Genomic DNA, 72,089 nt, shown 5'->3' with positions numbered 1-72,089 from the left:
CAGGGCTGGTAGGCACGGCAGAGACACAGGGCTGGCAGGCACGGCTGAGACACAGGGCTGGCAGGCACGGCTGAGACACAGGGCTGGCAGGCACAGCTGAGACACAGGGCAGGTTGGTGTGGTGTATGAAGGAACTGGTAGGGACCTGTTCAAAAAGGAGGTGCAGGTACGGATGTGAAGTATGAAGGAACAGGTTGGGACCTGTTCACACAGGAGGTGCAGGTAAGGAAACAAGCAGTAAGGAATGAAGTATGAAGGAACAGGTTGGGACCTGTTCACACAGGAGATGCAGGTATGGGCACAAGCCGGAAGGAAAGGAGTATTAAGGAACAGATTGGGACCTGTTCACACAGGAAGAGAACAGCAAGGCTGCAGATAGGAGACCAAAACCGAACCAACATGGAACAAGAAGTCACCAGATAGTCTATAAGCGCGGGAATAATTAAAATAAGCCTTGTTAGGACTGGCGGAACGCACCAAGACAGATGATAAAGGTGCGTTCGCAGTCTGGGGTCCACCGTGCAGGTGGAGACCTGCTGCTAGTAATTGGCAGACAATATGGCGGTACACTAAAGTATACACGCGTGGGTTAAACCTCACCCAGCGTGAAGAAAGCGATCCTGTTAACTCACAGGACCGCAGTACCGCACTAGAGCGCGAGCAAGTGGTCAGCGGACTTAACCCCAGAAGGGATTGAAGCCCGATTAGACCCTTGCTGGCGTAACACCGCAACTGGGTGTGTAGAGAACCTTAGGACAAATATGTGCACAAGAGTGCGAGCGATGCCGCACTAACGGACGCCACTAACCACCCAGACTCGGGTATGGAAAGCGCAAGGCAAGCGCACGGCGCCGTACTGGCAGGCACAGCTATAGGACGCTGAGATGTGTGTATCGTGTAGATGGCAAGTCGGGCGCTAGATAGCTACCATCATCCGCGAACAGTCAACAACACTAGGGAGGGATATTTAGGAGCTTTCATCCTTCGACATACATCCATCTACACACACACATAATAACAAGACAATACTAGCGCATGGCCGTGCGGTCATGCGCAGTTTATATAGGAGCAGCACAGGAAGTGGCCACAGCACTTTTGCCCTTCTAGGACCTGCCAAGAGGACCAATGGAATGTGCTGCAGAGCCTGAGCACATGACCCTCGATCTCCAACGGGAGACCTTACGCTGGGCATGCTCAGTACATGCAGACAAGGACTTAGTCCCAGAGAAGTCCGCTCGCTGCTGACCAGTACTGACTTTAATGGCAGAGACTGGAGAAGCAGCACTAACTCTCTGAACAGAGTGAGAATGAGCAAGACGCTGGGACCGACGTCCTTGCTGAGCAGGCTCCACTGCGGCTGGACAAGAATGGGAGACCGCAGCGGAAGTGGCTCGAGATTCCCCCAGTGCAGAAGCGGGAACTCGACCCCTAACATGCCCCCCCCTCCTTGGGCCTCGCTACGTTCAAAGGCAGCAATGAGCTGCGGAGCCCGAATGTGCTCCACAGGCTCCCAGGTTCTATCCTCTGGACCATGACCCTTCCAATCCACCAAATAAAATTTTTTGCCACGTACCACCTTGCTTCCCACAATAGCATTCACCTCAAATTCATCCGTGGATGAACCCGATGTCCCAGCAGATGACTCAGAAAACCGAGACAAGCGAACGGGCTTTAAGAGGGAAACGTGAAAGGTATCGGTGATACCAAGGCGTGGAGGAATGGCCAAACGGTAAACCACAGGGTTGACCTGTTCCAGAACTTTAAACGGGCCAATGTAGCGAGGAGCAAACTTAGTGGACTCAACTCGCAGCCTGATGTTACGGGCGGAGAGCCACACTAAGTCGCCGGGAGCAAAGACCGGAGCGGGGCGCCGGTGTGTATCAGCCGAAACCCTCATTCTCTCCTTGGAGGCCCGGATAGCATCCTGTGTGCGGTCCCAGATGTCACGTGCCTCCACCGCCCAGTCTGCCACCCTAGAATCGGTGGAGGACACGGGCATGGGCACAGGGACACGCGGATGCTGGCCGTAATTAAGGAGAAAAGGAGTTTGACCAGTGGAATCGGCTACGGCGTTGTTCAGGGCAAATTCCGCCCAAGGTAGCAAAGATGCCCAGTCATCCTGCCTAGCAGAGACGAAATGTCGCAAATATGTCACCAGAGTCTGGTTGGTTCTCTCCACCAACCCATTCGTCTCGGGATGGTAAGCAGAGGAGAGGTTTAACTCTATGCTGAGTAAACGGCAGAGCTCTCTCCAAAACCGAGATGCGAACTGGGGACCCCGATCGCTGACAATTTTATCAGGCATACCATGCAAACGGAAAACGTGTTTAACGAACAACACCGCCAAGGCCCGTGCTGAGGGTAACCGAGGAAGCGGCACCAAATGCACCATCTTAGAGAAATGGTCAGTGACAACCCAAATAATGGAGCAGCCACGCGACTTGGGTAGACCCACCACAAAGTCCATTCCGACCATCTCCCAGGGCCTGTCTGCCACCGGTAGAGGGTAAAGCAACCCAGCAGGCCGTTGCCGAGGAGACCGATTCTGGGCGCAAGAAACGCACGCCTGAATGTAGTCCCTGACATCTCGGGCCATATGCGGCCACCAGTATGTTCTCGCCAAAAGCTCTGATGTCCTCTTGGTCCCAAAATGCCCCCCCACTCTGGAGGAGTGAGCCCAAGAGAGAACCTCCGGTCGCAAGTTAGCTGGCACGAAAGTCTTGCCCGGGGGCACAGACTCTAGCGAAATCGGAGCTACAGTTCTCAGGCTCTCAGAAGGGACATTAAGCCGAGGCTCCTCCTCCTCCTCCTCAGATGACACTACGGAGCGGGAGAGAGCGTCGGCACGAACGTTCTTCTCCCCGGAGAGAAAATGGAGAGTAAAATGGAACCGGGAGAAGAACAGGGACCATCTAGCCTGGCGAGAATTCAGCCGCTGGGCCGTCTGTATATACACCAAGTTCTTGTGGTCAGTGAAGACTTGGAAGGGAAAGCGAGCTCCCTCCAAGAGGTGTCTCCACTCTGAAAAAGCCAACTTCATGGCTAGCAACTCCCTGTCCCCGATGGAATAATTCCTCTCCGCTGGTGTGAAGGTCTTGGAGAAGAAGAAGCAAGGATGCTTCCGACCTTGAGCATCCTTTTGGAAAAGGACTGCTCCAGCACCAACGGATGAGGCATCCACCTCCAAGATGAATGGTTTATCTACATCGGGGCGATGTAGGATGGGAGCGCTAGCGAATTGTGACTTGATCGAGAGAAAGGCCTTGGAGACCTCCTCTGACCACAACTTGGGATTTGCTCCCTTCTTGGTGAGGGCGACCAAGGGAGCTACCAAAGTTGAGAAGTGTGGAATGAACTGGCGATAATAATTAATGAACCCCATAAAGCGCTGCACCGCTTTAAGAGAATGGGGTTCCTGCCAGTCCATTACAGCCTGTAGCTTGGCAGGATCCATAGCCAAACCCTGGGCAGAAATGATATATCCAAGGAAAGGCAAGGACTCCTGCTCAAACACACACTTCTCCAACTTAGCGTAGAGGGAGTTTGCCCGTAAGAGGTCGAAGACTTTGCGAACATCTCTCCGATGGGAGTCTATATCTGGAGAGTAGATGAGAATGTCATCCAGATAGACTACGACCGAGGTGGTGAGCATATCCCGAAAGATGTCGTTCACAAAGTCTTGGAAAACGGCTGGGGCATTACAGAGCCCAAAGGGCATCACTAGATATTCATAGTGCCCATCCCTGGTGTTAAAAGCCGTCTTCCATTCATCCCCCTCACGGATGCGAATCAGGTTGTAAGCACCCCGCAGATCTAACTTTGCAAATACCTTTGCTCCCCGTAGCCTATCAAAGAGCTCAGATATCAGGGGTAATGGGTACTTGTTCTTAACGGTAATGGCGTTAAGACCCCTGTAGTCGATGCATGGACGTAAGTCTCCAGTCTTCTTCTGTACGAAGAAGAACCCAGCCCCTGCCGGTGACACTGACTTCCTAATGAATCCTCTTGCAAGATTCTCCTGAATATACTGGGACATTGCCTCCGTCTCCGGGAGAGATAACGGGTAGACTCGACCCCGGGGAGGCTCAGCACCAGGCAAGAGGTCAATAGGACAGTCATAGGGGCGGTGAGGCGGAAGGGTCTCCGCAGCTCTTTTGGAGAACACGTCTGCATGGGACCAATAGTGCTTGGGGAGAGAGGAAAGATCTGCGGGTACCTGTGTAGTAGCAACCTGAACGCACTCCCTCTGACATCTACCCTCACAGGATTTACTCCATCCCAAAATTCTCCCAGAGGACCACTCAATATGAGGAGAATGGTAGCGAAGCCATGGCATCCCCAACAGGACCTCATCAATTCCCTCAGGAATGACTAATAGGGAGATTATCTCCTGATGTGATGGAGACACAGATAGGGTGAAAGGAATGGTTTGGTGGGTAATCTGTGAAGGTAGTGTTGACCCATTTACCACTCGAACGGTCACTGGCTGGGCGAGCATCACCAAGGGTATTGCGTGACGCTGGGCAAAGGCGGAGGACATAAAGTTACCCTCTGCCCCAGAGTCCAAGCATAGCTCGACCTTGAGAGTGGATGGGCCTATGGTAATTGTCCCCTTGAAGGACAACTTTGAGGCAAACGTCGCCGTGTCTAGTGTACCTCCTCCAACTGCCACTAGACGCTGACGTTTCCCCGACCGCTGAGGACTCTTGGAGGCAAGACGTCCTGACTGCTGGCAAACATGACGAACCTTATGTGCACGAGCGGACTGAGACTTGGATCCCGCTCGTGTCACCTCCAAGGTCTCATGTGACTCAGATGCCTGGACTGGAGATTTCAAAGGTTTGGCGAAGGTAGGAGCCAGCCGAAACCTCTGCCTACACTGGGCTCGTTCCAACCTCCGCTCGTTAAAACGGAGGTCTATACGAGTAGAAATAGATATTAACTCCTCCAGTGTGGCAGGAATCTCCCTAGTGGCCAGAGCGTCCTTAACATGGTCAGCCAGGCCCCTCCAGAATATGGGGATAAGGGCTTTATCCGACCACTCCAGCTCGGAAGCTAAAGTACGGAATCGGACGGAAAAATGGCTGACCAAGGACTCACCCTGAGTTAATGCCAGTAGTTGGAGCGCTGTATCATGGGTGAGTTGAGGTCCTAGAAAGACCTTTTTCAGCGTGCCCAGAAACAACGGAGCACTCTGCACCACATGATCATCACGCTCCCACAGCGGCGTAGCCCACTCCAACGCCCTGCCCGACAACAGCGAGACAATAAATCCCACCTTAGCCCGCTCTGTAGGAAAACGTGCAGCCAGGAGCTCGAGATGGATAGAGCACTGGCTCACGAATCCACGACAATGTTTGCTCTCTCCAGCAAACTTGTCAGGTAGTGGGAGACGGGATAAAGTCGGAGCAGGGGTGGCAGTGGACAAACTGGCTGCGGCTACACTTGCAGCCTGCACAGCTACAGCAGTGACATCCACAGCTGAGGTTGTACGCTCAAGAGCCGCCAACCTTCCCTCCAGCTGCTGGATGTACCGCTGTAAACGCTGGTCGTCCGCCATTTTACTAGCCAGACCCTGGCGCTAGTATTCTGTTAGGACTGGCGGAACGCACCAAGACAGATGATAAAGGTGCGTTCGCAGTCCGGGGTCCACCGTGCAGGTGGAGACCTGCTGCTAGTAATTGGCAGACAATATGGCGGTACACTAAAGTATACACGCGTGGGTTAAACCTCACCCAGCGTGAAGAAAGCGATCCTGTTAACTCACAGGACCGCAGTACCGCACTAGAGCGCGAGCAAGTGGTCAGCGGACTTAACCCCAGAAGGGATTGAAGCCCGATTAGACCCTTGCTGGCGTAACACCGCAACTGGGTGTGTAGAGAACCTTAGGACAAATATGTGCACAAGAGTGCGAGCGATGCCGCACTAACGGACGCCACTAACCACCCAGACTCGGGTATGGAAAGCGCAAGGCAAGCGCACGGCGCCGTACTGGCAGGCACAGCTATAGGACGCTGAGATGTGTGTATCGTGTAGATGGCAAGTCGGGCGCTAGATAGCTACCATCATCCGCGAACAGTCAACAACACTAGGGAGGGATATTTAGGAGCTTTCATCCTTCGACATACATCCATCTACACACACACATAATAACAAGACAATACTAGCGCATGGCCGTGCGGTCATGCGCAGTTTATATAGGAGCAGCACAGGAAGTGGCCACAGCACTTTTGCCCTTCTAGGACCTGCCAAGAGGACCAATGGAATGTGCTGCAGAGCCTGAGCACATGACCCTCGATCTCCAACGGGAGACCTTACGCTGGGCATGCTCAGTACATGCAGACAAGGACTTAGTCCCAGAGAAGTCCGCTCGCTGCTGACCAGTACTGACTTTAATGGCAGAGACTGGAGAAGCAGCACTAACTCTCTGAACAGAGTGAGAATGAGCAAGACGCTGGGACCGACGTCCTTGCTGAGCAGGCTCCACTGCGGCTGGACAAGAATGGGAGACCGCAGCGGAAGTGGCTCGAGATTCCCCCAGTGCAGAAGCGGGAACTCGACCCCTAACAAGCCTTTATTTATAAGAATGGCAATGATTACATAAAAAAATTGTTTTAAAAAGTAAAGAAATGCGCAAGAACAGGATTACATAGGATAATGATCATACCATGCAAAAAGCCCCCGATAATAGAAAATATATGTATAAGGATTTTTCTTTCAGTTGTGCATATTCAAGAGTGCAAAAAATACCATTTGAAGTGAAATATATATGAAAAAACACATGTATAAAAACATACATATGTAAAAAAAAAAAAAAAAAATATATATATATATATATATATATAAAAATTTATATAATATAACACAAAAAGCTCAACAGCACTGTGCAAAAAGTGCAAAAAAGTGCATAAAGGGTAAATAATTATATATGAAACACAAGCTAATTTGTTTAAAGTGCCCAAGTGCAGGGACCTGTATGAAGGTCAAACAACGTGTAACCATACACCAAGGATAGGATAGCAGAGCAATATCTACTATATAAAGCTGAATGTGTGTATGTGTGTGTGTGTGTGTATGTGTGTGTGTGTGTGTGTATGTCCGGGATTGGCATCTGCACCGTCGCAGCTACAGCCACAAAATTTTGCACAGTCACACGTCTGGACCCCGAGAGCGTCATAGGCTACGCTGTGAGGTGAAATTTTAACCCCGCGCTTTCCAATTCACCAAACAATTTTGCCCCTATCTACATAATGGGGAAAAAGTGAAAGGAAAAGTGTTGGAGGCGTCGCAGCTACAGCCACAAAATTTTGCACAGTCACACGTCTGGACCCTGAGAGCGTCATAGGCTACGTTGTGAGGTGAAATTTTAACCCCGCGCTTTCCAATTCACCAAACTATTTTGCCCCTATCTACATAATGTGGAAAAAAGTGAAAGGAAAAGTGTTGGAGGCAAATTGACAGCTGCCAGATGTGAACAAGGGGAACTTAAAGAATGAGAGCGATGGCGCCAAAGAGTATATACCGATCAGTTGCTAAGGTGGGGCCCCGACATGGGATACTCACCACACACGGGGATATGAACACACACACAAAATGCGCCACACACTACCACGTGCTTGAACACATATACCACCCTCAGCACACATTTCACCACACATACACCAACCTCGCCACAAAAGTCGAAACACAAAAGTCGCCGCTCAAAACTCACCACGTGCAAAACTCGCCACATGCAAAAACTAGGCTCACGCAAAACTCGCCACAAGTGCAAAACTCACCTCATGGAAAACTCGCCACACGCAAAACTTGCACACGCGGAAAAATTGCCACATGCACAAAATTTGCAACACATGCAAAAGTTGCCTCACACAAAACTTGCACATACTCAAAAGGCACCAGACATAAAACTCACCACGTGCAAAACTCGCCATGCGCAAAACTTGCTGCACACAACTTGCTACACTAACCTGTCACATGCAACTCGACACAAAAAAGTTGCTACACGCATGTTGCCACACAAAACTCATCTCACAAAAGTCGCTACATGCATGTCGCCACACACAACTCAACACACACAACTTGACAGACGAAACTCGCCCTAAAACACACACAAGTCTGGTATTAGCCTTCAAAAATAAAAATCTGATTAATAAGCAGACAAACTACAAGAGCAACAAATGTACCATATAGGAAATACGGCAGCTGTCAGTCACATGACCTGTCTATTATGTGTATGTGTGAGCTAATATATACTGCCAGGGGGAGGGCTTCCTGTTGGCTGGGGATTTATCAGGCTGCCAATTTATCTTACAAATACTGAGGTAAAAATACTGAGCAAATAACGTGTTAACGAGGTCTAATACAGGAGATCACACAGGTATATACTATATACAGGGGAGATGACACACAGATATATACTATATACAGGAGAGATGACACACAGGTATATACTATATAGAGGAGGAGATGATATACAGGTACATACTATATACAGGAGGAGATGACATACAGGTATATACTATATACAGGAGGAGATGACACACAGGTATATACTATATACAGGAGCAGATTACCTACAGGTATATACTATATACAGGAGGAGATGACATACAGGTATATGCTATATATAGAAGATGACATACAGGTATATACTATATACAGGAGGAGATGACACACAGATATATACTATATACAGGGGAGATGACACACAGGTATATACTATATACAGGAGGAGATGACATACAGGTATATACTATATATAGAAGGAGATGACATACAGGTATATACTATATATAGGAGGAGAGGACATACAGGTATATACTATATATAGGAGGAGATGACATACAGGTATTTACTATATATAGGAGGAGATGACATACAGGTATATACTATATACAGGGGAGATGACACACAGCAGGTATATACTATATACAGGGGAGATGACATACAGGTATATACTATATACAGGAGATGACATACAGGTGTATACTATATATAAGGGAGATGACAAACATGTATATACTGAGGTCAAAATGAGAGGTGTGAGGTGAAAATGAAAAGGTGTGAGTGCAAAATGAGAGGAGTGAGGGAAAATAGTGGAGTGATCGGAAAATGACAGATGTGAGGTCGAAATGACAAGTGTTAGGCGGGAATGAGGAGTGAGGGAGAAAATGAGAGGTGTGAGGGAGAAAATGAGAGATGTGAGGGGGAAAATTAAAGATGTGATTGGGAAAATGAGAGGAGTGATGGGAAAATAAGAGAAGTGACGTGCTATAACTAACCACAGATATTTACTATGCCCAGGCAACGCCGGGCTCTTCAGCTAGTCTAATATATAAAGCTGAATGTGTGTGTGTATGTGTGTGTGTGTATGTGTGTATGTCCGGGATTGGCATCTGCACCGTCGCAGCTACAGCCACAAAATTTTGCACGGTCACACGTCTGGACCCTGAGAGCGTCATAGGCTATGTTGTGAGGTGAAATTTTAACCCCGCGCTTTCCAATTCACCAAACAATTTTGCCCCTATCTACATAATGGGAAAAAATGAAAGGAAAAGTGTAGGAGGCTAATTGACAGCTGCCAGATGTGAACAAGGGGGACTTAAAGAATGAGAGCAATGGCGCCAAAGAGTATATACCGTACAGTTGCTAAGGTGGGGCCCCGACATGGAATACTCACCACACACGGGGATATGAACGCACACACAAAATGCGCCACACACTACCACGTGCTTGAACACATATTACCCTCAGCACACATTTCACCACAAATACACCAACCTCGCCACATAAAAGTCGAAACACAAAAGTCGCCGCTCAAAACTTGCCACGTGCAGAACTCGCCACATGCAAAAACTAGGCTCTTGCAAAGCTTGCCACAAGTGCAAAACTCACCTCATGGAAAACTCGCCACACGCAAAACTTGCACACGCGAAAAAATTGCCACATGCACAAAAGTTGCAACACATGCAAAAGTTGCCTCACACAAAACTTGCACATACTCAAAAGGCACCACACGTAAAACTCGCCACGCGCAAAACTCGCCATGCACAAAACTTGCTGCACACAACTTGCTACACTAACCTGTCACATGCAACTCGACACACAAAAAGTTGCTACACGCATGTTGCCACACGCAACTCAACACACACAACTTGACAAACGAAACTCGCCCTAAAACACACACAAGTCTGGTATTATCCTTCAAAAATAAAAATCTGATTAATAAGCAGACAAACTACAAGAGCAACAAATGTACCATATAGGAAATACGGCAGCTGTCAGTCACATGACCTGTCTATTATGTGTATGTGTGAGCTAATATATACTGCCAGGGGGAGGGCTTCCTGTTGGCTGGGGATTTATCAGGCTGCCAATTTAGCTTACAAATACTGAGGTAAAAATACTGAGCAAATAACGTGTGAACGAGGTCTAATACAGGAGGAGATGACACACAGGTATATACTATATACAGGGGAGATGACACACAAGTATATACTATATAGAGGAGGAGATGACATACAGGTACATACTATATACAGGAAGAGATGACATACAGGTATATACTATATACAGGAGGAGATGACACACAGGTATATACTATATACAGGAGCAGATGACCTACAGGTATATACTATATACAGGAGGAGATGACATACAGGTATATGCTATATATAGAAGATGACATACTGGTATATACTATATACAGGAGGAGATTACACACATATATATACTATATACAGGGGAGATGACACACAGGTATATACTATATACAGGAGGAGATGATATACAGGTATATACTATATATAGAAGATGGCATACAGGTATATACTATATACAGGGGAGATGACACACAGCAGGTATATACTATATACAGGGGAGATTACATACAGGTATATACTATATACAGGTGATGACATACAGGTGTATACTATATATAAGGGAGATGACAAACATGTATATACTGAGGTGAAAATGAGAGGTGTGAGGTGAAAATGAAAAGGTGTGAGTGCAAAATGAGAGGAGTGAGGGAAAATAGTGGAGTGATCGGAGAATGACAGATGTGAGGTTGAAATGACAAGTGTTAGGGGGGAATGAGAGGAGTGAGGGAGAAAATGAGAGGTGTGCGGGAGAAAATGAGAGACGTGAGGGGGAAAATGAAAGATGTGATTGGGAAAATGAGAGGTGTGATGGGAAAATAAGAGAAGTGAGGTGCTATAACTAACGACAGAGTTACTATGCCCAGGCAACGCCGGGCTCTTCAGCTAGTATATTATACATACCTGGGGGTAGGCTGAGTCTTGAACCTGCGCACACCCGACGCGTGTTTCGGAAGAATCTCCTTCGTCCCCTGGGAGACATCATAGCAGTTTGTCTCTACCACTAGCTCCGAAACAATTAAAACTTCAAGCCTACAGAGGAGAAAATTGGTGAAAAGATGCAAGATACAAGTTGTATAACATCCAGAAATGGAACACACACAGGACAACTTATTCTAAAAAAAAATCACTTAAAATGACAGGTACATTTTAACTAATTATTTCATCAAACATACAAAATAATAAGAATACTATTTTATGTGAACTCCACAATAATTATTTTTTTATTATTATTTTTATTATTATTATCATTATTTTTGCAGGGACCCGTGTTTTATTATTTGTTTGTATCTTCCCTGCAGAATCTTACCAGTCTATAATACAGTAAATTGTCTCTCTTTCCCACCAATTGTAAAATGATCAAGATTGTAATCGAATTTCCTGTATCACAACACGAGTCTTTCTATATAATGGCATAAAATGAAGCAACATTTCACAAATGCCCATAACTATGGGTAATGTCACTCTCTGTGAAATTCTACAGAATAGAGAAATATGGAAGTCATTATTGTATGTGACGTCAATAAGCGCCAAGCTAAGCGATGTAGAAAGCTAATACACCATAATAGTCGACTCAACAATAATATGGAGGCGCAGGACATTTCCTCCTCTTGACATTGAATTATGAGAAATATAGAACATCTGTATATTAAATGGGGATAGTACAAGTAAGCTCAAATCCCCAGACCACTAATAGCACGTTGTTCACCATGAGGTCAAGTGTTAAGCTCCATTAACTGTTCTTGATATCTTCAAAAAAAAAACAACGTACAGGTTGTATTGGGTAAAGTCTATTATGGACAAACAAAGAGATCATAAACGTAAATGTCATATTATGTGTTAAAATAACCAATGTAATTGGACATAGAGGACACTGGTGGACAGTACAAACATGCACTAATTGGATAAAAGTGGGTCACACAAAATAATCACTGAATTTCGTTTTACCATTCAGCCCCATTGCCCCGGTGTATAACCTCCTGCCGCAAGTCCCTCTGCCCATAGATTACATTTGGCCCTCGCCCCTGGTGTCTAACATTACTCCCCCGTGTATTATATCCTGCCCATTGTCCACAGTGTATAAAATCCGGTCATCCCCCCTGGTGTATAACATCTGGCCCCTCACCCGCTCCATGTATTACATCCGGCACTGCCCCCATGTATTACATCTGGCCCCTTGCCCCCAGTATATAGCCTTTGGCCCTTTGTTCCCCCCCACTGTTATAAGTATGTAATCTTCACTTGCCAGCCATGCCGTCTGCCTTTACTATCATGAGACAGAACGGCTGGTGGTGCAGAGGTCACAGATACCAGCGCGGGCCTGTAGTAGGAGCCTCCGGGGTAACAAGTCCGTTCATTGCATTTCTTCCTCCTAAATCTTCCCCCATCAAAATATAAAATAGGTGAAATAGTTAGAAAGAGATTGTCCATTTGTCCATATCAAAGTTTGTTCCCCATCATTCCTGGGATCCTGCTGAATGATCTGTGTCTGGAAGAAACACGTGGGTAACTCACCACCTGTCCATCTGATGTCTGAGTGAAGTGTGGGTGGTGTGTCCCAAGAGAGCGAAGAGAGCCCCCCTTCCTGTGGGTCATGTGTTATATACGGTCCACAGAGCACGTGTTCTCTCTATGTGGTGTTAACTTCTACTCCCAGCTAAATATACAGGAATAATACATGTAATGTCAGCAAAAGTGAATGTGCTCAGTACAGAATTGAGAATAATAAGAATAAATCAATAATTAATATTTAACAGTTACCAAGTACTGAGGAGCAGAGGGTAGAAAAGTCGCCAACGCTAACTCCATACATGAAGAGTTCAGACCTCCTCTGGTATAACATCAGCACAACACTGATCCCCTTCAGGAGCTTCATGGCTGAGCAGATGCATGCAGCCGTACATCACCAAGCACCATGTCGAGCTTCAAATGGAGTGGTGTAAAGCCGCCTCCAATGGACTAAGGAACAGAGGAAACGTGTTCTGTGGAGGGACAAATAGTGATACTCTACCTGGCATCTGAGGGACAAGTCTCGGTTTGGTGAATGCCAGGAAAATGTTTCCTGTCTGACGGCATTGTGCCCGCTGTACAGTTTGATGGAGGCGGGATAATGCTATGGGCCTCTTTTTCAGGGGTCGGCATTGGCTCTCTAGTTCCAGTGAATGGAAATCTTATTGTTTCAGAATGAGACATTGTGGATAGATTTGTTGCAACAGTTTGGAGAAGGCCCTTTTCTGTTCCCCATGACTGTGCCCAGTGTACAAGGTTCATACAGACATGATTGGGGGAGCGTGATGGAAGTATATGACTCGGACCTCAACCCCATCCAGACCTTTCAGGTGAACCAAAACGAAGATTGTGAGCTCGGCCTCTCCTCCAACATCAGTTTCTGAACACACAAGTTGTACATGATGCAAATAGATAATAATAGAAGAATATCTCTTGACAAGTAAGTTGGAGTAAAGCAAAATTGTTAAGTGATAAATAAGGCGTTAAAATTAATAACTTTATTTAAATAACACCATTTTAAAAACAATTAAAAAGACACGACCCCTGAAAGAAGCACTATTGCGAAACGGCACTAGTTGGGTGTGGGGGTGAAGGCAGCAACCCATACCCCTGCAGTGAACTTGGTACCACACCCCAGTAAGTAATTAATACTTATGATACTTCTAATAAACTGGTATCATGGATGGGTGATTTAAATGATCTGTAAAGCAAAGGAAGGGATTGTAAGTGTGATGCCTTTTTGACAGCACTCACTTATATTATCTGGCACTGTCCATTAATGAATATTCATTTAGCATTTTGCAAAACTCAGCTTTTTGAAGCATATTTCTAGTGCTCGCTGGGTTCCCGTGTCAGCAATTTCATATACATTTCATGACAACAGTACTAGACACACTGTCCACTTTCACTCTCTCCCCACTACCTTTTTACTTAATCTTTTGTCTAATTTTTTGCTGCCTTCTTCCCCACTATTGGATGTTTTTTGCCGTCTTTTATTTGTTAGAATATTGTTGTTATTTAATAAAGTTATTAATTTTAACTCCTTAGTAATCACTTCTCATATTTACGGCACCTAACCATAATAGATTATGTTGATTCTAATATTTTGAAGTATTTTTTGGCCTTTACAATTAGGACTATGGGATTAAATTAATAAAGAAGTTGCTTTTTTTTTTCGTATGAACTGCTATTAGGTAGAAAAAAAAATTGTCTGGTATCGTATGTTTGTCATGGAAATAACATTTCTGTTTATTTCCTGCCAATAATAACATGGCCAATTAGTTTTATCAAGAATGGAAATAAAAGTACACTAGAGAAGACTATTTCTTGATGCCTGTGCCCTGCACACTGTCGTGACTAATTTGTCATTAGCAAGAGGGATGGGAAAGCTCGAACTGTAAAGTTCGGCGTTCGTAACAGACACCTGGTGACTGGCGCCTAACCCCGAACACAGACTTCTTACTGAATGTCTGGGTTATTGTTCGGGTAAGGCAGCCTAATAAAGCTTGTTGAAAGGCTGCTGCGCTTGACAGTGGAAAATAAATAAATAATTTTAAAAATTACGTGCAATCCCCCCTTTTTAATAACCAGCCAAGTGAAAGCAAACAGCTGTGAGCTGCTCTTATTATGTTGGGAAGGGGGCCAATATACATGACCCTCACCAGCCTATTAATATCAGTTCCCAGCTGTCTGCTTTGCCTTTACTGGTTAGTAAAAATGAAGGGGAACCCTAAAAAAATGATGTGGGGTTGTTAGGGTTGGCGGATTGCTCTAAATAAATTTAATGAGGAAGTGCAATCGCAACCCGGGGTCCACCATGCAGAGATGTAAAAATGCCGCGAATGTGAACAATGGTGAAGAACACAGTGAGTGATTGCTAGCTCACACTGAGATAGTCGTCACTCAGTGAACAGCACATGCTGTAGTGTCACTCGCACAGTTACGAAGCTGATGCTCTGCAATAGAGCTGTGTCACTCGCACACAGTAATGGAGCAGGGGCTCTGTAATAGAGCTGTGTTACTTGCACAAAGTAATGGAGCAGATGCTCTGCAAAAGAGCTGTGTCACTCGCACACAGTAAGGATAGATATAACGCTAGACACAATCGGTGTTAACTTCACAAGGGATTGAAGCTCACTAACAGGGCAGGTAGCAAACAGTAGTCAAGCAGTCAGCAAATGCACTCAAAACAACTCCTCTCCGAAGGTGCCGGAATTTTAGTGGCTATATGCCAGCCCTGAATCCACACAAACGAACTCTTCTCCAGTGGTGCCAGAATTCTAGTAGCTATACAGCTGACACTGAGCACATGCTGACACAGACCACACAGTTGCAAAGTTCATTCACTCATGGAAAATGGTTGATACTAGCGCACCAGTGTGTGCCTCTGAGAATCTTTTATACGTACAGCTCAAGTCCAGTGAGACAGGACCTTGCCTGTTATGATTTGGTGGCCTTGGAGCAGCATGAGACGTACTCTGGAGAAGGTGGTCCCTGTACTGACCGCAAACCCTGAACCTAGCAGCGCAACTAAAAGTAGCCGTGGGGGGTACCTGACACTCCCTAGACCCCTCGGCACAGCCTAAGATCTAACTACCCCTAAGGACTAGTGTTGAGCGATACCGTCCGATACTTGAAAGTATCGGTATCGGATAGTATCGGCCGATACCCGAAAAATATCGGATATCGCCGATACCGATATCCGATACCAATACAAGTCAATGGGACATCAAGTATCGGAATGTATCCTCATGGATCCCAGGGTCTGAAGGAGAGGAAACTCTCCTTCAGGCCCTGGGATCCATATTAAAGTGTAAAATAAAGAATTAAAATAAAAAATATTGTTATATTCACCTCTCCGGCGGCCCCTGGACATCAGCGGGAGGATCCGGCGTCCGGCACGGCTTCTTTCTTCAAAATGCGCGCCTTCAGGACCTGTGGAATGACGTCCCGGCTTCTGATTGGTCGCGTGCCGCCCATGTGACCGCCACGCGACCAATCAGAAGCCGCGACGTCATTCCTCAGGTCCTAGAAGGCGCTCATTCTAGGACTTTAGCTGAGGAATGACGTCGCGGCTTCTGATTGGTCGCGTGGCGGTCACATGGGCGGCACGCGACCAATCAGAAGCCGGGACGTCATTCCACAGGTCCTGAAGGCGCGCATTTTGAAGAAAGAAGCCGTGCCGGACGCCGGATCCTCCCGCTGATGTCCAGGGGCCGCCGGAGAGGTGAATATAACAATATTTTTTATTTTAATTCTTTATTTTACACTTCCGATACCGATACCCGATATCACAAAAATATCGGATCTCGGTATCGGAATTCCGATACCGCAAGTATCGGCCGATACCCGATACTTGCGGTATCGGAATGCTCAACACTACTAAGGACAGAAACAGGAAACCTATCTTGCCTCAGAGAAAATCCCCAAAGGATAGATAGCCCCCCACAAATATTGACTGTGAGAGGAGAGGGAAATAACATACGTAGATATGAAATTAGATTTTAGCATAGGAGGCCATACTAGCTAAAAAGAAAGAATAGAACAGAGTACTATGTGGTCAGTATTAAAACACTAGAAAATATCCACCACAGAAAATACGGATCACCACATCTGACTAAAGACATGGGGGATTGAGCAAGGTGTAAAAACCACAAATACCCACTGGAAATAATAAAAAGTATGTATATATATATAAAATTTGTATAGGTGGAAAGTGGTCGATACACAGAAAAAATGAGTGGATAACCACTCAGAATATATATCAGAGCACAACAAACAGAACCCTAAAAAAATGATGATAAATATGATATAAGAATAATAAAGGGACAAAGTAATGTGTATAAAAATGCCTTTATTCAAATATATGGCAATGGCACTAACAATGTGCCTGTACTTGGAGGAAAATAATATAGATAAAATAATACTAATAAAATATATAAACATACAACAGAAAATAACAGATCACTAGGTATACCATATACACTATCTCATTATACCATAAGGTTATACCGATATCCACCAAGGTCTAGACAAAAACTGATATTAAAATATGTGCAGCCATGCAACAAAGTGCATAAAAACAAAAATATAAAAAAATAATAATAATGAATAAAGAAAAAATAATAATAGTGAAAAAAAGGGGTCACACAAATATAGTGTAAATATTTGAAGAAAAAAGTGAAAAAATATATATATGAATATATGAAAAAATATATATATAAAAAAATACCAAGTGTCTGGCAATATATAAAAAATAAATAAATAATGTATATATATATTATAAAAGGTAAATGAATACAATAGTGAAACAATGTAATATAGTGGTCTAGAACAACTTATGGCAGATGCAGGTGCACCACATGATACAAATGTGTGCAGGAAAAGAAAGCACACTATACCTGAATAGAGTCAGGTTACACAATATAACTGAATATGTAAACGTGCATAATATGGCAATATAGATAAACCTAGGTGCACAAAAGTGCACGCTATGCCGTGGTAAATTGAAAAAAGTCACACTGGACAGAGTATAACCTGAAAGGAATAGCAGTAAATATATTGATGGCGAAAATAAAAAAAAAAAAAAAAAGGATTGTGGTATTACCTATAAGTGTCCGTTCCTCCAAGATACAGAGCACCCCGACGCGCGTTTCGGACGCTAATCCTTCGTCAGGATCCTCCAAGATACAGAGCACCCCGACGCGCGTTTCGGACGCTAATCCTTCGTCAGGGGGTCCTGTTTGTTGTGCTCTGATAAAGACATGGGGGGTATATCTGCATCTCCAGAGAAATAGCTAGGCTGCAAAAAATCCTTCACAGACAAAGCTGGACAAGACAAAAACATGAAAATGCACAGAACTATAAGGTCCACTGCAGGTGGACAGCAAAAACAAAGCCAGGACTTATCTTTGTAGAAAAACACAGCAAACTGGAGAGACAAGCAGGGAAGTGAATCCTTCAAGAACAATGGGAAACTGGCACTGACTAAAGGATCCTGCAAAGCTATATACCCAAGTCAGTCCTGCAATTAGTAGATACACATGTCCACTCTTGCAATCCAGGCACAACTGCATTACCCTCTACAACCACCGAAGGGAGCCCAAAAGCTGAATTCACAACACTTGCCCGTGGACCAATCCGGAGCTGCCACATCACCATCAGCTGACGGATGACCACCAATGAGAAGTCGCCACATCATGAGCATGCTCAGTATGGTGATTTCTGGAAATAGTCTCCAGAGTGTTCGCTTGTCGCTGACTGCTGCTGGTTACCATAGGCTTGGCTGAAGAGCCAGCAGTAACCAGACGAATAGCATGAGCCTGAGCAAGATGCTGGGACCAACGTCTATGCTCAGCAGCACCCGCAGCGGTCAAAGCTGAATGGGAGACCACAGATGCAGGCAAGGCTTGGGATCTACCACGTGCAGTGGGAGAATCCCAGCACCTAACAGGGGTTCCATCTATCTTAAATAACTAGCAGACAGCTGGGTGCAGATAAAAAATAAGCTGGGAAGGGCAATGGATATTGGATACTTCCCAGACAAATAAGACCAGCCCTCAACCACCCCAGAAATGGCGCATCCATTAGATGTACTATTTCTGGCGCTTAGCCTCAGCTCTTCCTGATTGACCTAGTGCGGTGGAAATTGAAGTAATGGGATTGTGTGTTTGATGTCTGCTGAAAGTCATTTTTTGGGGGTCTCCCCATTTTTAATTATCAGCAAAGGCAAAGCAGACAGCTGGGGGCTGATATTGATATGCTGGAAAGGTCCATGGATATTGGCCCTTTCCCAACATAATAAGACCAGCTCATAGTTGTCTGTTTTCCCTTCGCTGGTTATTAAAAAAAGAAGGACCCCATGTTGTTTTTTTAAATTAATTTATTAGCAAATACAGTAAACTACACACACAAGGCACTGCTCCGCTTGGACCTCTTCCTCCTGGTTCAAGATTATTATTTTTTATATTTGTTTATTCTTCATTTGAGGTCATTTTCCAATTTACATTTGTTTGCAGGGCAGATGATGTTCTGCTGATAGGACTTTTAGCAATTGACCGCAATGTTTTTAGGGACTTGGAAACAAGCGGACAATTCCTCTGCCACCAGAGGAGGAATGAAGCATTGCACAATGAACATTGAAATCAGAGTCTGTGCAATGCATAGACACAGTAGCATTGTTACCAGGGGGAGAAAGTGGATGTAAGTGGTGGTGGTTGCCCCAGGCCCCTCAATTGGATGGACCCATCAAGAGCACAAGTCACTTTAGGTCTACAGCTTACAGAACAGTAGGGTGACATGAACGAGTGACTGGTGGGGGTGCATAGACATGATGATGTCATCATACCAGACGTCTGACTTTGTGTGCCAAAAGACTTGCTTGAATCTGGGGGATAAGGTGAGTACATTATATTGAGGCATTGAACAGCATAGGGGGTCTTCATTGAGTATAGGGAAGCTATGGGGGCATCATATTGTATATAGTGTGGCTTTGTATTGTGCATAAGGTATATAGGAAGCTGTTAGCAGCATCATACAGTGAGAGGAACAGTATACTGTGTGCGGGCATCAAACAGTGGGACGACTACTTTGTTGGTTATCATACAGCGTAGAGGCTACTGTAGGGACCATCATACAGTGTTGGTGGCACACTATGTACTATATATAGGGGCAGTATACTGTATATAGTGAGCTATGGAGATATTGTGCTGTGTGAGGACTAGTGTGTTTGCCTATCATAGTATGGGGGTGTTATACTGTGTATAGGAAGCTGTGGGGGGCATCATACAGTGTGGTGGCTAATTCTGAGTATACGGGGAATTTGGGGGCAATATACTGTTTGATGACTACAACATCATGCTGTGTTTATGGAGACTTTTGCCTATTATAATGTATATAGGTTTGGGGGGTTATTATACTGGGTATAGGGGGGCTGTTGGGTATGATACTGTGTATAGAATGGCTTTGGAGGCATGTGTGAGAACTACTGTTAGGACCATCATACAGTGTGGGGGGGCATTATACTGTTGGGGTTTTGAAGGCTTTATTCTGTTTATAGGGGGCTTTCAGCACGATCATACTGTGTATAGGTAAGCTGTGGAGACATGCTGCTGTGCATACAGAAGCTATTGGATCTAGAAATATTCAGAGAACGGTAATCCATGGAGGATCAAGTTCGAGTTGTATTTCCTGAAATTCATGGTTTCAAATGAATTTAAACACTTTGAGTTTCGATTTGCGGTTCCTCACCCAAAAAAAACTTGGCAAAACCATTTCTCACACTGCAGATGCATTAGTGAGCAGGCTAATGTATTTTTGTGTAGCACAGACTCCCCATAATGCCCTGCAGTTATGACATCTAGCATATTATCATACCTTGTACAGTGTTGGTCAGTACCTGGACCATTACAGTTCAGCAGTTTCAACTGGAGAACAGTTTGTGCGGCAGAGTCATTTTCTATTTCCAGTGTTACTGGATAAGTCGCTCTCTCCTGTAGAGTGTAAGCTCTTATGGTCAGCGGGGTCCTCTCTCTCCTGTAGAGTGTAAGCTCTTATGGTCAGCGGGGTCCTCTCTCTCCTGTAGAGTGTAAGCTCTTATGGTCAGTAGGCTCCTCTCTCTCTCCTGTAGAGTGTAAGCTCTTATGGTCAGCGGGGTCCTCTCTCTCCTGTAGAGTGTAAGCTCTTATGGTCAGTGGGGTCCTCTCTCTCCTGTAGAGTGTAAGCTCTTATGGTCAGCAGGGTCCTCTCTCTCCTGTAGAGCGTAAGCTCTTATGGTCAGCGGGGTCCTCTCTCTCCTGTAGAGTGTAAGCTCTTATGGTCAGTGGGGTCCTCTCTCTCCTGTAGAGTGTAAGCTCTTATGGTCAGCAGGGTCCTCTCTCTCCTGTAGAGCGTAAGCTCTTATAGTCAGTGGGGTCCTCTCTCCTGTAGAGTATAAGCTCTTATGGTCAGTGGGGTCCTCTCTCCTGTAGAGTGTAAGCTCTTATGGTCAGTGAGGTCCTCTCTCTCCTGTAAAGTGTAAGCTCTTATGGTCAGTGGGGTCCTCTCTCTCCTGTAGAGTGTAAGCTCTTATGGTCAGTGGGGTCCTCTCTCTCCTGTAGAGTGTAAGCTCTTATGGTCAGTGTGGTCCTCTCTCTCCTGTAGAGTGTAAGCTCTTATGGTCAGCGGGGTCCTCTCTCTCCAGTAGAGTGTAAGCTCTTATGGTCAGTGAGGTCCTCTCTCTCCTGTAGAGTGTAAGCTCTTATGGTCAGCAGGGTCCTCTCTCTCCTGTAGAGTGTAAGCTCTTATGGTCAGTGGGGTCCTCTCTCTCCTGTAGAGTATAAGCTCCTATGGTCAATGAGGTTCTCTCTCTCTCCTGTAGAGTGTAAGCTCTTATGGTCAGCGGGGTCCTCTCTCTCCTGTAGAGTGTAAGCTCTTATGGTCAGTGGGGTCCTCTCTCCTGTAGAGTGTAAGCTCTTATTGTCAGTGGGGTCCTCTCTATCCTGTAGAGTGCAAGCTCTTATGGTCAGTGGGGTTCTCTCTCTCTCCTGTAGAGTGTAAGCTCTTATGGTCAGTGAGGTCCTCTCTCTCCTGTAGAGTGTTAGCTCTTATGGTCAGTGGGGTCCTCTCTCTCCTGTAGAGTGCAAGCTCTTATGGTCAGTGGGGTTCTCTCTCTCTCCTGTAGAGTGTAAGCTCTTATGGTCAGTGGGGTCCTCTCTCTCCTGTAGAGTGTAAGCTCTTATGGTCAGCCGGGTCCTCTCTCTCCTGTAGAGTGTAAGCTCTTATGGTCAGCGGGGTCCTCTCTCTCCTGTAGAGTGTAAGCTCTTATGGTCAGTGGGGTCCTCTCTCCTGTAGAGTGTAAGCTCTTATGGTCAGTGGGGTCCTCTCTCTACTGTAGAGTGTAAGATCTTATGGTCAGTGGGGTCCTCTCTCTCCTGTAGAGTGTAAGCTCTTATGGTCAGCAGGGTCCTCTCTCTCCTGTAGAGTGTAATCTCTTATGGTCAGCGGGGTCCTCTCTCTCCTGTAGAGTGTAAGCTCTTATGATCAGTGGGGTCCTCTCTCCTGTAGAGTGTAAGCTCTTATGGTCAGTGGGGTCCTCTCTCTACTGTAGAGTGTAAGATCTTATGGTCAGTGGGGTGCTCTCTCTCCTGTAGAGTGTAAGCTCTTATGGTCAGTGGGGTCCTCCCTCTCCTGTATAGTGTAAGCTCTTATGGTCAGCGGGGTCCTCTCTCTCCTGTAGAGTGTAATCTCTTATGATCAGTGGGGTCCTCTCTCTCCTGTTGAGTATAAGCTCTTATGGTCAGTGGGGTCCTCTCTCTCCTGTAGAGTGTAATCTCTTATGATCAGTGGGGTCCTCTCTCTCCTGTTGAGTATAAGCTCTTATGGTCAGTGGGGTCCTCTCTCTCCTGTTGAGTATAAGCTCTTATGGTCAGTGGGGTCCTGTCTTTCCTCTGTAGTGTTCAAGCTGTTATGGTCAGCAAATTTATTTTGGGGTAAAAATTGGGAATTATAGAGAGATTTGAGGGCATTATACTTCGCTTTGAGGGTATAATACTGTGTGAGGATTACTGTTGGGGCTTTTGGATATTATCCTGTGCATAGGGCAGCTTTGGGGGCATTATACTATGTGAGGACTACTTTTGGGACCATCATGCAGTGTGGTAGACATATATATATATACTGCATATATATATATATATATATATATATATATATATATATACACGGTGTATATATATATATATATATATATATATATATATATATATATATATATATAAATTCCTTGAAGAAAATAAAGTATGAGTGCTGGACTGGACTGGCAATTCACCAAACTTAAATCCTATAGAAAATTTGTAGAGTATTGTGAAGAGACGTCTTGGGAAAATGGACTGTACAACCAAAGAATGTATGATAATTGATAAACAGTGCCATACAAGTGTGGTTCCATGATGAAGAATTTATGCAAAAACTTAAGCTAAAGGAGGACATATTTCTTACTAAAATTAGTATGTAACAGTGCATTATAACATTTTATTATTAAATATTCAAAAATATGTGGATTTTTTGCTTTGTCCCAATTAATTTGCACAGCATTGTACATACAGCTCTGGCAAAAATTAAGAGACCACTGCAAAATGTTCAGTTTGTCTTATTTTTCTCTTTATAGGTATATTTTTGAGTAAAATGTAAATTGCTTTTTTATTCTATAAACTACTGATAAGTAACATGTCTCCGAAGTTCCAATCAATATTTTTTTTTTTTTTTGTGAAAATGAGAAATGGTCAAAATAAACAAAAAAATTGCTTGCAGACCTCAAATAATGCAAAAAAGTACATAATCATTTAGAAACAACAATGCTAATGTTTTATGTTTTAACTTAACTCTCTAACTCTTAGGAATAGTTTAGGAAGCAATATTTTGTGGAATAACCATGATTTTTAATTATGTTGCTTTTGGGTTACCTTATGCCACTCCTGGTACATAAATGTAAGCAGTTCTTCTTTGTTTGATGGCTTGTGACTATCCATTGTCCTCTTGATTACATTCCAGAGGTTTTCAATGGGGTTCAGGTCTGGAGATTGCGCAGTCCGCCCTTGCTCTAACCCATATTGTTTTATATCGCCGCTTTATCGATGATCTGTTTTTTTATATGGAGAGGAAAGAGGGAGGAGGCTATTGAGTTCGTGGCTCATTTGAATTCTAATTCTTGGGGGCTGTCATTTACGTTAACATCGCCGACTGAGCTATTCAATTCTTGAACTTGTCCATCCGGCTAGATGCCTCTGGGAGTATGTCCACAGCTACGCATTTCAAACAGGTCAATGTGAACAGCTACCTTGGGTTCGACAGTGGATACCTCCCTAGTTGGATTACAAACATTCCATACGGGCAATATTGGAGGATACGTAAGAACTGTAGTAATGATCATGATTTCCTCCATGAATCAAAGGTTTTAAAGAGAAGATTCGAGGCTAAAGGATATGCTCAATGATGCCTTTAATAAAACTAGGGCGTTGACCCAAACAGATTTTATTGAAAAGATCCATTCTGCATCTTACTCAAAAGAAGGGGATGATGTTGCGAAAAAGTCTTGTAACAACTTTTAGACAGTCGAGGCAGACGCTCCAAAGGTTGATGAACAAATATTGTTTCATCCTGAGTAGTGTTGAGCATTCCGATACCGCAAGTATCGGGTATCGGCCGATATTTGCGGTATCGGAATTCCGATACCGAGATCCGATATTTTTGTGATATCGGGTATCGGTATCGAATCAATAGGGATGTGTAAAATAAAGAATTAAAATAAAAAATATTGATATGCTCACCTCTCTGGCGGCCCCTGGACTTCACGCTGCTATCCGGGAGGCTTCTTTGTTTAAAAAGCGCGCCTTTCGGACCGGTGAATGACGTCCCGGCTTCTGATTGGTCGCGTGCCGCCCATGTGACCGGCACGCGACCAATCAGAGGCCGCGACGTCATTCGCAGGTCCTCAATTCCTAGAATTAGCAGTTTTGTGAATGAGAATGACGTCGCGGCTTCTGATTGGCCGCGTGCCGCCCATGTGACCGGCACGCGGCCAATCAGAAGCCGCGACGTCATTCTCATTCACAAAACTGCTAATTCTAGGAATTGAGGACCTGCGAATGACGTCGCGGCCTCTGATTGGTCGCGTGCCGGTCACATGGGCGGCACGCGACCAATCAGAAGCCGGGACGTCATTCACAGGTCCGAAAGGCGCGCTTTTTAAACAAAGAAGCCTCCCGGTTAGCAGTGTGAAGTCCAGGGGCCGCCGGAGAGGTGAGCATATCAATATTTTTTATTTTAATTCTTTATTTTACACATCCCTATGGATCCCAGGGCCTGAAGGAGAGTTTCCTCTCCTTCAGACCCTGGGAACCATGAGAATACCTTCCTATACTTGATGTCCCATTGACTTGTATTGGTATCGGATATCGGTATCGGCGATATCCAATATTTTTCGGGTATCGGCCGATACTATCCGATACCGATACTTTCAAGTATCGGACGGTATCGCTCAACACTAATCCTGAGGAATTACCCAGTTTTGGCAAAAAGCTTAACCACTAAGCCAAGGATTATTTATAGGCGTAGCCGAAATCTTAGAAATTTAGTAGCTCCTAGTAGCATATTGCAAGTCTTTGAGGAAAAATGGGGTAATCTTGAATGTAAGCTAGGTTATATTCGGTGTAATGTTCCTAAATGTCTATGCTGCCCTATTATTGTTAATGGGGCCAGAACTTTTTGATCTCGCACTACGGGAAAAACTTTTCAAATTAAATGTAATGTTTCATGTCATTGGTCCTATGTTGTGTAGTTGATGGAATGTACGTGCGGCCGGCAAAACGTTGGCCGCACGATACAGACCGTGCAGGCCAGACTTAATAAGCATAGACACAACATTAAGACAGGTTACCTTCTTCACAGTATTTCTAAACATTTTTTATTGGAACATTCAAAAAACCCTAGGGAGATGAGGCTGACTATTATTGACCATATATCTTGTGCAAATAGATACAGGAGTGTTGTGAATTCAGCTTTTGGGCTCCCTCCGGTGGTTGTAGAGGGTAATGCAGTTGTGCCTGGACTGCAGGATTGGACAGGTGTATCTACTAATTGCAAAACTGACTGGGGTATATAGCTTTGCAGGACTCTTTAGTCCCTGCCAGTTGTCCATTGTTTTTGGAGGATTCCCTGCTGGTATCTCCAGTTTGCTGTGCTTTTCTAGAAAGATAAGTCCTGGCTTTGTTTTTGCTGTCCACCTGCTGTGGACCTTATAGTTCTGTGCATATTCATGTTTTTGTCTTGTCCAGCTTTGTCTGTGAAGGATTTTTTGCAGCCAAGCTGTGTCTCTGGAGATGCAGATATACCCCCCATGACTTTAGTCAGATGTGGTGATTCGTATTTTCTGTGGTGGATATTTTCTAGTGTTTTTATACTGACCGCATAGTACTCTGTTCTATTCTTTCTTTTTAGCTAGTATGGCCTCCTATGCTAAAATCTGATTTCATATCTGCGTATGTTATTTCCCTCTCCTCTCACAGTCAATATTTGTGGGGGGCTATCTATCCTTTGGGGATTCTCTCTGAGGCAAGATAGGTTTCCTGTTTCTGTCTTTAGGGGAAGTTAGATCTTAGGCTGTGCCGAGGGGTCTAGGGAGTGTTAGGTACCCCCCACGGCTACTTCTAGTTGCGCTGCTAGGTTCAGGGTTTGCGGTCAGTACAGGGACCACCTTCTCCAGAGTCCGTCTCATGCTGCTCCTAGGCCACCAGATCATAACACAGGAGACTCATTAATAAGGAGAATTACTGGACCTTCAAACTTGGTACATTGTCCCCTGAGGGCCTCAATTTACCATTGGAGAAGCTGATGCAATATACACTTTCTCCTATTGTTTTTATTTATCCCTTATTTTTTATTTTTACATTTTTATTTTAATTTTCTTTATTGTTTTTCCTTTTAATGAGGAGAATATTTTCATTTCACTTTTTAATCATGTTTTTGATAGTTAGGTTAAGAAGGGGTTAATGGCTTTCCGATCGCTTCCTGTTCATTTGTTATATAAAAGCTATCTGATTGTAATCTTCTTCCATTACCTGATGAAGGCGGCATTCAGCTGCCGAAACGTGTTGTGAGTTCAGCATTTTGTTAAAGGTTTGTACATTTTATAACCTTCTGTCCTTATCCATAAGCCCAGCTCCCCCCCTAAATCTCTGATTTATTGTACGTTCCTCTTGACCATCAGGTGTAATCTTAGTAGCGCCCCTTGCTTTGTTTTTTATCACTTTGTATGATTGACTCCTTAGTAGTCTTCACACTGTATGATGGCCCCATTAGTACAGTATCCCCCACTCTGTATGATTGACTCCTTAGTAGCCCCCACACTGTATGATTCCCCCATTAGCACAGTAGCCCCCACTCTGTATGATTGACCCATTAGTAGCCCCCACACTGTATGATGGCCCCATTAGTACAGTAGCCCCCACTCTGTATGATTGACCCCTTAGTAGCCCCCACACTGTATGATGGCCCCATTGGTACAGTAGCCCCCACTCTGTATGATTGACCCCTTAGTAGCCCCCACACTGTATGATGGCCCTATTAGTACAGTAGCCCCCACTCTGTATGATTGACTTCTCAGTAGCCCCCACACTGTATGATGGCCCTATTAGTACAGTAGCCCCCACTTTGTATGATGGACCCATTAGTAGCCCCCACACTGTATGATGGCCCCATTAGTACAGTAGCCCCCACTCTGTATGATTGACCCATTAGTAGCCCGCACACTGTATGATGGCCCCATTAGTACAGTAGCCCCCACTCTGTATGATTGACTCCTTAGTAGCCTCCACACTGTATGATGTCCCCATTAGTACAGTAGCCCCCACTCTGTATGATTGACTTCTCAGTAGCCTCCACACTGTATGATGGCCCTATTAGTACAGTAGCCCCCACTCTGTATGATGGACCCATTAGTAGCCCCCACACTGTATGATGGCCCCATTAGTACAGTAGCCCCCACTCTGTATGATTGACTTCTCAGTAGCCTCCACACTGTATGATGCCCCTATTAGTACAGTAGCCCCCACTCTGTATGATGGACCCATTAGTAGCCCCCACACTGTATGATGTCCCCATTAGTACAGTAGCCCCCACTCTGTATGATTGATTCCCTAGTAGCCCCAATACTGTATGATGGCCCCATTAGTGCAGTAGCCCCCACTCTGTATGATGGACTTCTCAGTAGCCTCCACACTGTATGATGCCCCTATTAGTACAGTAGCCCCCACTCTGTATGATGGACCCATTAGTAGCCCCCACACTGTATGATGGCCCCATTAGTGCAGTAGCTCCCACTCTGTATGATTGACTCCTCAGTAGCCTCCACACTGTATGATGCCCCTATTAGTACAGTAGCCCCCACTCTGTATGATGGACCCATTAGTAGCCCCCACACTGTATGATGTCCCCATTAGTACAGTAGCCCCCACTCTGTATGATTGATTCCCTAGTAGCCCCAATACTGTATGATGGCCCCATTAGTGCAGTAGCCCCCACTCTGTATGATGGACTTCTCAGTAGCCTCCACACTGTATGATGCCCCTATTAGTACAGTAGCCCCCACTCTGTATGATGGACCCATTAGTAGCCCCCACACTGTATGATGGCCCCATTAGTGCAGTAGCCCCCACTCTGTATGATTGACTCCTCAGTAGCCTCCACACTGTATGACGGCCCCATTAGTATAGTAGCCCCCACTCTGTATGTTTAACTCCCTAGTAGCCCCCGCATTGTATCATGTCCCCCACGCAATATTAAAATAAAAAATAATTTTCATATATCTGCTCTGCTGCAGAATAACTGTATCAGTGTGCTATACACGTTATACACGCTGATACAGTAAAGCCTGGCAGTCGCTCTAAATCTGGGTGTGGAACTACTGCCCCCTCTACACTAATGCTGAATAAAGTATTGCAGCTTGTGCAAGAAAATAAAAAATTGATTAAAGAAACAAAGTCTATCTTTCTGTTTTCAAGCATACGATGTTCTCACAATTCTAAAATTGCATTGACTTTGAAAAAGTTAAGCTTTTCCCACTCTCCAGCATGCTCACACTTCATTACCATAAATTAGCTAGCAAACTTTGATAGCGTGTGTGTCCTACAATGTCTTTCATCAGCTCTTCCTACCCTGGCGGCACCTCTGCAACCTCAGTTAACTAAACGCTTCCTTTTGTAACATTATACGGCTGATTTGAAATTTTCTCACAAAAACTGTTCGACTACTAAGCCACTTATTCCCACGCGAGACTGAAGTCCATAGTTGTTCAGTTTCAGGTTGGCGACGCCTGTGGGGGTTCCTTCCTCCAGTCAGTGGAGATTCATCAAATTTGTAACTTTCTAAACAACAAAACTTGATTTCCTAAAGTGAGAATAATCCCACGGATTCTCTTGAGGTTTGGACGATTAATTCCACCAAGTGAGAAGACTCCTCATTTAGAGATTTCCCTCCTTTACTGGAGTCATTGACCTCTCGAGCTCATAAACCATAAATTTCGTGGCAGAGTTTAGAATCTCATTATAATCCCATCAAAAAGAGAATATGAGGTCAAAGGTTTAATGTTTGTATGGACATTTGTGGTCTTGGATATCTCAAAGGGGTGTTCCCATATCCTCGGAAACCTAAGGAACTCTCAACGGGGTTCTTCTGACTGCCGCACTCTGTATACAGTTAGGGCCAGAAATATTTGGACAGTGACACAATTTTCGCGAGTTGGGCTCTGCATGCCACCACATTGGATTTGAAATGAAACCTCTACAACAGAATTCAAGTGCAGATTGTAACGTTTAATTTGAAGGGTTGAACAAAAATATGTGATAGAAAATGTAGGAATTGTACACATTTCTTTACAAACACTCCACATTTTAGGAGGTCAAAAGTAATTGGACAAATAAACATAACCCAAACAAAATATTTTTATTTTCAATATTTTGTTGCAAATCCTTTGGAGGCAATCTCTGCCTTAAGTCTGGAACCCATGGACATCACCAAACGCTGGGTTTCCTCCTTCTTAATGCTTTGCCAGGCCTTTACAGCCGCAGCCTTCAGGTCTTGCTTGTTTGTGGGTCTTTCCGTCTTAAGTCTGGATTTGAGCAAGTGAAATGCATGCTCAATTGGGTTTAGATCTGGAGATTGACTTGGCCATTGCAGAATGTTCCACTTTTTGGCACTCATGAACTCCTGGGTAGCTTTGGCTGTATGCTTGGGGTCATTGTCCATCTGTACTATGAAGCGCCGTCCAATCAACTTTGCAGCATTTGGCTGAATCTGGGCTGAAAGTATATCCCGGTACACTTCAGAATTCATCCGGCTACTCTTGTCTGCTCTTATGTCATCAATAAACACAAGTGACCCAGTGCCATTGAAAGCCATGCATGCCCATGCCATCACGTTGCCTCCACCATGTTTTACAGAGGATGTGGTGTGCCTTGGATCATGTGCCGTTCCCTTTCTTCTCCAAACTTTTTTCTTCCCATCATTCTGGTACAAGTTGATCTTTGTCTCATCTGTCCATAGAATCCTTTTGCAGAACTGAGCTGGCTTCTTGAGGTGTTTTTCTGTAAATTTAACTCTGGCCTGTCTATTTTTGGTATTTATGAATGGTTTGCATCTAGATGTGAACCCTTTGTATTTACTGTCATGGAGTCTTCTCTTTACTGTTGACTTAGAGACAGATACACCTACTTCACTGAGAGTGTTCTGGACTTCAGTTGATGTTGTGAACGGGTTCTTCTTCACCAAATTAAGTATGCGGCGATCATCCACCACTGTTGTTATCCGTGGACACCCAGGCCTTTTTGAGTTCCCAAGCTCACCAGTCAATTCCTTTTTTCTCAGAATGTACCCAACTGTTGATTTTGCTACTCCAAGCATGTCTGCTATCTCTCTGATGGATTTTTTCTTTTTTTTCAGCCTCAGGATGTTCTGCTTCACCTCAATTGAGAGTTCCTTTGACCGCATGTTGTCTGCTCACAGCAACAGCTTCCAAATGCAAAACCACACACCTGGAATCCACCCCTGACCTTTTAACTACTTCATTGATTACAGGTTAACGAGGGAGACGCCTTCAGAGTTAATTGCAGCCCTTAGAGTCCATTGTCCAATTACTTTTGGTCCCTTGAAAAAGAGGACGCTATGCAATACAGAGCTATGATTCCTAAACCCTTTCTCCGATTTGGATGTGGAAACTATCATATTGCAGCTGGGAGTGTGCACTTTCAGCCCATATGATATATATAATTGTATTTCTGAACATGTTTTTGTAAACAGCTAAAATAACAAAACTTGTGTCACTGTCCAAATATTTCTGGCCCTAACTGTATGACTTCAATGATTAACCCTTGCTATGGAAGTCCATAGAATTTGTGGAGACAGCCGAGCAGTGCCTGATAACCAGACCCCCATTCTCCAGACTAGTGAGGGTCCAAGGTGCGGGATACTCTTCTCATAATCACTCAAGATTGGGTGGGAATGAGTTGAGTAGAGATTTGACTATTGGAGAGGTGGAATGTTTCGGAATGTTGCTTTGACTCAGTTTCTAGACATATGTTCCATTGGATTGTGTACTTCCGCACTATACCTCGTCATCAATATTGTATCGGAAATCTAAGGTTCAATTTACATGGCAGAGAAGGTTGGATTAGAAAAAGGATAACAATGTATAACTCTCCGATAAATAAACGGAAACGTTTGGCTCAATATTATTAATATGATATTGTCAAATTTGTATTTCCTAATAAAAAACGGATTTCTGGCATCAGTGAAACTGAAGGGGAATCTGCTATGTAATCTGAAAGCATTATGATGTAGTGGCAGAGAGGCTGATTTCAGTGATGTGTCACTTACTGGGCTGTGTGTGGTTTCAATAAAGTCAGTGTTTTATCAGCAGGAGATTATCACTACAGGACTAGGTGTCTTGTGTCACCTGGTCCATCCACACCGCCCGCACTGATTGGCAGCTTTATCTCCATGTACTGAGTAACAGGAAGCGGCCAATCAGTGTTATGGGCGGGGTTATACCCAGCTCAGCATTCCAAGATCTGCAGCAGAGAAAACAGGGATTCTATCCCAACTGCTCCACCCATTAAACGGAGTGACACATCGCTGGATTCAGGGTCTCTGTCCCTATATCATGCTGCTCTCAGATGAGGCAGCAAAAAACTGGTGACAGATTCCTTTTAAATGCTATAGATACCTTTTATGGGCCCTTTATACTGAAATGTACTCAATTTGTGTTAAAAAAAAAGTTTTGTTTCACTAAAGGGAACCTTTCACCAGAAAAAAATGCTATTAACCTGCAGATATGGGGTTAAGTGCAGACGCCGAACAGGGTAATAACGCTATTAACCTGCTCGACGCCTGCACTTAGCTGAATGAATGAACTTTATTCTCCCTGGTAGCGTGCCGGTTTCAGTCACGGGGCAGTGCCGCTGCGGGTTCAGTTACGGCTCTGAGTATACAGAGCAACAGCTGTAACTGTGGCCCCGGCCCTGACTGACAGCAGAGCCAGTGTCAGTCAGGGTCGGGGCCCAGTTGCAGCCACTGGTGACTAAACCAGCGCTGGTGCCGCCCCCGTGACTGAAACGGGATCACTGCCAGGGAGAATAAAGTTCATTTTCTCCCCGCAGTGCTAGGCCCAGGCTACCTGCAGGTGACGGCCAGCATAATAACTCTAATAATCTGCAGAATAACCCCATATTTGCAGGTTAATGGCGATTTTTCTGGTGACAGGTTCCCTTTAAATAAAGTTAAACCATTTGGCTTCTACAGCCTCTATGTATCACTGTACACACTAAGGTCCAAAATGAGTTACCAGTGACTCCTTCAGTGAGCTTGTCTGAAGACAGAGCCTAAAACCTTTATCTATCGTTCTTGTTCTTTCCGAAAAGTCCAATACCCCCAGTCAACATTGTCCAAACCCTTCAACTGTTCATTTAGCTACAAGTTTACATTATATGTATTGTATAATGTGGAATGAAAGTTTGTATTGGGGGTATGACTAAAAAGCCAATCAGTAGCAGTTATTTATTAGTGACTCCAGAACACATAGCTTTAAAAGGATTGTGTGGTTGGATAATAACTTATTGCTGAAATCAGGTTTTTCTGCTACTCTTATTTTTTTAAAACATTTTGCCAATTTTTTTTTTCATTTCAAGATCTTTATTAAAAAATAAAATCTTGCAAGTTTTCACACTCGCCACAGGGTCTGTGTAAGGCTCATATTTCCTGTCCTTTCAGCAAACGTTTACAGCAGTTTCCTTATCACCACAGGCAGGTTTACAATGTCAGGTAACACGCTTATAGGTAAAACAGTAAAAAATATCTCCCCTCTCTTCACAATGACCTTTGCACACTCTCCTTAGATGCTTCAATTCAAAAGATAGAGTCAGAGTCTGTTCATTGCTGCTAATCTTCATGTGAATTTCCTGAAAACAACAGAAAGTTAGAGTCTAAAAAGCCTAGGAATGTTTAAGAAACATTGTCATATGAAAAAACATTGCCAGATAAAAAAAAAAAAGCTCAAATGCTCAATTCTCGAACTGAGCAATTCCTAATGCTCATTTCAAGTAACAAGTATAACGGAAGTCAATGGGAAATCTCAGCATTTTCTGGCAGACTCTACAAGACGTCTAGTGGGCAGTGAAAATATTGGAATGGATGTAAAAAGTGCTGACTGGAAGGAACACAGCTTTGGGAAGACCCCTGGAAACATCACTAACTCTCAGATGGCTGCTAAGAGCAATGGTGTCACACTTTTACTTCACTTTAAGCACTGACAATAAAGCATTTCAAACTGATGAGAAGTTGGAGTTTACAGAAAAAAAACTGCAATAAACATTCTTTCCTGTATAATGACTTGTATATGAAGCAAAATGTAAAAACGATTTAAAAAATATAATTTAAGTAAAGCAAAATTGAATTTTGTATTAATTTTTATACATTTATTATTAATAAAACAAATTGGAAATTTCAGTGTAATTTATGAAAGAAACAAAAACTGACAAAAGGTAGATGGAAGAGGGACTCAGATACACCCTGTATTAGACATAAGGAGGGCCAAGTACACGTTATGTTCAAATTGTCCTTTAGTGGCACTTCCAGACTCATAAAGGCTATGCATTAAATTCAAAGCCTGCCAAAAATTAGAAGGAAGGTAATCCATACACCCTTGAAGGCACCAAATGTAGTGTCTCATTCATATATTGTGTACAAAGTATAGTTGTGGTACTCCTACACGCCTAAAAGCTCTGCACGCTGTGCAGAGATTGCCAAAAATTGCAAGCAGGGTTATCCCTACGCCCTTGAGGGCACCAACTGGAGTCTCATTGAAATATTGTCAACATATTGTAGTCGTGGTGCTCCTACACTCATAATAGCTCTGGACACAGTGCAAAGCCAGAAAAAAAATTATATGAATTGTCATCCATACACCCTTGAAGTCACCAAATGGAGTACATCCTAAAAAAATTAAGAAAGTATAGTTGTGGCACTATTACACTCATAAAGTGGAAAGCTAGAAAAAAATTATAATTAGGGTCATCCAGTTATCCATAGACCCTTGAAAGCAACAACTGGCGGGCCTCATTCAAATATTTTGAAAGGTAGCTGATGTACTCCTTAACTCGTAAAGGCTTTGCACAAAGTTCAAAGCCAGGAGAAAATGATGACAAGTGTAATACAGTAATAGTGTCTGCTTCTTCTCCTTCCTCGGGAGCCTGGGGGGGACTGCCCGATGCTCAGATGACTGGGCTGTAAGTGACCCGGCTTTGGTTATTGCCAGAGCCCCAGACATGTAGAAATGAGTGACAGCCCCCCTGTGTCACCTGCACCATCACCTGCTCCCATAAAGGGGGTGGGGGGACCCCAAGAACAGTATGATCTTTTGAGGATGGTAGCCCCATGTCGAGTCTCCTCAAGGAGCCTCTCACAGGCCCTTTCATTTCGTAAGAAGGGTTCATCCTGCTACCTTCTTTCTTGGATCACACCCACCGCATACCAGGATTGCCCCATCATTTTGAGGAACGTGACCCTGGTTCCAGCCATCAGTTGTTGCAGCCTTCGAGGCAAGTGTTCTGTCTCTACTGCCCGTTGGTTTAACAAGATGTGATTATGGGTTCCAAACTCATCTATGGACCCCCATCTCCGCTGTCGGTCAAATGTAATGACCTCCACCCGAGATGCCAACTCTCGGTACCTTGTGGCTAGTGGACATGCTAGCATGTCTCCAGTCCTAGTCCTGGCTTGCCTCCTTCTCTCTTTCAACCAGCATAGGCCCCGCAGTCAGCTCACCAGTTCCAGGATCCTGACTCTCCTGTCCACAGTCCACAAGAACCCCAGTGTTGAAGGCATCAGCCTGGATTTGAGCCTTGGTGGTTCCAGGAAAGCAACCGGTTCCGGGTTCCGAACCACAGGCTCCTGCCACCTTTGCTGTCACACCAACTTGGTCTTGCTCTAATATTCCTCCGGTCACTCCCTCTGGATTCTGCCATCTTTGTTGCTTTATCACCCACTAAGCATGTTACACTGTGTGGATTACTAATTAAATCCAGAAATAAACTTTTGAACTTTTTTTGGAGTGTTATTGTCATGGATCTGTTAAAAATTGCTCCGCAAAATAATTAGAGAATATCATGTCCGGTATTTTTCCCTCCTCATTTAAGCATGCCATCATACATCCATTACTTAAAAAAACATCCCTTGATCAAAACTGTGCCGCTAATTATAGACCTGTCTTTAATCTTCCCTTCATCTCTAAACTCCTCGAACGCCTGGTCCACTCCCGTCTTACCCGCTATCTCTCAGATAACTCTCTTCTCGACCCTCTTCAATCTGGCTTCCGCTCTTTACACTCTACTGAAACTGCCCTCACTAAAGTCTCTAATGACCTACTAACAGCTAAATCTAATGGTCACTACTCCATGCTAATTCTCTTGGATCCGCAGCATTAGACACTGTGGATCATCAGCTCCTCCTCATTATGCTCCGCTCCATCGGCCTCAAGGACACCGTTCTCTCCTGGTTCTCCTCCTATCTCTCTGACCGATCCTTCACTGTATGTTTTGCTGGTTCCTCCTCCTCTCACCTTCCCCTTACTGTTGGGGTTCCTCAAGGATCAGTCCTAGGCCCCCTCCTCTTCTCTTTGTATACTGCCCCTATTGGACAAACAATCAGTAGATTTGGTTTCCAGTACCATCTCTATGCTGACGACACCCAATTATACACCTCTTCTCCTGTTGTCACGCCGACCTTTTTAGAAAACACCAGTGATTGTCTTACCGCTGTCTCTAACATCATGTCCTCCCTCTATCTGAAACTAAACCTGTCAAAAACTGAACTCCTCGTGTTCTCTCCCTCTACTAACCTACCTTTGCCTGGCATTGCCATCTCCGTGTGCGGTTCCACCATTACTCCAAAGCAACATGCCCGCTGCCTTGGGGTCATCCTTGATTCTGACCTTTCATTCACCCCCCACATTCGATCACTGGCTCGCTCTTCTTACCTGCATCTCAAAAATATTTCTAGAATTCGCCCTTTTCTTACTTTCGACTCTGCAAAAACTCTTACTGTTTCACTTATTCATTCTCGTCTGGACTATTGTAACTCTCTACTAATCGGCCTCCCTCTTACCAAACTTTCCCCGCTCCAATCTGTCCTGAATGCTGCAGCCAGGATCATATTCCTCACCAACCGTTACACCGATGCCTCTACCTTGTGCCAGTCATTACACTGGCTACCCATCCACTCCAGAATCCAGTACAAAACTACTACCCTCATCCACAAAGCACTCCATGGCTCTGCACCACTCTACATCTCCTCTCTGGTCTCAGTCTACCACCCTTCCCGTGCCCTCCGCTCCGCTAATGACCTCAGGTTAGCATCCTCAATAATCAGAACCTCCCACTCCCGTCTCCAAGACTTTACACGTGCTGCGCCGATTCTTTGGAATGCACTACCTAGGTTAATACGATTAATCCCCAATCCCCACAGTTTTAAGCGTACCCTAAAAACTCACTTGTTCAGACTGGCCTACCGCCTCAATGCATTAACCTAACGATCCCTGTGTGGCCTATTTATATAAAAAAAAACACAAAAAAAAAACAGGTTCCTCGCATCATGTTCTAATTCACTTTATGCAGTTAATAGCCCTCTGTGTCTGTACTGCTACATACTTAGGCAGTTAACTGGTTCATGCAGCTTTACATGAACACCCGAGCCTTACACTATGGCCGGTCCGAATAACTAAAGCAATTGTTACCATCCACCTCTCGTGTCTCCCCTTTTCCTCATAGTCTGTAAGCTTGCGAGCAGGGCCCTCATTCCTCCTGGTATCTGTTTTGAACTGTATTTCTGTTATGCTGTAATGTCTATTGTCTGTACAAGTCCCCTCTATAATTTGTAAAGCGCTGCGGAATATAAATAAAAATTATTATTATTATTATTATTATTATCATGTCTCTGTACTTGCTGGCCACCCAAGTGGTAAGGCAACTGCAGACCTCCTTTCTCATTGTTTTTTGGTGGCCGTGGTTGCATTGGGATGTAGGTGAACAAGTGTCTACCTGAAATGTTTGCACACGTTCTAAAGTACCGCATACCCATCCATCTGGTCCTGTTTCGCCACTGCCTGTCCCTAACCGGGTCAGGAGAGACGGATATAAACTTATGACTGTCAGTAAATGCGTGCCAGGTCCAGACCTGAATGTGAATGATGCTGTGTGGTTGTCTACCAGGAATTTTAGGTTGAGGGTTCCTTCCTGGAAGTTGGGAGCTAGATTCATTGGTTCCCATAAGATAACTGCCATCATTGGTCCAGCAGCGTTTCGTCTTGAGCTACCTCAGACTCTTAAGATCTACGTTTGTCACAGGCTTTTGCTCAAGAGATATATGGAACCCCTTGAGCCCCCACCCCTACCGCCTCCCCCAATAATGGTTGATGGAAGCCTAGAGTTTCAAATTTCGAGGATTGTAGATTCTCACCTCGTACGTCATTCCTTACAATACTTGGTGCATTGGAGGGGTTATGGTCCAGAGGAAAGGATGTGGGTTTTGCCAACAGAGGTGTACGCCTTCAGGATGATTCAGTAGTTCCACACCTCATATCCTGAGAAACATGGCCTTGAGTGTCCGATAGCCACTCGTAGAAGGGAGGTGTGTCAGAGGCTGCAGACCGTTGCACTGTATCTGTCTGCAAAAGGTCTCAGCAGTTTGCTTTGCAGACTTCTGCGTGGTCCCTCTGACGCTAGGACCCAGTGACCACCTCTAATGGTCACACCTGGATCTGAGAATTTATAACTCCCAACTTGATGTTAGGAGTTGAGGGTGATATTTTCAATTTGCACTTCTCTGTTGATGCTTGAAGCTGTAGCAGTCTGCTAGCATCTCCCTTGTTTCATTTATCCTAGCTGTCTTTAGTGTTAGTGGGGTTCAACCAGCGTTAACCCATTCCTTCCCTAAGCAGGGCTTACCACTAAGGTCTGGCAGGGATTAGGTATCCTGCTCAGCGATAGGTGCAAAACCCATTTAGGGTCTGTTAGGGCAGACAGGGTGACGTTAGATCTGCCTAGGGGTCTCTTCTCTCTGCTTCCCTAGTGTTGAGCTCCCCCTTTCCCCTTATCCCTGTGTGTTGCACTTAGTCTGTCCTACACTGTGCATGACAGTTATATACCACTGTAATGTAACACAAATCATGTAATACTCTATGAATGACTAATTTAATCCAGAAAAAAAATTGAACCCTATTTGGAGTGTTAAATATTACCGAAATGTAACAAAGCACCGAAAACTCCGTGGATGACCAACTGAATCCAGAAAAAAAATGTAAACTTTTTTGGAGTGTTATATACCATCTAAATGTAACACAAACCTTGCAATACTCTATGCATAACAAATTAAATCCATTAAAAAATGTCAATGCTTTTTGGAGTGTTATATACCACTGAAATGTAATGCAATCACCGAATACTCTATGGATAACTAATTGAATCCAGGCAAAAAAAAATCAACATTTTTTTGGAGTGTTATATACAGAAGGAATGTAACACAAAGCACGTAATACTGTGCAGATAATAAATTCAATCCACAAAAAATTTTAAACACTTTTTTGGAGTGTTCTATACCACCAAAATGTAATGCAAACTATGTAATACTCTATGTATGACTAATTGAATACAGAAAAAATGTTGACTGTTTTTTTGGAATGTTCTATACCACCGTAATGTAACATATACCATGTTATACTCTATGAATGACTAATTGAATCCATAAAAAATGTTGACTTTTTTTGGAGTGTTGTATACAACCATAATGTAACACAAAACACGTAAAGTTTAGTGTTGAGCGATACCTTCCGATATCGGAAAGTATCGGTATCGGATAGGATCGGCCGATATTCAAAAAATATCGGATATCGCCGATACCGATACCCGATCCCAATGCAAGTCAATGGGACCAAAATATCGGAATTAAAATAAACTCTTTCTTGCCATGTAGGTTCATTCTACATGAAGGAAAACAACTAAGAATAATGCCGGATGTATTTGGGGAGGTGGCGGAGACATTAAAGTCATAGAGGTTTATCCCAATCAAATAGAATAGCATGTTTTTTGTTTTTTTTTAAGACGTTCGGAGTGACAAAGATATTGACTATGTAAATTTTTTTTTTTATTTTGTCAGATATTGATGTTTCACTATTCCACGCCCTTCCCCTTCTTTTTTTTTTTCATTTTTTTTTTTACTTTTCCCACACTTTCATCTTCATCATCATCATCAGCATCTTTGACATCAACTTCTTCTTCACCTTATTCATCTTCTTCTTCATCCTTTACCTTTTTTTTTTTTTGATTACATTCTTCATATTCATTTTATTCAACTATTATTATTCTTCCTATTCTACATATTCTTTTTATTCCACTGTTATTATTCTTCCTATTCTACTTCTTCATCATATTCTCATTTGTGACAGGCATTCCCGTAGTTGTTATCTATAAAAGTTTGAAGATTACACCTTCCGTTCTGCCAGTCACAAAAGTTACATTTGTCCGCGTTCAGTTTGGCCTGCAGCTTTATCCAGGGGCACCACGAGGAGGAACGGACTCACCCCCATACACTGCTTAGTCTTCTTCTGCATATAATTTAGATAATATCTTTTGCTCTGATATTAAGTCTTATGCTTAATGTTCTTCTGCTCTTTGTTCTGCAGCCTCTTGTTCTTCTGCTTCTCGGTCTTCCATGTCGTCGTCTCCAGGGTCGTCGTCTCCAGTGTCGTCATCTCCGCCGTCGTCGTCTCCGCCGTCGTCGTCTCCGCCGTCGTCGTCGTCGTCATCGGGGTGGTCTTCCGGGTCGTCGTCGTCGTCATCGGGGTGGTCTTCCGGGTCGTCGACTTTAGGGTCTTCAACTTGGAAATGTAGCAGAAGGTACAAGAAGGCTGAGAAAATGCCAAGAACCAGCTGATGGAACTGGAACTCGGATGGCTACCCGAAGGTTCAAGAGCCTATGGAACTACCGAGGACCAGCTGACGTTACTGGAACCCGGTTACTAAGCAGGAGGTACCCGTGCTAAAAAGCACTACCAAGGACCGCCTGACGTTGGCGGAACTTGGATACCCAGAAGGAGGCACCTAAGCCAAAGGCTCTGCCCGGAACCAGCTGACGTTACTGGAACCAGGATGGGGAGCAGAAGGTACAAGAGCAAAAGACACTGCCGAGAACCAGCTGACGGTACTGGAACCCGGATGGGTAGCCGAAGGTCCAAGAGCCAATGGAACTACCGAGGACCAGCTGACGTTACTGGAACCCGGTTACTAAGCAGGAGGTACCCGTGCCTGAAAGCACTACCAAGGACCACCTGACGTTGGTGGAACTTGGATACCCAGAAGGAGGCACCTAAGCCAAAGGCTCTGCCCGGAACCAGCTGACGGTACTGGAACCAGGATGGGGAGCAGAAGGTACAAGAGCAAAAGACACTGCCGAGAACCAGCTGACGGTGCTGGAACCAGGTGGTGGACCCGAAGGCCCACAGGAGAGGAGAGAACAGCTAGGCCGCGAGGCAGCCGCAGTTACCGAACCCCAACAGTCCTACAGGGGGAGCTGGGCCTACTGGCACTACAGAACCAGCCTTGACTACCAGTTCACGCAGCCCACATAGGAAGCTCCTAAACTGGAGGCACCCTGGAGTTGGCTAACCCGACCGCACCACGACGGGGCAAGCATAGGCGTTTCATTGAACTTGACACAACCCGGAAACAGCTGACGGTGCTGAAACCAGGCTTGGCATGAGGGAGTACCTGTGACAAGAACACTGCCGAGAACCAGCTGGCGGTGCTGGAACCCAGATGCGTTGCCCCAGTGTGCAAGAGCCAATGGCACCGAGGACCAGCTGACGGTACTGGAACCCGGTTACTAAGCTGTAGGTGCCCGCGCTTAAAAGCACTACCAAGGACCGCCTGACGTTGGCGGAACTCGGATACCCAGGAGGAGGCACCTAAGCCAAAGGCTCGGCCCGGAACCAGCTGACGGTGCTGGAACCAGGTGGTGGACCCCAAGGCCCACAGGAGAGGAGAGAACAGCTAGGCCGCGAGGCAGCCACAGTTACCGAACCCCAACAGTCCTACAGGGGGAGCTGGGCCTACTGGCACTACAGAACCAGCCTTGACTACCAGTTCACGCAGCTCACATAGGAAGCTCCTAAACTGGAGGCACCCTGGAGTTGGCTAACCCGACCGCACCACGACGGGGCAAGCATAGGCGTCTCAGTGAGCTTGACACAACCCGGAAACAGCTGACGGTGCTGAAACCAGGCTTGGCACGAGGGAGTACCTGTGACAAGAACACTGCCGAGAACCAGCTGGCGGTGCTGGAACCCGGATGCGTTGCCCCAGTGTGCAAGAGCCAATGGCACCGAGGACCAGCTGACGGTACTGGAACCCGGTTACTAAGCTGTAGGTGCCCGCGCTTAAAAGCACGACCAAGGACCGCCTGACGTTGGCGGAACTCGGATACCCAGGAGGAGGCACGTAAGCCAAAGGCTCGGCCCGGAACCAGCTGACGGTGCTGGAACCAGGTGGTGGACCCCAAGGCCCACAGGAGAGGAGAGAACAGCTAGGCCGCGAGGCAGCCGCAGTTACCGAACCCCAACAGTCCTACAGGGGGAGCTGGGCCTACTGGCACTACAGAACCAGCCTTGACTACCAGTTCACGCAGCCCACATAGGAAGCTCCTAAACTGGAGGCACCCTGGAGTTGGCTAACCCGACCGCACCACGACGGGGCAAGCATAGGCGTCTCAGTGAGCTTGACACAACCCGGAAACAGCTGACGGTGCTGAAACCAGGCTTGGCACGAGGGAGTACCTGTGACAAGAACACTGCCGAGAACCAGCTGGTGGTGCTGGAACCCGGATGCGTTGCCCCAGTGTGCAAGAGCCAATGGCACCGAGGACCAGCTGACGGTGCTGGAACCCGGTTACTAAGCTGTAGGTGCCCGCGCTTAAAAGCACTACCAAGGACCGCCTGACGTTGGCGGAACTCGGATACCCAGGAGGAGGCACCTAAGCCAAAGGCTCGGCCCGGAACCAGCTGACGGTGCTGGAACCAGGTGGTGGACCCCAAGGCCCACAGGAGAGGAGAGAACAGCTAGGCTGCGAGGCAGCCGCAGTTACCGAATCCCAACAGTCCTACAGGGGGAGCTGGGCCTACTGGCACTACAGAACCAGCCTTGACTACCAGTTCACGCAGCCCACATAGGAAGCTCCTAAACTGGAGGCACCCTGGAGTTGGCTAACCCGACCGCACCACGACGGGGCAAGCATAGGCGTCTCAGTGAGCTTGACACAACCCGGAAACAGCTGACGGTGCTGAAACCAGGCTTGGCACGAGGGAGTACCTGTGACAAGAACACTGCCGAGAACCAGCTGGCGGTGCTGGAACCCGGATGCGTTGCCCCAGTGTGCAAGAGCCAATGGCACCGAGGACCAGCTGACGGTGCTGGAACCCGGTTACTAAGCTGTAGGTGCCCGCGCTTAAAAGCACTACCAAGGACCGCCTGACGTTGGCGGAACTCGGATACCCAGGAGGAGGCACCTAAGCCAAAGGCTCGGCCCGGAACCAGCTGACGGTGCTGGAGCCAGGTGGTGGACCCCAAGGCCCACAGGAGAGGAGAGAACAGCTAGGCCGCGAGGCAGCCGCAGTTACCGAACCCCAACAGTCCTACAGGGGGAGCTGGGCCTACTGGCACTACAGAACCAGCCTTGACTACCAGTTCACGCAGCCCACATAGGAAGCTCCTAAACTGGAGGCACCCAGGAGTTGGCTTACCCGACCGCACCACGACAGGGCAAGCATAGGCGTCTCAGTGAGCTTGACACAACCCGGAAACAGCTGACGGTGCTGAAACCAGGTTACTAAGCAGGAGGTACCCGTGCTAAAAAGCACTACCAAGGACCGCCTGACGTTGGCGGAACTTGGATACCCAGAAGGAGGCACCTAAGCCAAAGGCTCTGCCCGGAACCAGCTGACGTTACTGGAACCAGGATGGGGAGCAGAAGGTACAAGAGCAAAAGACACTGCCGAGAACCAGCTGACGGTACTGGAACCCGGATGGGTAGCCGAAGGTCCAAGAGCCAATGGAACTACCGAGGACCAGCTGACGTTACTGGAACCCGGTTACTAAGCAGGAGGTACCCGTGCCTGAAAGCACTACCAAGGACCACCTGACGTTGGTGGAACTTGGATACCCAGAAGGAGGCACCTAAGCCAAAGGCTCTGCCCGGAACCAGCTGACGGTACTGGAACCAGGATGGGGAGCAGAAGGTACAAGAGCAAAAGACACTGCCGAGAACCAGCTGACGGTGCTGGAACCAGGTGGTGGACCCGAAGGCCCACAGGAGAGGAGAGAACAGCTAGGCCGCGAGGCAGCCGCAGTTACCGAACCCCAACAGTCCTACAGGGGGAGCTGGGCCTACTGGCACTACAGAACCAGCCTTGACTACCAGTTCACGCAGCCCACATAGGAAGCTCCTAAACTGGAGGCACCCTGGAGTTGGCTAACCCGACCGCACCACGACGGGGCAAGCATAGGCGTTTCATTGAACTTGACACAACCCGGAAACAGCTGACGGTGCTGAAACCAGGCTTGGCATGAGGGAGTACCTGTGACAAGAACACTGCCGAGAACCAGCTCGCGGTGCTGGAACCCAGATGCGTTGCCCCAGTGTGCAAGAGCCAATGGCACCGAGGACCAGCTGACGGTGCTGGAACCCGGTTACTAAGCTGTAGGTGCCCGCGCTTAAAAGCACTACCAAGGACCGCCTGACGTTGGCGGAACTCGGATACCCAGGAGGAGGCACCTAAGCCAAAGGCTCGGCCCGGAACCAGCTGACGGTGCTGGAACCAGGTGGTGGACCCCAAGGCCCACAGGAGAGGAGAGAACAGCTAGGCCGCGAGGCAGCCACAGTTACCGAACCCCAACAGTCCTACAGGGGGAGCTGGGCCTACTGGCACTACAGAACCAGCCTTGACTACCAGTTCACGCAGCCCACATAGGAAGCTCCTAAACTGGAGGCACCCTGGAGTTGGCTAACCCGACCGCACCACGACGGGGCAAGCATAGGCGTCTCAGTGAGCTTGACACAACCCGGAAACAGCTGACGGTGCTGAAACCAGGCTTGGCACGAGGGAGTACCTGTGACAAGAACACTGCCGAGAACCAGCTGGCGGTGCTGGAACCCGGATGCGTTGCCCCAGTGTGCAAGAGCCAATGGCACCGAGGACCAGCTGACGGTACTGGAACCCGGTTACTAAGCTGTAGGTGCCCGCGCTTAAAAGCACTACCAAGGACCGCCTGACGTTGGCGGAACTCGGATACCCAGGAGGAGGCACCTAAGCCAAAGGCTCGGCCCGGAACCAGCTGACGGTGCTGGAACCAGGTGGTGGACCCCAAGGCCCACAGGAGAGGAGAGAACAGCTAGGCCGCGAGGCAGCCGCAGTTAACGAACCCCAACAGTCCTACAGGGGGAGCTGGGCCTACTGGCACTACAGAACCAGCCTTGACTACCAGTTCACGCAGCCCACATAGGAAGCTCCTAAACTGGAGGCACTCTGGAGTTGGCTAACCCGACCGCACCACGACGGGGCAAGCATAGGCGTCTCAGTGAGCTTGACACAACCCGGAAACAGCTGACGGTGCTGAAACCAGGCTTGGCACGAGGGAGTACCTGTGACAAGAACACTGCCGAGAACCAGCTGGTGGTGCTGGAACCCGGATGCGTTGCCCCAGTGTGCAAGAGCCAATGGCACCGAGGACCAGCTGACGGTGCTGGAACCCGGTTACTAAGCTGTAGGTGCCCGCGCTTAAAAGCACTACCAAGGACCGCCTGACGTTGGCGGAACTCGGATACCCAGGAGGAGGCACCTAAGCCAAAGGCTCGGCCCGGAACCAGCTGACGGTGCTGGAACCAGGTGGTGGACCCCAAGGCCCACAGGAGAGGAGAGAACAGCTAGGCTGCGAGGCAGCCGCAGTTACCGAATTCCAACAGTCCTACAGGGGGAGCTGGGCCTACTGGCACTACAGAACCAGCCTTGACTACCAGTTCACGCAGCCCACATAGGAAGCTCCTAAACTGGAGGCACCCTGGAGTTGGCTAACCCGACCGCACCACGACGGGGCAAGCATAGGCGTCTCAGTGAGCTTGACACAACCCGGAAACAGCTGACGGTGCTGAAACCAGGCTTGGCACGAGGGAGTACCTGTGACAAGAACACTGCCGAGAACCAGCTGGCGGTGCTGGAACCCGGATGCGTTACCGCAGTGTGCAAGAGCCAATGGCACCGAGGACCAGCTGACGGTGCTGGAACCCGGTTACTAAGCTGTAGGTGCCCGCGCTTAAAAGCACTACCAAGGACCGCCTGACGTTGGCGGAACTCGGATACCCAGGAGGAGGCACCTAAGCCAAAGGCTCGGCCCGGAACCAGCTGACGGTGCTGGAGCCAGGTGGTGGACCCCAAGGCCCACAGGAGAGGAGAGAACAGCTAGGCCGCGAGGCAGCCGCAGTTACCGAACCCCAACAGTCCTACAGGGGGAGCTGGGCCTACTGGCACTACAGAACCAGCCTTGACTACCAGTTCACGCAGCCCACATAGGAAGCTCCTAAACTGGAGGCACCCTGGAGTTGGCTAACCCGACCGCACCACGACAGGGCAAGCATAGGCGTCTCAGTGAGCTTGACACAACCCGGAAACAGCTGACGGTGCTGAAACCAGGCTTGGCACGAGGGAGTACCTGTGACAAGAACACTGCCGAGAACCAGCTGGCGGTGCTGGAACCCGGATGCGTTGCCCCAGTGTGCAAGAGCCAATGGCACCGAGGACCAGCTGACGGTGCTGGAACCCGGTTACTAAGCTGTAGGTGCCCACGCTTAAAAGCACTACCAAGGACCGCCTGGCGTTGGCGGAACTCGGATACCCAGGAGGAGGCACTTAAGCCAAAGGCTCTTCCAGGCAAAAACTAGCGTTGTTACAGCCCAGGGTCAGCAGGAGGAGGAGAGGAGCAGAGTGTAGGCTGAAGCCTAGTTGAACCAATTTCAAAGGTAACCTTTAACCCCCCATCAGGTGTTACAAAGTACAAGAGCCACACCTTGTGCAGCATTAATGCTGCACAAGAAAAGGTTGCTCTATTAATTTGTCTACTTGCACACGCTGAATGCAACACGTACACAATTTAGCCCATTCTACAGTCAAACTGTAGTTGAGGCGTGACTTGTATTTTTAAGGAGACGCAGCATAGGTGTCCCAAATAACGCCTTTGTGCTTGGCGCAGCTTCCTGAGCGTTGTTTTTTGCTGTACAGGAGTCTGCGCTCTTGTGTTATCCCTTGGCAATGCCCTGTTAGCGCTGCCCGTCTTATGACCTCATTTCATGTTGGCCGCTGCGGTTAACGATGGCCATAAATCCCAGACCCACACTGCCTTTTCATAAAGTCACACTGCGGTGCTGGGATTCGTGGCCTTGAGCAGTAAGTATTTTCGACGCTCACACACGTCCTTACACCTGCTTCAGACTGGGCGGCCTCTGCTGATCCCTTTTTGCATGCCGCGGCCAGGAGGCCGCACAGTCTGAAGAAGGCGGAAGGAGATGAGTGACGACAGGCGAACATATGCACTGCTCGTGCCCATAAACCACACCCTCGCTGACAAAATAAATAAGACAACGAGGGGCGTTGTTTCACGCAGGGCGGATGCACAGGCACAGCCAGCTAACCATGATGTCAAAAGACGGGAAGCGCTACCAAGGGGGGTGCTGCGTATCATTACAAAGGAAAGTCACACCTTAGGGACAGTGGAATGGTCTCAATGAGACACATTTAGTACGTGTTGAGTTCCACGTGGGCAAGGAGAAAAAGTCAGCCACCTTGTACAAATGCAGCAGTCCTTCTGAACAAGGTGGCTGTTATACATAGAAACACCTGGGGGTGGCGGGCAGGCTCACTTCAATTTCAGTTCATGTGCCTGCATGGCGTTTGCAGGGCACGTTGCCGGCTACACAGCTGGGGAACAGCTGGTGGTGCTGAACCCCACTGACACATTGGCTGGTGTTTTTCTCTGTGCAGCTAGCACTTCCAGGCTAAAACTGGCGGTGTTATGAGCCCAGGGTCAGCAGGAGGAGGAGAGGAGCAGAGTGTAGGCCGAAGCCTGCACTGGTGGCAGCTTTTGTTCTGTTGTGCCTGCGTGGCGTTTGCAGGTCACGTTGCCGGCTACACAGCTGGGGAACAGCTGGCGGTGCTGAACCCCACAAACACATTGGCTGGTGTTTTTCTCTGTGCAGCTAGCACTTCCAGGCTAAAACTGGCGGTGTTATGAGCCCAGGGTCAGCAGGAGGAGGAGAGGAGCAGAGTGTAGGCCGAAGCCTAGTTGAACCAATTTCAAAGGTAACCTTTAACCCCCCCTCAGGTGTTGCAAGGTACAAGAGCCACACCTTGTGCAGCATTAATGCTGCACAAGTAAAAGGTTGCTCTATTTAGTTTGCTCCTTGCACACGCTGAATAAAACACGTACACTATTTAGCCCATTATACTGTCAAACAGTAGTGGAGGCGTGACTTGTCTTTTTAAGGAGATGCAGCACAGGTGTCAAAATTTACACCTAGGTGCTGGGCGAAGATTCCTGAGCGTAGTTATTTGCTGTACAGGAGTCTGCGCTCTTGTTATCCCTTGGCCATGCGCTGTGAGCGATGCCTGTCTTCTCACCTCATTTCATGTTGGCCGGTGCGGTTAGCGATGGCCATGAAACCCAGACCCACAGTGTCTTTTAATAAAGTCACACTGCAGAGCTGGGATTCGTGACCTTGCGCAGTAAATTTTGTCGCCTGTCCCTCATGTCCTTACACCTGCATCAGACTGGGCGGCCTCATCTGATCCCTTCTCGCATGCCGCGGCCATGAGGCCGCACATTCTGAAGAAGGCGGAAGGAGATGAGTAAAGACAGGCGAAGATATCCACTGCTCGTGCCCATCAATCACACCCTCGCAGTCAAAATAAGCAAGACAACGAGGAGCGTGGTTTCAGGCAGGGCGGACGCACAGCCGCAGCCAGCCAACCAAAGATTTCAGAAGACGGGCAGCGCTAACAAGGGGGGTGCTGCGTGTCATTAAAAAGGAAAGTCACACCTCAGGGACATTGTAATGGTCTGTAATGAGACACATTTTTTCCGTGTTTAATTAAACGTGGGCAAGTAGACAAAGTCAGCCACCTTGTACAAATGCAGCAGTACTGCTGTACAAGGTGGCTGTTATACATAGAAACACCTTGGGGTGGGTGGCAGGGTCCCTTTAATTTCAGTTCATGTGCCTGCGTGGCATTTGCAGGTCACGTTGCCGGCTACACAGCAGGGGAACAGCTGGCGGTGCTGAACCCCACTAACACATTGGCTGGTGTTTTTCTCTGTGCAGCTAGCACTTCAGGGCAAAAACTAGCGGTGTTAGAGCCCAGGGTCAGCAGGAGGAGGAGAGGAGCAGAGTGTAGGCCGAAGCCTGCACTGGTGGTAGCTTTTGTTCTGTTGTGCCTGCGTGGCGTTTGCAGGTCACGTTGCCGGCTACACAGCTGGGGAACAGCTGGCGGTGCTGAACCCCACTAACACATTGGCTGGTGTTTTTCTCTGTGCAGCTAGCACGTCCGGGCACAAACTGGCAGTGTTAGAGCCCAGGGTCAGCAGGAGGAGGAGAGGAGCAGAGTGTAGGCCGAAGCCTAGTTGAACCAATTTCAAAGGTAACCTTCAACCCCCCTCAGGTGTTGCAAGGTACAAGAGCCACACCTCGTGCAGCATTAATGCTGCACAAGTAAAAGGTTGCTCTATTAATTTTGCTCCTTGCACACGCTGAATAAAACACGTACACTATTTAGCCCATTCTACTGTAAAACAGTAGTGGAGGCGTGACTTGTCTTTTTAAAGAAAAACAGCACAGGTGTCGAAAATAACACCTTGGTGCATGGGCGCAGCTTCCTGAGCGTTGTTATTTGCTGTACAGGAGTCTACGCTCTTGTTATCCCTTGGCCATGCGCTGTGAGCGCTTCCTGTCTTCTGACCTCATTTCATGTTGGCCGATGCGGTTAGCGGTGGACATGAATCCCAGACCCACAGTGTGTTTGGAAAAAATCACACTGCGTGGCTGGGATTCGTGCCCTTGTGCAGTTAATATGTTTGCCGCTCACACATGTCCTTACACCTACTTCAGACTGGGCGGCCTCATCTGATCCCTTATCGCATGCCGCGGCCATGAGGCCGCACAGTCTGAAGAAGGCGGAAGGAGATGAGTTAAGACAGGCGAACATATGCACTGCACATGCCCATCAATAACACTCTCGCAGCCAAAATATATGAGACAACGAGGGGCGTTGTGTTGGGCAGGGCGGACGCACAGGCACAGGCAGCCAACCAATGATGTCAGAAGACGGGCAGCGCTACCAAGGGTGGTGCTGCGTATCATTAGAAAGGAAAGTCACACCTCAGGGACAGTTGAATGGTCTCAATGAGACACATTTTGTACGTGTTGAGTTCCACGTGGGCAAGGAGAAAAAGTCAGCCACCTTGTACAAATGCAGCAGTACTGCTGTACAAGGTGGCTGTTATACATAGAAACACCTGGGGGTGGGGGGCAGGCTTCCTTCAATTTCAGTTCATGTGCCTGCGTGGCGTTTGCAGGACACGTTGCCAGCTACACAGCAGGGGAACAGCTGGCGGTGCTGAACCCCACTAACAAATTGGCTGTTGTTTTTCTCTGTGAAGCTCGCATTTCCGGGCAAAAACTAGCGGTGTTAGAGCCCAGGCTCAGCAGGAGAAGGAGAGGAGCAAAGTGTAGGCCGAAGCCTGCACTGGTGGCAGTTTTTGTTCTGTTGTGCCTGCGTGGCGTTTGCAGGTCACGTTGCCGGCTACACAGCTGGGGAACAGCTGGCGGTGCTGAACCCCACTAACACATTGGCTGTTGTTTTTCTCTGTGAAGCTCGCATTTCCGGGCAAAAACTAGCGGTGTTAGAGCCCAGGGTCAGCAGGAGGAGAGGAGCAGAGTGTAGGCCGAAGCCTAGTTGAACCAATTTCAAAGGTAACCTTTAACCCCCCCTCAGGTTTTGCAAGGTACAAGAGCCATACCTTGTGCAGCATTAATGCTGCACAAGTAAAAGGTTGCTCTATTTAGTTTGCTCCTTGCACACGCTGAATAAAACACGTACACTATTTTGCCCATTATACTGTCAAACAGTAGTGGAGGCGTGACTTGTCTTTTTAAGGAGACGCAGCACAGGTGTCAAAATTTACACCTAGGTGGTGGGCGCAGATTCCTGAGCGTTGTATTAGCTGTACAGGAGTCTGTGATCCCTTGGCCATGCGCTGTGAGCGTTGCCTGTCTTCTCACCTCATTTCATGTTGGCCGTTGCGGTTAGCAATGGATATGAATCCCAGGCCCACAGTGTGTTTTCAAAAAATCACACTGCGTGGCTGGTATTCGTGGCCTTGTGCAGTAAATATGTTTGCCGCTCACACATGTCCTTACACCTGCTTCAGACTGGGCGGCCTCAGCTGATCCCTTATCGCCTACCACGGCCAGGAGGCCGCACAGTCTGAAGAAGGCGGAAGGAGATGAGTTAAGACAGGCGAACATATGCACTGCACATGCCCATCATTCACACCCTCGCAGCCAAAATATATGAAACGAGGGGGGTTGTGTCGGGCAGGGCGGACGCACAGGCACAGGCAGCCAACCAATGATGTCAGAAGACGGGCAGCGCTACCAAGGGGGGTGGTGCGTGTCATTAAAAAGGAAAGTCACACCTCAGGGACATTGTAATGGTCTGTAATGAGACACATATTTTACGTGTTTAATTCTACGTGGGCAAGGATAAAAAAACAGCCACCTTGTACAAATGCAGCAGTACTGCTGTACTAGGTGGCTGTTATACATAGAAACACCTGGGGGGGTGGGGCCAGGTTCCCTTTAATTTCAGTTCATGTGCCTGCGTGGTGTTTGCAAGTCACGTTGCCGGCTACACAGCAGGTGAACAGCTGGCGTTGCTGAACCCCACTAACACATTGGCTGGTGTTTTTCTCTGTGCAGCTAGCACTTCCGGGCAAAAACTAGCGGTGTTTAAGCCCAGGGTCAGCAGGAGGAGGAGAGGAGCAGAGTGTAGGCCGAAGCCTGCACTGGTGGCAGCTTTTGTTCTGTTGTGCCAGCGTGGCTTGTGCTGGACACGTTGCCGACTACACAGCAGGGGAACAGCTGGCGGTGCTGAACCCCACTGACACATCACCTAGTGTTTTTTCTGTGTAGACAACACTTCCAGGTGGCAACTGACAGTGTTGAAACCCAGGGAATCAAAGAGGAGCAGAGTGTAGGCCGAAGCCTGCAGTGGAGCAAGTTGAAAGGGAACCTTTAACCCCCCCCCCAGGCATTTGTTGCTGAAAGAGCCATCTTGTACAGCAGTAATACTGCACATGGAAAATGGTGGCTCCGAAAATTATGCTCCTTGCAAACGCTGAAGTACACACTCATATAATGTGTCCCCTCACACTGTCAAACCGTCCCGGAAGTGGGACCTTCCTTTGTAATGTGACACAGCAAAGCCGTCATTCCAACCCCCTTGGTGCCGTGCGCCACCTCCTCAACGTTGTTTGGTTCTGTAACGGAGCCCGCGCTGTAATGTTATCCCTTGGCCATGCACAGTTAGCGGTGCCCGTCTTCTGACATCATGTAGGTGTCAGGCTGGCAGTGCCTGTGCGTCCAAGCTGCCCGAGATCCAACCTTGCAGTGTCATCTAATGTAGTCCCACTGCGGGCCAGGGATCCATGGGCATGCGCAGTGCATATCATCGCCTCTCACTCACCTCCTTCCTGCTTCTTCAGACTGTGCGGCGTCACGGCCGTGGCATGCTATTAGGGATCAGCTGACGCCGCCTAGTCTGAAGAAGCGTGAAGAAGGGGAGTGAGAGGATATTATATGCACTGCGCATGGCCATGGATACCAGGCCCACTGTGGGATCACATTAGACGACACTGCGAGGTGGGATTTCGGGCAGCGTGGACGCACAGGCGCAGCCAGGACGACAACAAATGATGTCAGAGGACGGGCAGCGCAAACTGTGCATGGCCAAGGGATAACATAACAGCGCAGGGTCCATGATGGAATCAAACAACGCTAAGGAGCCAGCGCACGGTGGGAAGGGGGTAGCAATGACGGCTGTGCTGCGTCACATTACAAAGGAAAGTCCAACCTCCGGGACGGTTGGACGGTGTGAGGGGACACATTACATGAGTGTGTAGTTCAGCGTTTGCAAGGAGCATAATTTCAAGAGCGACCTTTCCCTTGTGCAGTATTAGTGCTGCACATGGTGGCTCTTTCAGTAACAAACGCCTAGGGGGGGGGGACAGGTCCCCTTACATTTTAGGTGTGCCAGCGTGGCGGTCGCATGACACGTTGCCGGATACACAGCTGGGGATCAGCTGACGTTACTGAACCCCAATAACAGAGGAGCGACTGTTAACTGTGCACACAGCACTTCCAGGCACCAACTGGCGGTGTTGGAGCCCAGGGACAGCAGGAGGAGCAGATTGGAGGTATTGCCGCACACACAGCTGGGGATCAGCTGACGTTACTGAACCCCAATAACAGAGGAGCGACTGTTAACTGTGCACACAGCACTTCCAGGCACCAACTGGCGGTGTTAGAGCCCAGGGTCAGCAGGAGGAGCAGAGGAACAGAGTGTAGGCCGAAGCCTGATTGGAGCAAGTTGAAAGGGAACCTTTAACCCCCCCCCCCCCAAGACGTTTGTAGCTGAAAGAGCCATCTTGTGCAGCACTAAGGATGCAAAAGGAAAAGGTTGCTCTTTTAATTATGCTCCTTGCAAACACTGAAGTAAACACTAAAAATGTGTCCCCTTATACCGTTCAACCGTCCCGGAGGTGCAAATTTCCTTCGTAATGGGACACAGCACAGCTGTCATTCCTATCCCCTTGGTGCCGTGCGCTGCCTCCTCAGCGTTGTTTTAAGCTGTCACGGAGCCTGCGCTGTTCTGTTAGCCCTTGGCCATGCCCAATTAGCGCTGCCCGTCTTCTGACATCATGTAGGTGTCAGGCTGGCAGTGCCTGTGCGTCCAAGCTGCCCGAGATCCAACCTTGCAGTGTCATCTAATGTAGTCCCACTGCGGGCCAGGGATCCATGGGCATGCGCAGTGCATATCATCGCCTCTCACTCACCTCCTTCCTGCTTCTTCAGACTGTGCGGCGTCAGGGCCGTGGCATGCTATTAGGGATCAGCTGACGTCGCCTAGTCTGAAGAAGCGTGAAGAAGGGGAGTGAGAGGATATTATATGCACTGCGCATGGCCATGGATACCAGGCCCACTGTGGGATCACATTAGACGACACTGCGAGGTGGGATTTCGGGCAGCGTGGACGCACAGGCGCAGCCAGGACGACAACAAATGATGTCAGAGGACGGGCAGCGCAAACTGTGCATGGCCAAGGGATAACATAACAGCGCAGGGTCCATGACGGAATCAAACAACGCTAAGGAGCCAGCGCACGGTGGGAAGGGGGTAGCAATGACGGCTGTGCTGCGTCACATTACAAAGGAAAGTCCAACCTCCGGGACGGTTGGACGGTGTGAGGGGACACATTACATGAGTGTGTAGTTCAGCGTTTGCAAGGAGCATAATTTCAAGAGCGACCTTTCCCTTGTGCAGTATTAGTGCTGCACATGGTGGCTCTTTCAGTAACAAACGCCTAGGGGGGGGGGACAGGTCCCCTTACATTTTAGGTGTGCCAGCGTGGCGGTCGCATGACACGTTGCCGGATACACAGCTGGGGATCAGCTGACGTTACTGAACCCCAATAACAGAGGAGCGACTGTTAACTGTGCACACAGCACTTCCAGGCACCAACTGGCGGTGTTGGAGCCCAGGGACAGCAGGAGGAGCAGATTGGAGGTATTGCCGCACACACAGCTGGGGATCAGCTGACGTTACTGAACCCCAATAACAGAGGAGCGACTGTTAACTGTGCACACAGCACTTCCAGGCACCAACTGGCGGTGTTAGAGCCCAGGGTCAGCAGGAGGAGCAGAGGAACAGAGTGTAGGCCGAAGCCTGATTGGAGCAAGTTGAAAGGGAACCTTTAACCCCCCCCCCCCAAGACGTTTGTAGCTGAAAGAGCCATCTTGTGCAGCACTAAGGATGCAAAAGGAAAAGGTTGCTCTTTTAATTATGCTCCTTGCAAACACTGAAGTAAACACTAAAAATGTGTCCCCTTATACCGTTCAACCGTCCCGGAGGTGCAAATTTCCTTCGTAATGGGACACAGCACAGCTGTCATTCCTATCCCCTTGGTGCCGTGCGCTGCCTCCTCAGCGTTGTTTTAAGCTGTCACGGAGCCTGCGCTGTTCTGTTAGCCCTTGGCCATGCCCAATTAGCGCTGCCTGTCTTCTGACATAATTTGGTGTCAGGCTGTCAGTGCCTGTGCGTCCACGCTGCTCCAGATCCCACCTCGCAGTCTCGTCTAACGTAATCCCACTGCGGGCCTTGGATCCATGGGCATGCGCAGTGCATATCATCGCCTCTCACTCACCTCCTTCCTGCTTCTTCAGACTGTGCGGCGTCACGGCCGTGGCATGCTATTAGGGATCAGCTGAAGCCGCCTAGTCAGAAGAAGCGTGAAGAAGGGGAGTGAGAGGCTAGTATATGCACTGCGCATGCCCATGGATCCCAGGCCTGCAGTGTGACTCAATCAGAAGACACTGCGAGGCGGGATCTCGGGCAGCGCGGCCGCACAGGCGCAGCCAGCCTGACACCAAATTAAGTCAGAAGACAGGCAGCGCAAATAGGGCATGCCCAAGGGATAACAGAACAGCGCAGGCTCCGTTACAGCTTAAAACAACGCTGAGGAGGCAGCGCATGGCACCAAGGGGGTAGGAATGACGGCTGTGCTGCGTCACATTACGAAGGAAAGTCCCAGCTCCGGGACGGTATAACGGTATCAGTGAACACATTTTATAAGTGTTAAGTTCTGCATGTGCAAGGAGCTAAACCAAAAGAGCTACCTTTTCCTTGTGCAGCATTACTGCTGCACAAGATGGCTCTTTCAGTAACAAACGACGGGGGGGGGGACAGGTTCCCTTACATTTAGGTTGTTGTGCCAGCGTGGCGGTCGCAGGACACATTGCCGGCTACACAGCTGGGGATCAGCTGACATTACTGAAACCCAATAACACTGGGTCGTATATTTTTACTGTGCAGCCTGCACTTCTGAGCCGCAACTGGCAGTGTTGGAGCCCAGGAATAGCAGTTCAGGTGGTAGAAAGATGAACACAGCAGGAGACCTGGATGACACCCAATTACTTAATCAGGCAGAGGAGTGGCAAATTCCTGCGAGATCCAGGCCTGGTTCATTTTCAGGAAAGTAAGCCGGTCAACGTTATCGGAGGACAGTCGCATGTGACGGTCTGTTAGTACACCACCTGCGGCACTAAAAACACGTTCCGATAAGACACTAGCCGCAGGGCAAGCCAGCACCTCCAATGCATACTGGCTTAGCTCTGGCCATGTATCCAGCTTAGAGACCCAAAACTTGAACGGGGAAGAGCCGTCTGGGAGTACAGTAAGAGGGCAAGCCATGTAGTCTGTCACCATCTGACGGAACCGTTGCCTCCTGCTGACTGGAGCCGCCGGTGATGGTGTAGACATTTGGGGCGGGCACACAAAAGTGTGCCAGAGTTGTGCCATACTGGGCTTGCCTTGGGCAGAGGCACTGCTTCTGCTCCCTCTTTGGGCAGAGCCTCCCCCACTGCCTCGACGCACTGAGCTGCTTTGTAAAGCACTAGCAGCACTCCTCTCAGTTGGACAGGAGAAGATGATGGAATTCACCGTGGTACTCCCGCAATTTACGCTCCCGGGTCAACGCTGGGATGAGGTTTTGGACGTTGTCCCGGTAGCGAGGATCGAGGAGGGTGAACACCCAATAATCAGGCATGTTGAGAATGTGGTCGATGCGGCGGTCGTTTCTCAGGCACTGCAGCATGAAATCCACCATGTGCTGCAGAGTGCCAACTGGCCCAGAAACGCTGTCCCCTGCTTGAGACATGATCTCTGCCCGCTCGTCATCACCCCACCCTCGCTGTACACACTGACCACTGGACAATTGTGTCGCTCCCTCCTCTGGACGGAGCTCTTCCTCCTCCATTGACTCCTCCTCATCCTCCTCACAAATTGGCCCCTGCGTACCCCTTTGTGACGAACCACGTGGCGCTGACTCTCCAGAAGCTGATGGAAAAGGTGACTCCTCATCCTCCACCTCTTCCACAACATCATCCCTTAACCCTTGCAAAGTTTGCTGAAGCAGGCAGATAAGGGGGACAGTCATGCTGACTAGTGCATCATCTGCACTTGCCATCCGCGTGGAATAATCAAAAGGACGCAAAACCTGGCAGACGTCCTTCATATTGGCCCACTCTGTGGTTGTGAAGTCTGATCGGCGCTGACTGCGACTTCTTTGCGCCTGATGCAGCTGGTACTCCATAACTGCTTGCTGCTGCTCACACAACCGCTCCAACATATGTAACGTGGAATTCCACCGGGTAGGTAGGTCACATATGATGCGATGTTCCGGAAGGCGGAATCGGCGCTGCAGAGCAGCAATGCGGGATCTGGCCAAGCTGGAACGCCGCAAGTGAGCACACTCTAGGCGGACCTTGTGCAGCAGGGCATCAAGATCCGGATAGTCCCTCAGAAAACTCTGCACAACCAAATTGAGCACAAGTGCCAGACATGGGATGTGAGTGAGGTTGCCAAGGGCCAAAGCTGCCACCAGATTTCGGCCATTGGCTCAACAACATTAACCCAATGGGCAGTGAGGGAAACGTATCGCCCCTGTCCATGCTGACTGGTCCACGCATCGGTGGTTAGGTGGACCTTGCTACTGATGGCGTTCACTAGCGCATGTTTTATGTTTGCCTCAACATGCCTGTGCAGGGCAGGGACAGCCTGCCTGCTGAAGTAAAAGCGGCTGGGCACCTTGTACTGTGGGACTGCCAATGCCATCAAGTCACGGAAGCTGTCAGTCTCCACCAGCCTGAACGAGAGCATTTCCAGGGACAACAGTTTGGCAATGCCTGCATTCAGAGCCTGTGCTCGGGGGTGGTTGGCCGAGAATGCCCGCCTTTTCTCCCATGCCTGTACTACCGATGGCTGTAGAGTAGACTGGGAGTGTGAGGATGACTGGGAAGGTGGTGCTGTGGGTGGAATTACACAAGGTCTCTGGACAACAGTGCCAGAGGTTCTTCCATGGCGATCCTGGGAGGAAGCCAAACCAGCTGTGCGTGAGCTGGAGGAAGAGGCAACACGAGCTGAAGAGGTGGTAGCTGCCGCTGTTGGTTGGCCTACATCTTCAGTCTGTTTCTGTAACTCCACCGCGTGCCTGGTCCGCACATGTTTCCACATATTTGTGGAATTGAGGTTGCTGACATTTTTCCCTCTTTTTACTTTCTGATGACACAGCTTGCATTTGACAAAACAAATGTCATCTGCAACTGTGTCAAAAAAGGACCAGGCACTGCAAGTCTTGGGAGCGCCCTTTTTGGCTTTGGAAAGAGACAGGCTCCTAACGGGTGCCAAAGTGGAGGCTACAGGCTCCGCAGTCTTCCCCCTCCCTCTCCCTCTTTGGCCCCTAAGGGGAAGCTCTTCCTCAGAGCTGCTCCCACCACCTTCCTGTTCCTCACGCCACGATGGGTCAAGGACCTCATCATCTCCACTACCCTCTGCCACCAACTGCTCCTCCTGGGTAGTCTCGGCAGCACAGTACGCACCAGAAAGCGGCACCTGAGTTTCATCATCAGATGCGTACTGCGCTGTGGTCACCGGAGGCACTGGCCCACCTGCCTCTTCAGAGTCAGAGAGAAAAAGCTGTTGGGCATCACTGCACACTGCCTCTTCTTCCATTTCTCCAATGCTGCTTGGCTGGCCCCCTGTTTCCAAGCCAAGAGATTCAGAGAACAGAAGTAGAGACGGCTCCTGTCCTGGGCTCTCTGACTGCCTGGCCAATTTGGCAGGTGGTGAAGAGACAGATGGCTGCTCTCCAGTGCTCTGTGCCTGAGAGGATGTGGCACTAACTGAAGTCGATGCCGAGGCGTTAGCTGCCATCCACCCGACAACGGCTTCAATTTGGTCTTCACGCAGCAGCGGTGCACGGCGCTCTCCGACAAAGCTGCGCATGAAGGACTGTTCCCTGCTGAAACTGAGTGACGACGAGTCACCGGCGCCCGCAGCAGGCACAGAATCACCACGTCCTCTCCCTGCTCCTCTCCCTGCTCCGCGCCCACGCCCACGTGCCTTACTCGCTGCCCTCTTCATCTTGGTTGACAGATAAAGATAAGCAGAAAAGTACTAAGGCCTTAGTGTGCTTATTCCTGAAATGCTCCTCCTAACAGGTGTAAGAAACACTAATGTTGTAAAGTGTGGACTAAACTTTATTATTTTTAAAACAGCGCTGCAAGGCAAGAGCAAGGTGAACAGTGAAGAACACACAGCGTTTTGCTAAATTAGCCTTTGGAAAGGAAAATAAAGCAATTAGCTAGCTCAACTGGCCCTCAGTTAGAACACAGCGTCCTGTCCCTAACTGAAATCACAGCAGAGTGAGCGCAAAATGGCGGCAGCGTTTTTTATAGTGCAGAGTGACATCATTTCAGCAGCCAATCACAGCCTTGCCAGTACTTACATGCCCACCATGCTAAACAGGATATGCCCACACTTCCAATCATTCCTCATTGGCTGCTGCGTTCAGTTTGAATTCTGGGAACTTCCGATTCCGGTATCCAATACGCGGGAAGTATCGGAATTCGGTATCGGAATTCCGATACCGCAAATATCGGCCGATACCCGATACTTGCGGTATCGGAATACTCAACACTAGTAATGTTCTATGGATGATAATATAGCCAATTTTGTCATCTAAAAAAAAAAAGAATGTGGTCACATGTAGCAGCTATATATTTAGCAATGGACTGCAAAGCCCTAAGCCCTGCCTTGGGTCTGTATTTTGCCACTCTCCCTGCTCCTGCAACTGTCCCTAGGCTAAATGCAGTATGTATCTGATGCAAACAGAAAAGAACAGGATTAGTCCTTAGAAGGACTGTTAGTATGATGGTTCAGCATCAAAAAAAGTAATTGTTCAAAATGGACAATCCCTTTAAGAATGTACTATTTTGTTGAGATGTTGCAGAGACCTGAAAGAAACTTTATGGAAGAAAAATCTATGGACCACATTGATACGGAGCTGTTTCACCTAGACTGTACAACACACATTTGAGACTGACTAAGCTCAATGAGCCCATAATAAGCTAAATTAAACCTCATAGGAAAAAACGTACTGTCTTCAGTGTCCATCACTGTCCTATTCTTATATAACGCTGTATACAGAGGGTTCATCAGTCTTCTGGACAGAAAACATAAAAACACCCAAGAGCCTGGGCCCATAACAATGGATATAAATCTCTCTGTCTTCCTTGGAGATAGATCACTATGGTTAGAATCATTGTAAATGTTATGAATACAATCTGGTTTCCAAGTATATTAATCCGTAGTTACAAAAAATAAACCATGTGATCTCGGTAATGCGTTACATATGACTGCTGTAAATAATATGTTTTGTTGAGAACCATTAGACTATTTCATAGTCAAACACATAAACAGTGTTAATGAACAAAATTAGCCTGTGTTTTTCAGACATTTTCCTTGTTTTGAATTTTCTTTGTTATTATGAAACTTTTAAACTTTCTTTACAGAAAAACAAAATATAAACAAAGCTGAGCTCTTTAAGGATTAGGCTTAAAGGGAATCTGTCAGTTGGATCAACCCTCCTAAACCATTTATACAAACATGTAGGTCATAGGATGCTGAGTAAAATGATACCTTGGTATCTGCGATGCGATATCTTATTACAGAGAAATCCACATTTTTCTTAATATGTAAATGAGTTAAGATCTATGGGCCAAACATAGATCTGCCCAAGAATCTGCCTACAAAGCTTATTTTACATGAAAGCGGGCATTACCTGTTGTGAATTCTGTTTTCGAACTCCCTCCTGTGGTCATGAATGGTACTTCGGCGAGTTCTGTCCATGGACTCCCTCTGGTGGCTGTGAGTGGAGCTGCTGCTTCTGAGGTTCCTTCCACAGGTGACTTAGTTTATTCATTGGCTGGCTGCTCTATTTAACTCCACTCAGATTGTTACTCCATGCCAGCTGTCAATGTTCTTGTACTGGTTCAGTTCGCTCTTGGATCTTTCTGGTGACCTGTCTACTCCAGCAGAAGCTAAGTCCCTGTTAGTTAATTATTTGTTCATTGTTTTCTTGTCCAGCTAGCTATCATGATTTTGCCTTGCTAGCTGGAAGCTCTGGGATGCATAGTGGCACCTCCGCACCTTGAGTCGGTGCAGAGGTCTTTTTGCACACTCTGCGTGGTCTTTTTGTAGTTTTTTGTGCTGACCGCAAAGTTACCTTTCCTATCCTCAGTCTGTTTAGTAAGTCTGGCCTCCCTTTGCTGAAACCTGTTTCATTTCTGTGTTTGTGACTTTCATCTTAACTCACAATCAATATATGTTGGGGGCTGCCTTTTTCTTTGGGGAATTTCTCTGAGGCAAGGTAGGCTTTATTTTCTATCTCTAGGGCTAGTTAGCTCTTAGGCTGTGAAGAGGCGTCTAGGGAGAGTTAGGTACGCTCCACGGCTATTTCTAGTGTGTGTGATAGGATTAGGGGTTGCGGTCAGCAGAGCTCCCACTTCCCAGAGCTTGTCCTTTGTTAGTTTAACCATCAGGTCGTTTCGGGTGCTCCTAACCACCAGGTCCATAAAAATTACCAGAGTGACGGTAAGCGTCGCTCTCCTCTGCTCTGCACTACTAGCGCTCAGGATCCAGCGCCGTTACTCCCTCCAGGCTTTGTGCCTCTCCTCTGGCGCTTCACCTTCCTTTGTGATCCTGCAGCAGACTGCAGCTCCTATATCCCGTGCTCTGGCTGACGCTCATTAGCTTCCTCATCCAGTCAATGTCTAAGAAACGCTCTGACGAAGGTCCGGTGTGGACCGAAAACGTTTAGCGGTTTTGTTGGTCTGGATGCATCAATAAACTAAGAAGCTTTTCTTCTCAAAAATTGAGTGCCAAGTTTCATTCATCTTTAATTACCAGAGTGAGACATGTGATTCTCAGGGAGATCTATAGTATATGCGGCCCATGGATCTTAACTGCTCATTAGCATATTAGGAAAAACATGGATGATGGGCGTTTCACAATGGTGTTCTGCTTCTACGGGTCCATATGAATGGAGCCAAAGAAGCAGATCACAGCTGCGAAATGGCCGTCGTCCACCGCTTGTCTTTTCCCCGCACACTTTTCCTAGTTACCTGCCCACAGCAGAAAATGTTCTCGAACATGGAATAAGCATGGATTACATGACTTTTAATTGAAGGATTTGGGGAGTGCTGCCTTTCATTTCTTCTACCACTACATCAGCCAGTTAGTGATTAGAACTGTTGCTTTGCATTGCTGGAGTCCTGGGTTCAAATCCCTTCAAGGACAATGAAAATGAGATTCTCAAAGCACAATCGTTAACAATCCCTAACAGAGGGAAGAATATGAAGCGTTTAAGGAAACCAGGATGGATGAACACAGAACTTAAAGACATGTTAAAAAGGAAGAACAAAATGTTTAGCAAATGGAAATTGGGAGGCATATCTAAAGAATATAATGCTGTCTGCAGAACCTGCAGGGCACGAATCAGATTGTCTAAAGCAAATAATGAATTAAGGTTTGCACAAGACGTCAAAAGCAAGAAGAAAGGATTTTTGGGGTATGTCAAAAGTTAAAAAAAGTCAAGAATGATATAGGATTTTTGCAGGATGAAAATGGTGAAGTGGTAAAAAATGTTGAGAAGGCCGAACTTTTAAATTCCGATTTTGCATCTGTTTTCTCTCAGAAAGGAAATGTAACATCTACTGATCTTCACTGTACTAAGAAAGGAATAGAAGAATCCACACTATCAATAAGCAGAAAGATAGAGAGGAAATACTTAGCTAACATAAATGAATTCAGGTCTCAAGGCCAAATGAATTACGTCCTAGAGTACTGAAGGAGATAGGAAAAGAAATTATTGAACCACTCTCCATAATCTTTGAAAATTCTTGGAGAACAGAAGTCCCAGAAGACTATTGTTCCTATCTTCAAAAAGGAGAAGAAGGTGGAATCAGGGGACTATAGGCCGGTGAGTCTGACGTCTATACCAGGAAACTTCTTTGAACAAATTATTAAGCAACATGCATGTAAGTACTTGGATGAGAATGAAGTGATTAACCAGAGCCAGCATGGGTTTGCAACTAAATCATGTCAGACTAATCTAATTTCCATCAATGATGGAATCATTGACTGTGTTGATCAGGGAAATGTGGTACATATAGTATATATTGATTTCAGCAAAGCATTTGACAAACTATCTCATACTATACTTATTGAAAAAATGACCAAGTATGGAATTGACAAGCTAACTGTTAGGTGGCACAGTGATCGGACCCAAAGAATGGTCATAAATGGCTGCACATACAATTGGAAAAATGTTTCAAGTGGGGTACCACAGGGCTCTGTCCAGGGCTCTGTGTTGTTCAACATCTTTATCAATCATTGAGATGAAGGAATTGAGGGTACACTGATTAAATTTGCTGATGACACAAAGCTAGGAGAGATAGCTAATACTAGAAAAGAGAGACGGAAAATTCAAAAAGAGCTAAACAAACTAAAACTACTGTATGGGCAGCAACTAACAGAATGGTTGTTAAGGGGAAGAAATGCAAAGTCCTTAATCTGTGCAAAAAAATGAAAAAAATACACAGAATGTGAGGAATAGGGCTAAGCAACATCACATGTGAAAAAGACTTTGCAATAGTAATAGATCACAGACTGCACAAGTCAACAGTATGATGCAGCAGCAAAAAAGGCAAACAAAATTCTGGATTACATTAAGAGAAGCATAGAGTCTAGAACATGTGAAGTAATTATCCCCCTCTTCTCCTCCTTGGTCAGGCCTCATGTGGAATACTGTGTTCAGTTCTAGGCAGCACGTTTTAAAAAAGAATGGTGACCGGTCGGCAAACAATGTCCTATGAGGAATAGTTAGACGATTTGAGAATGCTTATGCAGCGCCCCAGAGTCCTGGTCGTTGCAGTAATGTCGCTCTGCCACTAAGGGGAGTGATGTTATGTCTGATTGCACTAAAGGAGTTCACCTGACCAGGTATCACAGCACACATTACACTTCACTCTCCGGCCACTAGAGGGAGCAAAAGGCACTATGTATTAGGCCACTCCTCACACTGGTAAAACTAGGGGTCGGATAGGAAGTTAGAACAGAACGCAGCCTGGGAGAGCTCCAGGGAGGACCTGTCAGGGGTGGGTTCCTGACAGGGGCCTAGCAGAACAAATAGAATGCAACGGAACCGCGCCTGCACTACCTTGCGGCGGTATCCTAAGAAAGGACATGAAGAGAAGGATATTGTGGAAAGTGAGAAACGAGATCAAGCACAAAGGAGAGCCAGTAGGAGTCGTGCCTCGAGAATGGCAACTTCCTACTGAGGCGCGTAGCCGGTGACCGGAACACCGAGGAAGTAACTGACTCTATGCCTTACTTCAAATACCGCAGGACAGTTAATTATAGGTTGGCTGTCTACCATACATCACCTAAGCAGGGGGCAAGCGTGGAGAGGGGCGTCTCTAGGGTCCCAGAATAGCTCTTAGCCTTCCCGTCAAACGGGTGAGTCCTATCCAGATAAACTTGGGGGATGGAGAGAGAGAGAGAAAGAGAAAGAACAAGAACAGAAGTTGTGAGGACTATCCCGAATGCTCAGCAGGGAAGAACAACAACACACAGGCGCTAGTGGTAGGCACTGATTTCCACCTGCAAAGGGAACTCTGGATGTGTCTTCGGACCGGCCGGTCTCAGACAGCCCTGTTGACAGTGCTCTGGATTGCGGATCCCGAAGTCTACAGTAAAAGGTAAAGAGACGACAACCCTGTGTCCTCGTTATTGACCGCACCTCATGCCATCGCCACCTACATTACTGGGAAGCCCTGGGGATATACTTCACCTGTGGGAAGGTATACCATCTAGCTGCCATCACATCGCCCCAGTGGACCCCAAGCAGCGTTGGTCGACCTGACCAAACACCACAGGTGGCGTCACGAAATCTTAGCCGACTTTCATCACCCCTTTTATTGGGCGCCCCTTAGCATGGTCACAGACCGGATCCAGCCACCGTGACAGCCCTAGAACTGAGACAGAGAGGACCGGTACCGAATAACCCGCGGCCCTGCGTCTGGGGGCGATCCAACTTGGCATCACAAACAGGATGTACTTAAGCCTGAAGAATCAGGTCATGTGTGCCTTGGAACTTTGTTAGAATTGTGCTTGAACTGTGACTTATTGCAAAGACTGTGTACTGCTATTTGCCGCCAAGATTCTTGCCAAAACTGCTGCCATTACAGTGCCACGAGGAGCGCAGGAGAAGAAGAAGGGCATGGAGTTGTGGGCATGAACGAACTGAGAAGCGCGAAAGGTAATGGCTGCCCAGTCTAAATATTTCTGTACCTTGAGGACGTGTCTGTCAGTGGCCGAGATCCGCCTCCTGATCCTCAATGGTGGGCGGAGACAAAGGAAGCGAAACCGCCCACGAAGGAGAGAGCGGGAAAAGGATGAGGGAGAAGAAGTGAGCCACGTGGGAGACGCCATGGCCAGCCGACCAGGATCGGTGCGTGGGGTCGGAGCAGAGGACTCCCCCAGCTACCCAGAGAGATACCGCGGCCGAGCGTCACCTGTTGGCCCCGACTTCCTGCAGGCCGGAGTGGACGAGCTCAGCGATCAACTCCGGCGGACGCAGCTGAGCACTGAGGCTGGGTGGAAGGAGACCGTTACCGGGGGCCTCACCAGACATCTGTCAGCAGCCTCATCTGGTCCGGAGCAAGAAAGAAGTTCCAGCGCTCTGAAGCCAGAAAGCAAGGCCCTGCCGGAAAGCGAGATACTGCAAACAGAGATGACAACACCACAGCGCAAGGCCCCACAGTCGGCGTTCCAGATCCCAGCGGAGACAGAGTCGGCCGACCCCCAGGACACCATGGTGGCAGGTAAGGACGCCAACCCTGCCCCAGTGACAGAAGACCTACTGTAGGCTCCGTAGCAGCGCCACCTGCTGCCATGACTAAGACTAACTCTGAACTGACAAATCCTAATACTACTACCACAGTGGGCATTATTGCCGCTACTGAACCTACTACCAAAATTGACATTTGAACCCAGATTATACCTGAAAAACCGATTAGTGACATTGATACCGCATCGGATGAGAAGTCGAACACAGATCTGTCCAGGCCAGGAAGTGTTCGCTACCAACTGATGCCTTGCAACCTGCCGTCGCGAGAATAAACCTCGAAACCCCGACAAATGTATATAGCTAATTAACTGTTTCCTGCTCTTTTGCTACTTGAACCCGTCTAGGGTTAATCCTTAAAGGGGTCCCTTCATTTACCCGGGATCCCTATTGTTTTATTTTGCACAAGTTCGTCACTGTTTCAAAGACTGCCGGATCATGGACAGTGAATGATTCACAAACTGTGTTGTATATAGTTTGCACCATCTTAAAGGTGCTCCCTACTGGTTTTACAAGGAAAGAAGACTTTGCGAAGACACGATTCCAGATGACGACGTGGAAGTTTCTTGAGTCTTGCAGTTCCCTAGTGACTTGATGATTGTTGCACTACCTCAGAGGAGACTGATTTTTCACCTCTTAAAGGGAATGTTATTTGTTGCTTTTTGATAATGATGCCTTAAGTAGTAAGATAGTGATAATGTTTGCATTGTAGATGCCATGTAGCTAGACAGCTAGAAAGTGAACCCGTAGGGGTTAGTGAGTCTGAGAACCATAGAGAGATGGTTTGTCGTGGACCTAGAAGAAGGGATGCAGTAGGCCCAGACAAGTAGCTAGGCGGTCCTGCATGTGTGAAGTCGAAGAAGTAAAGAGAAAGTTAGCTTTATACCATAGTGTTTTGTAGTAAGCCTTCAGTGGGTTCAGCTTATACGCCCTTAAAGGAAAAGTTAAATTATTGTTCAAAGATTTGCACTTAGTAGAATACCCGGCTGGGTAATAGGAATTATTTATAGTCAGTAGAATAGAATGTTATTTAAAATATTTAAACATGTTTCTGTTTGTAACGTTCAAGTGACCTCACCTCCCATAAAGGGAAGCATTGTAATGTTTACAGTGTTGAAAGCATTCCAAAATGTTGTATGTCCTTTTCTAATAACTATTGTTGTTCTTCTTTTCCCAGTCCGGGAGTACTGGATTTAACCGGGGGGGAGTGCAGCGCCCCAGAGTCCTGGTCGTTGCAGCAATGTCGCTCTGCCACTAAGGGGAGTGATGTTATGTCTGATTGCACTAAAGGAGTTCACCTGACCAGGTATCACAGCACACATTACACTTCACACTCCGGCCACTAGGAGGAGCAAAAGGCACTATGTATTAGGCCACTCCTCATACTGGTTAAACTAGGGGTCGGATAGGAAGTTAGAACAGAACGCAGCCTGGGAGAGCTCCAGGGAGGACCTGTCAGGGGTGGGTTCCTGACAGGGGCCTAGCAGAACAAATAGAACGCAACGGAACCGTGCCTGCACTACCTTGCGGCGGTATCCTAAGAAAGGACACGAAGAGAAGGATATTGTGGAAAGTGAGAAACGAGATCAAGCACAAAGGAGAGCCAGTAGGAGTCGTGCCTCGAGAATGGCAACTTCCTACTGAGGCGCGTAGCCAGTGACCAGAACACCGAGGAAGTAACTGACTCTATGCCTTACTTCAAATACCGCAGGACAGTTAATTATAGGTTGGCTGTCTACCATACATCACCTAAGCAGACATAGGGGGCAAGCATGGAGAGGGGCGTCTCTAGGGTCCCAGAATAGCTCCGAGCCTTCCCGTCAAACGGGTGCGTCCTATCCAGATAAACTTGGGGGACAGAGAGAGAGAGAAAGAGAAAGAACAAGAACAGAAGTTGTGAGGACTATCCCGAATGCTCAGCAGGGAAGAACTACAACACACAGGCGCTAGTGGTAGGCACTGATTTCCACCTGCGAAAGGAACTCTGGATGTGTCTTCGGACCGGCCGGTCTCAGACAGCCCTGTTGACAGTGCTCTGGATTGCAGATCCCGAAGTCTACAGTAAAAGGTAAAGAGATGACAACCCTGTGTCCTCGTTATTGACCGCACCTCACGCCATCGCCACCTACATTACTGGGAAGCCCTGGGGATATACTTCACCTGTGGGAAGGTATATCATCTAGCTGCCATCACATCACCCCAGTGGACCCCAAGCAGCGTAGGTCGACCTGACCGAAAACCACAGGTGGCGTCACAAAACCTTAGCCGACTTTCATCACCCCTTTTATTGGGCGGCCCTTAGCAGGGTCACGGACCGGGTCCAGCCACCGTGACAGCCCTAGACCTGAAACAGAGAGGACCGGTACCGAGTAACCCGCGGCCCTGTGTCTGGGGGCGCTCCACTTAGCTTGCAAAAGGGAAGACTTAGTTGAGACTTACCGTGTATACTTGTGTATAAGCTGACCCAAGTATAAGCCAAAGCACCTAATTTTGCCACGAAAAACTGGGAAAACTTATGGACTCTAGTATAAGCCAGGTATGCATTGTCCCCTCATCACTATCCTGGTGTGCATGTCTTCTCATCCCCATCCTGGTATGCATGGTTCCTCATCCCCTTCCTTGTATGCATGGCTCCTTATCTCATCTTTGTATGTATGGCTCCTCATCCCCATTCTTGTCTGCATGGTTCCTCATCCTTTTCCTTGTATGCATGGTTCCTCATCCCTATTCTTGTCTGCATGGTTCCTCATCCGTATCCTTGTATGCATTAAAATAAAGAACTTGGCACTCAACTTAGTATGTCATTGCAAAAGGATTCTTTATTATTTTTGCAGTCTGTAAACGTTTCGGTCTAATCTAGACCTTCATCAGTCCGACTGCTTGTCACAGAAAGAATATGTTGTAAAATTGTATACACAGGATTGGAGTAATGAGCTCCTCAAAATGTTTATGAAGTTCGGTAAAGGAGTTACTCCTATCAGAATTCACGTGAAGAGAATAGGTATAACTGTAGCAAGATAGCATGTGGTAGACCTTATTGGGTTCCAGTCTTAGTACTGGCATAGAATGTGCCTATAATACAGTGCTGTGCAAATTAATTGGGACAAAGCAAGTAAACTCGTAAGTTGGTTACCAGTCAGTGATTCATACCAGTTTTAATATATAATAAATAAATCTTGGTCAACTAGCCAGTGGAAAAAGGTAATTTTCAGAATTAGTATGTAACAGTGCATTATAACATTTTATTTTTTGCTTTGTCCCAATTAATTTACACAGCACTATAGGATCACAGTCCTGGTGTCACAGGGGCAGTGGTGGTCAGGGGTTTATGTATGCCAAAGAGACGCGGTATCCACCGCGTACTAAGACTGGAACCCAATAAGGTCTACCACATGCTATCTTGCTACAGTTATACCTATTCATAACTTGTAAGTACCGCCACATATGACACCCTGGCAGCTGCTGGAAGCCGGAGGCTGTGGCTGACACTGTGCCCGCTATAAGTGAAATTAATATTTATCGCCAGTGCAGTGAATATTCATTTGTCTTTAGCACTGGGCACAGGAGTTATCTGCAGCCGCCGGCTCCTGCCTCCTGTGATCCGCTGCTCTGCCGCTCCCCCGCCATCTTCTGGGACAATGACTCGAGTATAAGCCGAGGGGGCATTTTCAGCACAAAAAAAGTGCTGAAAAACTCAGCTTATGCACGAGTATATACGGTAATAGCTGTCTACAAATATCTCAAGGGCTGTCATATTGTAGATGGATCAGTTTTATTCTTATATGCACAAGGAAACACAAGAAGCATTGGAATTAAACGGAAAGAAAGGAAACACAGATTACATATTAGAAAAACCTTTTTGACAGTGAGGTTGAGCAATGAATGGAACAGGCTGCCACGGGAGGTGGTGAGTTCTCCTTTAGTGGAAGTCTTCAAACAGAGACTGGACACACATCTGTCTGAGATGGTCTAGTGAATCCTGCATTGAGCAGGGGGTTGGACCAGATGACCCAGGAGGTCCCTTCCAACTCTAACATTCTATGATTCTATGGTTCTATGACAACATCTGCACTAAGTTTGTATGTTCTCCCCATGTTTGTGTGGGTTTCCTCTGGATTCTCCAGTTTCCTCCCACACTCCGAGGAAAGGGAATGTAGATTGCGAGCCCTAATGGGGACAGCGATGATGATGAGGTCTGTAAAGTGCTGTGGAATTAACGACACTATATAAGCAAAGCATAATAAATAAAAATTATAATAGATAGGGTTCTACCCCTTAAAGTTCCGTAATTTTGAAGAACCAAGTATACTAAAAAAAAGTGGAAAACGGTATTCATTATTCACAAGTCAAAATACAATGTATGACTTTTCGGTCATTGACTTTGACGTTCTTCAGAAACACGGATTGTGCAGAGTCAATATAAATTGGTAGAAAACTGTTTGCGTGCTACTTTATTCAATTATGGCACTAAATGATCTGGAAGCTCAAAATCATCCGATGGTTGTTGGAATAGTTAGAAATCCATGGTGCCATTTTCAGTAGTCCATCATGAGGATATTTAAAAGGTTATTTAAAACTTGGCAAGTTATCACCAATCATGTCGACAACGTGATGTTTGCTGAGGGTCCAATATAGAAAAATCAGCCGCACTCTTATGGTATATCTTTGCAAAAATGTGATGTATTTGTTCACATGTGTTGAGACAAAATTTTCATATATATACACACACAGCAGGGAGTATAAACGAAGTAGTAACGTTTCGACCCTGCCTCGGGTCTTTCTCAAACTGCGTTTTCTAGATAGTGTGAAAAATAAGAAGTGTGGTCCCTTTAAGGGCTCCTATTGTTGTGGTGTCAGGTCTTCCTGCTTCTGTGGGCGTGCTGAGGGTCCGATCGCTGGGATTTGTACTGATCCTGAGAACAGGACTCTGAAATACCCCATTAGAATGCTGTACTCGGCTATCCATGGTGCCCATACGCAATGAACACATTCAATTCCACCCTTCTCTTCTAACGGGGCAATTCAGAGCCGCATTCTCAGGACGGTGAGGGTATGTTTTAGAGTGATCAGCAGGTTAGTATGCATATTGTGGATGCAGGCAGTCCCCATGTTACAAACTAGAGTTCTTTAGGTTTGTTCGTAACCCTCTTTTCAAACTGACGGAATTCACAGTATTATTAGAAATACTTATTTCACCATAAAGACTCAGGTATTGTTTTGATTCTTCCTCTCAAAAACCAGTGCCTATTAGGGCCATAAGGGCTAGCCGACGTTGAATGGGGGCACCACTTGTGCATCTGTAGGGTTCCAACCTCCGTGGCAAGGCAGGGATATGATAGTAGCCGAATAGGGTTGGACACTGCCTCCTGATTTGTTCTTGTTTGGTATTGGTGGTTCTAGTCCTTTAATTTTTATTTGTTATATTTTTAAATTAAGTAACAAAAGCAATATTTTATGACATTTTGTAAAGTATAGAGTATTTATCGTGAAATAAGTGTTCCTATTCTTTTCACTGTCGAGCTCCACATCTCCAGACTCTTCACAATAGATCAGGACTTCTGGCCGCATCCAGGCCTCAGAGGTTACTATGTGTTTTAACGTTGTTGTTATGGTGTGTCAGGTGTGACAGACAGTCATTCTGGATCCAGCTGTAGAAGGTCACTGTGCCTGGGTCTGTAGGCACATTCTGGATCTTGCATCTCCGCTGTGGAGTGATATCTTTCTCCCTCTAGGACCTAGGTATGATCTCCACCATCTGCTGATGATTAACACACCATTGCTGGATGTTTAAATACGTTTTAGTCACTTCAACAAGGCGCCGGTGATAGCTCTATTTACCTCTGTCTGTTGGAAGTGCTAGAGGTTGACTAGTTTCTACTTGGAGCCTCTTGGAGGATTGCTGGCGTGTGCCCTCTGGTGTCGTCTCAAGCTAAAAGTGTGTCCTCATTTGTCTTCCTGCTTTGTCTTTATTTGTAGTGAGGGCTGACTAGTGCACACCCCATCCCCTCACTATCCATGGTCTATCGCTAGGGGCAGCCAGGGATTAGGTTCCTGCTCAGCAATAGATATGGAACCTATTTAGGGACATTAGGGCAGACAGGGTGTTGTTAGATCCGCCTAGGGGTCTCCACTCCCCCCTTTCCTAGTGTTTGGGCTCCCCCACCCTCTTCCCGCTGTTGTGCACCTAGCTTCTCCCTCATCTAGCGTGACATTCATAGCATCAATATTGTGACCTTACAACATGCAGTGACCTCTGGGGAAAAAAGTGGAAAAAAGGTGACCACACAGCAGCCTGAGATGTCAACTATGTGATGAGTATTAAGTTGTTGTTTTTTTAACATTCCAGGTTCACAACTAATGGTCAAATGTAAGTACCTGTATAGTATTACTTGACTAGCTGGGGATAACGCTGTAAAGCTTTTCCCACATTTTACCACTAAGATGTAGTATAA

This window comes from Ranitomeya imitator, chromosome 6 (assembly GCF_032444005.1).
Source record: "Ranitomeya imitator isolate aRanImi1 chromosome 6, aRanImi1.pri, whole genome shotgun sequence".
Lineage (NCBI taxonomy): Eukaryota > Metazoa > Chordata > Amphibia > Anura > Dendrobatidae > Ranitomeya > Ranitomeya imitator.
Note: the sequence above shows the minus strand (reverse complement) of the source record.